This window comes from Alosa pseudoharengus, unplaced genomic scaffold (genome assembly GCF_046254945.1).
Source record: "Alosa pseudoharengus isolate Yale_2024_CS ecotype anadromous, Long Island Sound unplaced genomic scaffold, YU_APseudo_1.1 YU_APseudo_1.1_scf_4, whole genome shotgun sequence".
Taxonomy (NCBI): Eukaryota; Metazoa; Chordata; class Actinopteri; order Clupeiformes; family Clupeidae; genus Alosa; species Alosa pseudoharengus.
In genome coordinates this window covers 19,701,672-19,770,035 of record NW_027468774.1, presented here as the reverse complement: position 1 = coordinate 19,770,035, position 68,364 = coordinate 19,701,672, and the positions used below count along the sequence as shown (strand labels likewise).

General features: G+C 40.7%; 9 protein-coding genes across 10 annotated transcripts in view; 3 read left to right on the top strand and 6 right to left on the bottom strand.

The window, feature by feature from the left end:
- Window positions 1–4,483, bottom strand: part of rnf25 (ring finger protein 25) — a 6,774-nt gene extending 2,291 nt beyond the window's left edge. Inside the window, exons 1-7 of the mRNA XM_076265184.1 lie at window positions 4,410–4,483; window positions 3,353–3,424; window positions 2,652–2,748; window positions 2,287–2,354; window positions 2,090–2,159; window positions 1,869–1,940; window positions 1,520–1,666 (exon numbers count right to left, since the gene is read on the bottom strand). Of these exons, the coding sequence (XP_076121299.1) occupies window positions 1,520–1,666; window positions 1,869–1,940; window positions 2,090–2,159; window positions 2,287–2,354; window positions 2,652–2,748; window positions 3,353–3,424; window positions 4,410–4,426 (543 nt within the window). The 5' untranslated portion in view covers window positions 4,427–4,483. The remainder of the gene's footprint in view (window positions 1–1,519; window positions 1,667–1,868; window positions 1,941–2,089; window positions 2,160–2,286; window positions 2,355–2,651; window positions 2,749–3,352; window positions 3,425–4,409) is intronic.
- Window positions 4,484–13,778: 9,295 nt separating this feature from the next.
- Window positions 13,779–21,234, top strand: tescb (tescalcin b). The gene is made up of 8 exons (XM_076265183.1): window positions 13,779–14,160; window positions 16,404–16,473; window positions 16,650–16,730; window positions 16,990–17,129; window positions 17,245–17,306; window positions 18,556–18,663; window positions 18,789–18,836; window positions 19,176–21,234. Exons 1-8 carry the CDS (start codon window positions 14,097–14,099, stop codon window positions 19,251–19,253), a joined length of 651 nt encoding a protein of 216 aa, XP_076121298.1. The 5' UTR covers window positions 13,779–14,096; the 3' UTR covers window positions 19,254–21,234.
- A 1,504-nt stretch (window positions 21,235–22,738) lies between these two features.
- On the bottom strand, window positions 22,739–29,074 carry jpt1b (Jupiter microtubule associated homolog 1b). Its single transcript, XM_076265182.1, has 5 exons — window positions 28,891–29,074; window positions 26,581–26,720; window positions 24,835–24,971; window positions 24,014–24,041; window positions 22,739–23,242 (listed from the first exon to the last, which is right to left on the bottom strand). Exons 1-5 carry the CDS (start codon window positions 28,944–28,946, stop codon window positions 23,124–23,126), a joined length of 480 nt encoding a protein of 159 aa, XP_076121297.1. The 5' UTR covers window positions 28,947–29,074; the 3' UTR covers window positions 22,739–23,123.
- Window positions 29,075–30,360: 1,286 nt separating this feature from the next.
- LOC143101895 (small ubiquitin-related modifier 2) lies at window positions 30,361–35,289 on the bottom strand. Its single transcript, XM_076265181.1, has 4 exons — window positions 35,200–35,289; window positions 34,211–34,342; window positions 33,889–33,960; window positions 30,361–31,975 (listed from the first exon to the last, which is right to left on the bottom strand). Exons 1-4 carry the CDS (start codon window positions 35,218–35,220, stop codon window positions 31,913–31,915), a joined length of 288 nt encoding a protein of 95 aa, XP_076121296.1. The 5' UTR covers window positions 35,221–35,289; the 3' UTR covers window positions 30,361–31,912.
- A 954-nt stretch (window positions 35,290–36,243) lies between these two features.
- On the top strand, window positions 36,244–43,412 carry nup85 (nucleoporin 85). Its single transcript, XM_076265180.1, has 19 exons — window positions 36,244–36,391; window positions 36,772–36,865; window positions 36,956–37,118; window positions 37,235–37,305; window positions 37,437–37,480; window positions 37,613–37,682; window positions 37,965–38,086; window positions 38,204–38,338; window positions 38,945–39,067; window positions 39,198–39,329; window positions 39,454–39,560; window positions 39,766–39,849; window positions 39,964–40,029; window positions 40,268–40,419; window positions 41,797–41,914; window positions 42,009–42,109; window positions 42,326–42,477; window positions 42,655–42,750; window positions 43,177–43,412. The coding sequence occupies exons 1-19, from the start codon at window positions 36,359–36,361 to the stop codon at window positions 43,273–43,275; spliced, it is 1,962 nt and encodes a 653-aa protein (XP_076121295.1). The 5' UTR covers window positions 36,244–36,358; the 3' UTR covers window positions 43,276–43,412.
- A 2-nt stretch (window positions 43,413–43,414) lies between these two features.
- gga3b (golgi associated, gamma adaptin ear containing, ARF binding protein 3b) lies at window positions 43,415–53,528 on the bottom strand. Its single transcript, XM_076265178.1, has 17 exons — window positions 53,457–53,528; window positions 52,816–52,900; window positions 52,657–52,732; window positions 52,475–52,573; window positions 52,273–52,396; window positions 52,075–52,178; window positions 51,898–51,978; window positions 49,928–50,065; window positions 49,685–49,766; window positions 49,454–49,570; window positions 48,751–49,023; window positions 48,179–48,261; window positions 47,748–47,920; window positions 47,179–47,456; window positions 46,681–46,850; window positions 46,407–46,517; window positions 43,415–46,090 (listed from the first exon to the last, which is right to left on the bottom strand). The coding sequence occupies exons 1-17, from the start codon at window positions 53,494–53,496 to the stop codon at window positions 45,980–45,982; spliced, it is 2,145 nt and encodes a 714-aa protein (XP_076121293.1). The 5' UTR covers window positions 53,497–53,528; the 3' UTR covers window positions 43,415–45,979.
- Window positions 53,529–53,742: 214 nt separating this feature from the next.
- On the top strand, window positions 53,743–55,684 carry mrps7 (mitochondrial ribosomal protein S7). The gene is made up of 5 exons (XM_076265177.1): window positions 53,743–53,809; window positions 54,157–54,348; window positions 54,443–54,506; window positions 54,748–54,915; window positions 55,041–55,684. Exons 1-5 carry the CDS (start codon window positions 53,766–53,768, stop codon window positions 55,260–55,262), a joined length of 690 nt encoding a protein of 229 aa, XP_076121292.1. The 5' UTR covers window positions 53,743–53,765; the 3' UTR covers window positions 55,263–55,684.
- Window positions 55,685–55,772: 88 nt separating this feature from the next.
- On the bottom strand, window positions 55,773–61,432 carry mif4gdb (MIF4G domain containing b). 2 transcript variants are annotated; one of them, XM_076265176.1, is made up of 6 exons: window positions 61,342–61,432; window positions 59,948–60,087; window positions 59,743–59,852; window positions 59,502–59,657; window positions 58,438–58,530; window positions 55,773–57,539 (listed from the first exon to the last, which is right to left on the bottom strand). In XM_076265176.1, the coding sequence occupies exons 2-6, from the start codon at window positions 60,027–60,029 to the stop codon at window positions 57,312–57,314; spliced, it is 669 nt and encodes a 222-aa protein (XP_076121291.1). In that variant the 5' UTR covers window positions 60,030–60,087; window positions 61,342–61,432; the 3' UTR covers window positions 55,773–57,311. The 2 variants fall into 2 exon arrangements, with proteins under 2 accessions (XP_076121291.1, XP_076121290.1); XM_076265175.1 differs by lacking the exon at window positions 61,342–61,432 and adding an exon at window positions 60,555–61,104.
- Window positions 61,433–61,593: 161 nt separating this feature from the next.
- Window positions 61,594–66,258, bottom strand: slc25a19 (solute carrier family 25 member 19). Its single transcript, XM_076265174.1, has 7 exons — window positions 66,081–66,258; window positions 65,458–65,619; window positions 64,714–64,869; window positions 64,320–64,490; window positions 63,977–64,154; window positions 63,680–63,810; window positions 61,594–63,366 (listed from the first exon to the last, which is right to left on the bottom strand). Exons 2-7 carry the CDS (start codon window positions 65,587–65,589, stop codon window positions 63,187–63,189), a joined length of 948 nt encoding a protein of 315 aa, XP_076121289.1. The 5' UTR covers window positions 65,590–65,619; window positions 66,081–66,258; the 3' UTR covers window positions 61,594–63,186.
- Between the last annotated feature and the right edge of the window lie 2,106 nt (window positions 66,259–68,364).

Here is a 68,364-nt window from a genome sequence, read left to right as displayed (position 1 = left end):
TAGGGCATACTGAAACTTTAGTAAATACAGATGTATTTGTACATCTGTATGGAATTGTATAAAGTGTACTGGTTGTATTTCAGCAACATACTACATTTTCTCTATCTATGGGCATGCGAACACAGTTTCCACATGAGCACCTGGTGAGTGAGGAGTGGACAGTGGTCAATCTAATTTCAACACCTAGCCTACACTAAGAAGGTTGGTCTAAAGTGATTGCATTGGCGGTCTTACAGTAGAAATATATAGTAAGCTTTTATTGGGTGAGAAAGTTTAATGATGGTGTATGTAGTGCCCTTCTCGTTTGTGTGTCACTCTCAACTCGTCAAATGTGGAGGCATGGTTAGAACCCTTGGCCTCAAACTTCAACGCACGGATTACCCCCTTGGCCAAGCTTTAGCTGAATCAGTTGTTGCCAAGTTGTTGCCATGCTCACGTTAAGATGATGGCACGTCGGCATCTCTGCCTTTAGTTTGTGAATATGTTTCGCCTGGTGTGAAAACATGAAAGTAGCCTACCTAGCTGTCTCGACACATTGGTAATGGGAACCATTTGTAACGTTTTGCCCAATATTGTCCAACTTTTGTCCTAAGACTCTACAAACACGTTTCGTTTTTTAACACAAAACATATAGGCTAAGCATCAGCCTTAAAGTGAGCCGCCTCTGTCTATTTAGATTATTACAAATAGGCCTAGTTGAAACGGTGCTATTTTCGTTCTGCTCGAACTGTAGGCTACCGTCACCCCAAGACCCAAACAGCCTCCTGGCATATTCATTAGCCTAGAGCAGTGGTTCTTCCAACTTTTTGTCTGGCGACCCCCCAAAAAACATGGGCCAAGTCTCGCGACCCCTTTCTCTCTAACCGGTGGAATTTGGTTTCGAAATGTTGTGAGATGGGCATTGGAAGCAGAGCCAGAAAATGTCTCCTCTCATAGGTAGGCTATGTCAACATCAAAGCATTATGTCTATGGCAGCCTTTGACTAAAAACCTTTACCAAAATGTCTTTAATCCAGACTGCAAATCATTTCGCGACCCCTCCAATATTTTTGGCGACCCCCAGTTTGAGAACCACTGGCCTAGAGCATAAGGCTGAATCTGTGAATGGGCCATAGCTGTAAGAAGTTGGTTTGTCCGTGTTCCGAAGCCGGCAAAGTTACATTCTTTTCAGTGGCAGCAAAAGCACCCAATCAGTGTCAAGTGCTTGCATTTCGTAATCGAGTTACCAGTTAAGCCCAAAAGGACGCCAAATAGGTGCAAAACCACGCATTGAAAATCCCCCACCCTAACATAGCTTTCTGTCAGAGGTTTTTAGGAAGCTTCTAAGGCATTACAGACCCACCCAAAACGTTGTTGTCTATATGTCACATCACAGAACAAGGATAAATACCCCGTTCAAAATATTCTATGTCACCGTTAGCTTCCAAAACTAGGTTTGTAAAGAAAATAAAGTTGGAGATCCCCTCCGCAAGACCATGGCAACAATTTCAGAAGACCTTTCTAGACTCGTCACCTCTCACCTCCCCATCCATCCTCCCCCGACTCTTGTCCTCCTCGATCTCCTTCTCCCTCTCTCTCAGCTCCATCTCCGAGTGGCTGACGTAGCGGCCCAGGCAGTGCGAGTGGAAGTAGTGATAGCAGGAGGTCTTAGTAAACGCCTCTCCATCCTGTCGCCCAAACACACGTGATGCTGATTAGAGGCAGAGCGAGGGCATACACATGTATTATCAGGAGCAGGGCTGAGTGTAAGTAAGTAAGTAAGTAAGTCATTTTAATTTATATAGCACATTTCTTTCCAAAGTGCTTCACAATAAAATTGTGTGTGTGGGGTAGTGGAGAGAGAAGAATAATGTAATCATAACGCCGGACCTTAAATCCATAAAGACAGATGACACAGTTCCCATGGGGAATATTACTCTCCGTCAGGATCTCTTTGGCCTTCTGTGGGGTGAGAGAAGAAGACAGTGAGTCTTTAAGTCCCAGTGGGAGAATCTAAGGACAGACTAAATGTAGGGCTGATGAAGGCCCAGGGACACCAGTGGGAAAGTATGGGGAAAGGCAATTGGACAGACATTTGGGAGAGGACTGACCTCGATGACCTGGTACAGCACTGGTGCTCCTGGGCAGGATTCTGCCTCCATCTGCAGACATCTCTGAACACTGAGATGACCACAGAGGAAGACACATAGGCCATAAGTCACTTTGCTGCTTTGTCAAGGACACACTCATTTTTACTTTTTGGATATCACAGATTTTTAGTCAGGTGTTTGTGAAGAATGAAATTCACCTGAGCAGTTTGTCATCTGACAGTCCTCGAGGGTTGTGTATGCTTATGACTGGAGGAATGTAAGGGTACTGCAAAAGAGAGATGAACAGTTATCAGAAAAAGATTCTGATATAAACCAAACGGATAAAACACCTCACAACTGATAAGTAGGCCAAACAAAGACAGATGTCAAGAGAAATAGAGAGAGTAAATTAAATGGGGAAATAAAACATATTTGATAACCTTCACAACCTTTTGATGCTAGTACATAAGAATGCTAAGACTAGAATGAAAAAAAATTACTAGTTGTGAATTTGTGCACAGACAGACCAAGACATAGAGGGACTGAGGAATGCACACAGTGGTAAAATAAGCGAGCAGGATACCTGAGGAGCGAGAGTGAGGGTAAGTGTGAGGCGAACAAACTGAGAGAGAACATCCTCTGCAGTAGAAGGGTAGAGGACCAAACTCACCTCCCACCCTCTAACAAAGACAGAAAGATGCAGCATATTAGAGACACACAAACACAAACAGTACTAGGGGTGTAACGTGAGAGAAAGTGGAATAGAACATTAAACCACATATTGGAATACTGGACATAATGCTCTCCCTTGATGCGCATCATTGTAAATAAACTCTGTTCCTGATTTTTACTATTGGTCTGACTGGGTCTCTATTTCATCTGTGGTATCAAAATGACCATCTAACGGTACACAAAAACAACGGTTTGGTGTGTACCTTGCTTTTAAAGTCACGGTTCAGCTCATTTTCGGTACAATAAGCCTGGAGGTGCATCTAGCCTAACATTTACTGACAATATTGCCCATTTTCAACAGGAATAGTATTTTGAAAATGTGTCAAATGCTTTTTGATTAAGAATATGTGTACCTTGACCTTAAACCCCTAAACAGTACATACATGTGGTCTAGACACTAGAAGACTATTTGATTTGATTATTTTCTGAATTCATTCAGACAAAAGGCAAGTAAAAGATGATTAGCCTAATCATGCAAGTGAGTATAGCAATGGTCATAATTCAAACAACACCCCACCAATGTATATTGTGCAATTCTTTTTTTAATCTCACCCCTTCTTTCTCTGGGTAACTTTCAGCTCATCAAGATAGATTGACTGCAAAACTTCAATCTCAGAATGAACACTGAAACAGAAAGAAATAGATTCGGTTCAGGCGATTAACCTGGCTGTCAATAGCTCAGGCAGCGCTAATAACCTGCCTTTCATACAAAATGGCAACAGAGTAACAAAAGCGATGGCTTCAGCGAATTTTAACAAAGTAACTGCATGGCATAGCTGGCACAGTTACACTGTTACATTGCATGTTTCCGCAGCGACTCAATCTATTCAGACCCTATTTCCACCAATTACAGAAGGACTAGCTAAGACATGTTTGTTTACCAAGACATTTGATTTGTTGATTGACTGTCCAGTGTCCAACTTATCAATCCATCCTGCATCAGTCAACGCTTAAGTATGTTGCTTCATAAAATAGACTACAGATAATGCTTCTTCGCACTTTTATAACGTTATGGCTGTCCGATGCGATATCAATCATGTCATGATCACTTACTTATATGACCAACGTTACTCCGACCTGAACAAATGCCGACGTTACGTCCATTTCCTAAACAGACAGTTCGGTATGTAGCAAAGCATGCATGCTACATGCAAAAGGATAGGTTTAGGTCCACTGACGTTAAGCTAATGTGAGCCCAGTTGGCTTCATTTTAATGATACATATGATTTAACATTATTGACCCGACTTTGGCCTCATACTATTCGGATAACTAATTTTCTCGAGAACATCGGCCTTTCATACTCGTGACACTTCTTTGTGTCACAATCACAAGCTATCCAAGCTAGCACTATATGTTAAATAACATTACATAATATGACACCAGTCAACAACAGTCATAGCTAACCATGCCTCAGTTAAGTTATAGCTAGCTATTCAGTGAACTTTGCTAACTGGCTAGCTATCTGACGGCAGTTCACAGGCCAACCACAGCTAAAACGATTGTCACAAATGGTTAGCACATGTGATAGTCATCACACATGGACACTCATGTTGTTGCTACTATGATAGATGCACGAACGTGATATTACCGTCCTGAAAAACTACTCACTCGTTTTCAGCAGCCATCTTTCTTGAATGATAGGCTTGCTACCTTACTAGCTCGTTGCAAGCAGCTGTCACAAGCTACTACTACACCTGTTAAAACAGCACACTCTTGTGTTACAACAAGAGAAGACAGTGTAGGAAACGCACAGATATGGAACCAGCATTCACGAGAGGTGGCCTAGGCCAGCTTTTGCCATTATATCATGGCGCGGGAATCGTGCCTAAAACCTTCCGACCGTCCATCTGATCAACCAACCGATCGACCAACCGAACGTCATACCACCCGCCTTACTTACATGTATCAGAATAATTGCCTTTTTATAAGCAGCCTACATATACCTACATGAACTTGCACGTATCCAACATGTGCCCAGAATTGTTGCAACATGTAGCCTACTTATTCTGTTGGAACATGATGGATACATGTAGGCTTGTGTTGGAACATGAATACATGTAGGAACACTGTACAATGTTGAAACTTCATTAAATTAACATTCATTAGCCTTTTTGTGTCGTTATTAGTGACAAGCTATTGCTATTGTTGCTTAAACTATTATGCGTAATAACCATCGGCAAAACAGGACTATAACCAATTATCTGCGAGATATGAGAAATGCCATAGGCTGGCCTTACCACATTTTCTCTTTCTTACATCAATAGCCTACTACGTTATGGAATCATATGAGCCCACTTCAAATCTCCAAATATGTGATTATGTATCCTAGCCTATAGGCTAAGTTTAACAACGTTTTATGGACAATATTCCTCGGACTGCAATTTGAATAGATTTTGCTGTGCTGTACTATAAAAGACCTACGGCCATTTCTTAGAGTGGCTTGAGATTAACATAGCCTAAATACTGTAATGTTGACACTAATAAAGATACGTTTATAAGTAGGCTAACAAATGAAAAGTGTTTTCAGCTGAAATGGCATGAAGGCCAAAGGCCTGGCCCTTTGAGCAAAACATCAGCAGACAGAGATCAGTGTAGCAATGCAGACTGCTCTGGGGAACCTGCTTATCCAACTGTGGGTCGCCAGTCGAACTGACAGGTTTATCATAAATTCGCATTTATTTCAATTTGGCTATAGGCTACGATTAAAGTTCCTATGGTTCACAATAGGCCTACTCGCAATATGCTATCGACACTAGTTAACCACAATTTGTAGCCCTACTGGTCATGTTAAGCGTTACTTGCAATGTGAAACTAAAATCTAAGACAGTAGCCTAGAACATTATGTTCTACTGTCTTAGATTTTAGACAAACAGACAAAATGCACCAAAAACAAAACCTCAGGAGAGGTAGCTACACATTTGTTGTTGCATGATAAAGCAATGAACGTGCTGGTAGGCGTTTGACATGACGTTTGATGGATCCACCGGTTGGTAGGAATGGAGGTTTTTGGCATCATTCCCGCGCTATATCAGTGTAGCAATGCAGACTGTTCAGGGGGACCTGCTTATCCAACTGTGGGTCGCCAGTCCAACTGACAGGCTTATCATAAATTCGCATTTATTTCAATTTGGCTATAGGCTACGATTAAAGTTCCTATGGTTCACAACTAGGCCTACTCGCAATATGCTATCGACACTAGTTAACCACAATGTGTAGCCCTATTGGTCATGTTAAGCGTTACTTGCAATGTGAAGCTAAAATCTAAGACAGTAGAAAGTTATGTTTTTAATTTAATTAAGTCTTTAAACATAATTTTCTACTGTCTTAGATTTTAGACAAACAGACAAAATGCACCAAAAACAAAACCTCCGGAGAGGTATAGCTACACATTTGTTGTTGCATGATAAAGCAATGAACGTGCTGGTAGGCGTTTGACATGACGTTTGATGGATCCACCGGATGGTAGGAAGGGAGGTTTTTGGCATCATTCCCGCGCTATATGACATCATTATCAGAAGACTCACTATCTCTATGAATTCTAAACGTGAATGGCTACTAATTCATGGGTTTCATCAGGTCCCTTTCCACAGGTGTATAACATGCAGACTGCATGGTGCTTGATTAATACACATGTGGAAAGGGACCTGATGAAACCTATGAATAGATACAGACGTAGGCCTACTGTATCTATGTAATGCCTACATCTTATGCTTTTTGTAGGTTATTTGTAAGTCCCAAATTTATGCCAAAATCGTGGCATATGGAAACATTAGGACAAAACGCTGCTTTCTCTTTTTCATTTTGTTGAACAGGCCACTTTTTTAGACTACCCCATAGCTGTACGCCTACCTAGACGATTACTAGGTGTAGCCTACACGTTTAGAAACTAGATGTAACGCAGAGCGGTATAAAATATGACCGCACATTCCTGCATATTCTCTCCGCAAAAATAAATCACGTTTGTCAATTTGTCTGCATCTCCTACTCTATCCCCTACTTTTGTGTATGTAAATAAGTGTGTGCATAGTGTGCGTATGTGTGTGTGTGTGTTCGCTTGTGAGTGTGTGTGTGTGTGTGTGTGTGTGTGGGGGGGGGGGGGGGGGGGGGGGGGGTGCGTGTGTGTGTGTGTCTACTTGCCTGCATGTGTGTGTGTGCGTGTGTGTGTGTGTGCGTGCGTTTATGTGTGTGTTTATGTGTGTATGCATGTGTGTGTGTGTGCGTGCGTTCATTTTTAACTATACCTAAAAAATATGGGATGTGTTGACATGGACCCTGGAGACCAACATACAAGAATAATTTGGTCATCCTAGGCCCTATGGTTCTCAAAATATTCACAGAAAACTGTGTCCGGCCATCTATGAATTCCAGGAATTCCATGAAACTTGCATGCATTCAGAGGTTGTCACAATGATTCTACTCTTCAAATTTCATGCCATTTTGAACACATCAGCCTAAGACACCTGCGATTACAATGCCTCGTTTTTGCTTTTTCGTTTTTAACTAGGTGACCTCAGATGAGTGGATATGGGGTGATATGGGATGAGTTGGCATGGACTCTTGAGACCAACACACAAAAAAAGTTGGTCATCCTAGGCCCTACTGTTCTCGAGATATTCACAGAAAACTGTGTCGCAAGAAAAACAATTCTGACTAAACCTATCCCATGTCCCATCTATCCCATGATATAGGCTATACATAGGTTTCTCTTAAACAGGAGGTAAGGAATCCATTATGAAGAAGCTTTTATCTCTTCATGCCTGTTCAGCTGTTTTAACAGCCATAACCAAACATCTAGGCTATTATTAACGGGCTCAGCTGCCAGGCTTCTAAGTTTCAAGATTTCAAAATTACAATATATTTCAAGGTTTTATAAAATAGCCTAGTTATAGCCTTGGGGACAAATTGAGAAGTAAACAATTCTATTTTAAGGAAACCATAAAGATATCAATCAAAAATAAATACCGGAGTGTACCCAGTTTGTCACAGAACAGAAAAGGATGGCATTATCAACTTCTACTACTAAATCTGAATTTTAAGTGTATTAAATCAGGGTTCAAAATCATGAAAAAAAAGTAAAATTATATAATCTGCTCTCAAATGCTGTGCATGGGCAGGATCACTGACTATGCTGATGCTGTGCTGTGCATGTGGGGCAAAAGTGCTGCCCTTCTCACAGTTCAAATACACGTTTAGAATTCATAGAAGGATCACTGACTATGCTGATGTTGTGCTGTGCATGTGGGGCAAAGGTGCTGCCCCCCTCACCAGTCCTACCGAGTAGTTCAAATACACGTTTAGAATTCATAGAGATAGTGAGTGTCTTCTGATAATCTATGGCTGATGCCACAGTGGCGACCGTGGTCATGGGACAACTCATTGTGCTTAATAAAGGAAACCCTATTCGAAATTTGTTATAAGCTGACATTATATAAACATGTTGAAAGTGTTGTGAATCAGCCTCATTTCTGTAAATGTACATACTGCGTACTTCTTATGGTCATCTGTGATTTTTGTACCCATGTGTACCCTGTGTGTGTCTTTGGTCTGTATGCAAGCATCCTTTGTTTATCCTTGAATGAAAGCCAGTCTAGGCCTTTTGCCTATCACCAGGTGTGAGATGTTAATGTTTGTAGAACAGCATGTGTCCAGGCCTCTGAGGAACTTCCCAGGAAAGGGGGTAGTTTTAATTAAAAGACAATAGAAGCTGACCAGACCTGATGAAGGCCTAATCCTCATCCTCCTTTTCTATTGCATATTCAAACTGGGTTGGACCTAGAGGTCACTCCTTTTGTTTGTAACATAAAGTTAGTACACTGTTTCAGAGAAGTCAGAGAATACTGAGAATCTGGTGAAATCCATGATGGGGTGAAAAAAACATGTACTTCTCTCCCTTGAGGGCCACTGGCCCCTCATTGAAAAGAATAATGCCTGGATCCTGATCTTGCATCGTCCTGATTGAGTCTTAAGAGAAATATGGTAGTAAAAATATACTATCAATGTTAAAGTTGTCATTAGTTGTTATTATCATTATCATCATTAAGAAAGTTGTGTATTTGTGTGTAAGTTTAGTGACCAGACACGGAAGTGGTCTTAATGCTATGGTGCCATTCGAAATACATTGGGGTCATTGCTGATAGGGCGAAAACATTCAGTTCCTCAATCCAGGGTTCTTTTGAGATCAGTGTTCTTTAGACTTTTTCAGTTGTAGGACTAGCGAAAAGCACTCTGTGTCTGGCAGCCAACACGAGTGTGCTGACACTTTCTGTCACTTGCCCACCCACACCAGAGCTGAACATTTTAAAATGACAAGCATGTGATAAACAATGGATCATTGAGAGGCGGCAGATTTCTGGCGGCAGCACAGACGTTGTTGTGTAGAGTTGTATTGAAAACAATGGAATCTGATGTTATTGATAGTCAAAAGTGGACTGCCCTACACTTATTTTGGTGCCTAGGTGCAGAGGCCTTAACTCACTCAGAAGTTGAATACTCTTACCACATATTTGTTCCACCTATTCACTAAACCAGCTGATCCTAATTACCACACACAGGAAGAAGGAATACATGACAGAACTTTTACTTGTTGGGGTTTGTCACCTGGGTTTATGCTTATTGTTGAACTCATCACATCATCAATACTCTTTTTTAGGACCGCCCAAAAGCAGAGCACAACAAATGATGATGTCCTGTTTAATACACACTTCACAATACCACACAGTTTATAGTCTTTTCATGTTTTCAGGAATATTTTTTCTTTTTCCAAAGAAATACATGATTTTGATTTAGTCTTTACATTTCAAAGAAAATCTTAACTGAAGGTGTTTTAGTGCTGTAGGCACATGCACATATACTTTGAGATCTGCAAACTGAGATCTTTAAACTGTTCCAGAGTCCTAAAACTAAAAAGGACAGAGCATTAACTGTCAGGACCACAAGGCTCTGAAAGTACCGGTATCTGGCTGAGGAAATCAGGTTAGCTGTGTCATTGACCTAATTTAGGTCCCTCCTTAAAAAACACTTTTCCCTTATGAAAAAGAACTATAGGAATCATATAATATTTCAGAAATATTTCACAAATATTGTAGTGTATTGCCCTAGCCTCTGTGTGAAGTCGCTATGTTCTCCACTCCTGATTTCTTAATAGTGCCGGTCAGTCAAATAACAGGGGTTATGTTATGTGATATGTCTTAGTTGGGTCCTTCAATCATACCATGGGTAATGTTATTTACTCCTGATATCTATATCTGTATGGGCGCCCTCAGGTCATGCTAGGTATGATAATCATGCTTTGTAATTGCCATCTTTTTTCACAGCAAGATGCCTTAAATCTGTAGATTTGTAAGATTCAATCTGTCCATTTCTTTCCACAAAACTCATCAGAAGTCATAATTTGGGTTATTTTTGAAATATTCCTTACGGGGGAGTATGCCCCCGAACCCCCTTAGCTTAGCTGAGCTACCAACTTTCTGAGGTGGGCAGGGGGGCCCTTTTCATGTTTGTGCCCAAGGGGACCAGTGGCTCATTCCATGCTTAGGAAAGATATTATAGGAATCTTACTTTGGGACATATCATAGAAGTACCATAAAACTGTAGGCTGGCTACTAAAACAACATAAAGGGCAACAGTATTATAGGGGTATTACAGAACGTCAGATGTATTATACACTACTATAGAAATCTTATTACTACAATTCTTTTTTTTGTAAGGGTTATCAGAGAGCCTTTGCTGATTTTCTTTGAGTTTAGTTTCCTTTGAACTGTAATTTCTCATGACCTGAAGTGGGGGAACAATATCAACCTCATCTCCAACTCAAGATAAAATACTTGCTGCGGCAACTGAAGAAGCACGGTTTGCCACATGAGCTGCTGGTAGGCTACTCTGCAGTCATTTGTCCTGTGCTCATCCATCACAGTATGGTTCAGAGCAACCACAAAAAAGGACAGAATCGGACCTCAGCAAACAGTGAAATCAGCAGAAAAGATAAAACCGGGGCTCCCTTGCCTTCCCCTCAGGACTCAGCGGGCAAGGAAATCACAGATGATCCCAACCTGGACACAACTCATCCCCTACACCAGGCTACAGAACCCTGCCGAAAAAAAGCACCAGACACAGAAATATTTTTCCCCTCTTGCTATTAGCCTCTTGAGCTGACACTTCTACCTCTGTTGTTCTCAGTACATCCACATACATTACATACATTGATTACTTAAATTCCAAATGGATAACAAACATCCTGGATTCTGACTGGAGTCTGGCAGAAGGGTTGGGCAGTATTAATGATACATGTATTTCAAATACGTATTTTTATTTATTTGTATTTTATTGGGTTGAAGAAAATGGCTGCGTATTTTGTATCAAAATTCTTTATAGGTGTGTATTTGTGTAGTTCACAAATACTGCCAAATATTTTTGGTAAAACCAATACGTTTGGTGATATGATGACCATAAAGTCCAAAATAATGAATGTAGCCTCTTATTGGTGCTGACTTAGTAATTTACCCAGACTTGTTGTGATCAGAATATTGAGATTCAGGAAGATGATCCAGTGATAGAGAAGATAGGTTGCTCACACACACAATAGGCCTATACTCCCTCTCTCCCACCAACCCACTCACTCAATCACATGGATACTTGCTCACCCACACTTATAAGTTTCCCTGTTTTTTGTAAAAAAAATGAACAACTTCGACTGTGGTGTGTCTAAGCACCTTTCTGAGCAATGTTGCTATATTCCTAAGTATTGTTATGCTGGCATGTTGCCTTTGATATTGGGCAACTTATTTTTCTTGAGAACTTGATTCATAGGAAAATTAACATGATAATCCATCGGAACACATGGAACTGTGCAACATTGCTCTTGTTTGACTAGGATCACTATCAGTTAAGTTGTTGGTGGTGTTCCAGTAATTTGTTGTTTTGCACTCTGTCTTTAATCATTCTATGTGGTTTTTTATGTCTTTTAATTATTACTTTTAAGACATTTTTAAACTATTGCCCTTTTATGAGGGCAGGTTTTAAATTGTGCTGTCCAGCGGGTCTGAGCAGGGACAATATTGTATGCTTATGCACTTATGAATTACTAATTTATTCTGTATATTATTGTTCTTATGCCTTTTTATACCTTGTATTTTGACAGCCTCAGAGCATTACTGGCCACTATGCAATTAAGCCATGTGTAGAGATGGGATTTGTTGATGGTTAGTCTGTCCCCAACAGGAAATACAGTTTCTGACTAACTGCTATATAAATAAACTTGACTTAAGTTCCTGAGTATTGTTGTTCTGGCACGTTCCCTTTGATATTGGGCAACTTATTTTTCTTGAGAACTTTAATCATCAGCATTGTTTGAAAACATTGCCGCTAAAGCAATATCAAGGGAATGCATTAAGAGACTTCATTTTCCGTATTATATGTCAGTGTACCATGAGTTTGAAGTCGTTATTTTATAATATACATAGAACTGTATTGGGTTTCTTTAAGCCCACATTCTGTGGCTCTCAGTAGGTTCGGTGGTTAGTTTGTACCATTTGACAAGTTCAGTTGTGACTTTTTGAGTACATCTCTGCTGATTTATGCACAGTAAAATTGTCAGAGTTGTTTTCAACTCTAATAGAGTCGATTCTGACTCTGTCATAGAGACCCATTGGTCCCACCCCACAGAGAGTAAATTTGACTCTTCTCCTAGAGCACATTTTTCAGAGTTAAATTTACTCTACAGAGAGTTGAAAAATCACCAAGATAAACTCCACAGGGAGTAAAGAAAAATCTACTCTATAAGCCAACAACTCTTTCCAGAGTCATCTTAACTCTTAATGGGGTAATCTTAGTTTATCTCTATTCAGAGTTTATTCCCAGCTACTCTTGCTAGAGTCACCATTTTGCTTGTCTTTATCAAGCTCTACAAAATCTGAAGGACATACAGACAAATTATTGAAAATATATTTATTACAAAATATTAAGTTAATGTATCAATATACAATATAAAAAGTTTCATTTTTTTTTCCTTTGGTAAATGCATGTACAACACATTTGGCATCAAATGGAACAAAGCCACTAGAACATAATATCAAGTTGTTGTTAGTGATACATTAGCTTACATACCAATTTTACTCACTCTACAGCCTGTACTGAAACATTCTAGCATCACCGACATGTTTAAGTCTACACATTCTAACAGTGAAGCTACACCAGGCGCGTAACTGAAGCGTTACGTTCGCATAGCGTCTGTTGCAACAATTAGCTGCCACTATAATCAATGGAGGTATGTCTCGAAAAGCTGTTGCTCTCCATCAGTGTCCACTTAATCAACAGTCAGTGTACTGATGAAAGAATAGATAAAAAGACAGATAGAAGGTTTTCAAAGTGATTGAATGCTCCCTAGAGTATTTTTAGCATTTTAAAAATAGAAAAATATAGTATTTTATTTTGATACATGGTGTGGCTATTTTATTTTGTAGTTTATTTTAATACCCTTAAAATTAAGGTATTTGATCATTTATTTTAAAATACATGTTGATGTATTTTTGCCCACCCCTGTCTGGCCGATTGGGGGGCATCTTCATTCTACATGCTTCATTTTGACTCAATTAATGACTCCTTCAATTTAGGAGCATTATAGATGAAAGCAATCCACTTTAACACATAGGCCACCAGCTTTGATGAAAGCATCACACCATAGATGTATCAGCAATCCCTCAGGTAGGATCACGATGACCTGATGGCTTTCTAGGCAGCAACTGCACTGTTTCACAGTGCTTACCCATCTAAGATCCTTGTCTATGTCCTTGGCTTTTGTTAAGTTGTTTTGTGTGTGTGTGTGTGTGTGTCTCACTCAAAGCATGAGCTGTATTGTCAGTGAGGAGCTAGACGTCATCTGCCACCTGAGCGACCGACTGTGACTGCGACAGATGCTGGAGAGACTATTCCAAAATGCATTAATAACATGGGGCATTCGACGCAGCATGTTATTACCAGACTAGTTATCACAAGTCGATCACAACCAAACGAAGCACATTTGACCCACCTGCAACAATCTGCGTTGGAGTGTAGCCTGGTAATTTTGGCTACCCATGCGCTAGGACCGTGGGGAAGTAGCCTAACCTGTGCTGCTGAGAAACAGTGTGCATCTATTCACATGTAACCACAACAGTGTTTGTCATTGCACTGCAGAAGTGCAAGTGCTAGAGACACAGGACTCAGGATAAGGAAGTGGAACTAGCGCTTTAGCAAATAATTGCGAAAAGATAATCTATCATTTTGGTTACACAGTAAAAAATTAAACGCAAAGGACGCGCTATGGGAGGATTCCATTCGGTACCTCAAGATCATAGATACAGAGACTTTGCCGACAAGACTGGATGTAAGTATGACAGGATAATTAACGAATCGTCACTTAGAACTTTATGATGTCTAAAGCATGTTACAACACTTGGTTATTTAGTGAGGTGTTGGATAATGGTAGCCTAATGTAGGCTACAAGCGTCAAGGTATGTTAACCTGATGTTAAACTTTACCAATATGATATGATCTTCTAAACTCGATCTCTGAAATTAAAACTGAATGAACATCTTTTTTAAACTCTTCAAAGGCTTTTGCGACCTATTTAGATCCCTGTCAGCGACTGAGAACAGGCTAATGTTTTGGGGACATGCTTTGCTACTGCATATCTTAGAACTATTTTTGGATCATGGGACCCCTTGTCCAATTTAAAGTGCTAAACAAATACATTTTCATTTTCGCGGAAACATTGTAATGGAAAGATGCCCTTGCATCGGTACGTGAGATGAATAATGGATAGACCTTTTCTCCACAGGAACACTTTTAGGAGTGTTATACAACCCTAGAGTGCCAATCTTAAAAATTCATGATGCAAGCAAGTTTATTTCTTTACATAAACACATCTGCTTTAACAAGAAACAGGTATCTCTTGATTGTATGGACTTATTATGATTATCTGACTTCCTGGTGTAACATGATCGCCAGCTGTCACCTTAATTCTTTAAAAAGACTGCTGTCTCCCAACATTAAACAGCCCAAAGCAGAAATGGTTCTGAACCTAATCTCTTTAGAAGTCTTCTAACCAGCTCATTGCTGAAGACCTCTCTCATAACAAGTTCCTCTTGACCAGTTCAGAGCCACCTGTTTGTTTACATGTATTTGAATAATGTTTCCATCTCAAAGCATGCCACCTGGCTGTCCTAACTGAATCAGCATTGTATTTGAAAGCTAATGACCTTGCAACTGGCAGTGTATGTTTCAGTGCTCTGAAACATTGTCTTCCACATGTGTGCTTGCTTGCCTTTATATGAGTGTATTTGTGGGCAGAGATCTCTGCCTCTGATTCTATGGGGGAGTGTGGTGGAGCACGGCCTCCATTAGTCAGGCCCTCCTCCTTATTGCCCCCCCCCCCCCCACGGGTCCTTCCTCTGAGGCTGCAGAAGAGCAGTCTTGCCAGCTTCTCTCTGCATTAAGATGTCACCAAGGTTTATCTCAGGAGGAGAGCTGCACTGTTTGGGATTTTGTTTGGGCCAGAGATGTGGTTTAAAAGATTAACCCTTAAGTGGGGAAGGATTTAAAATCTTACCTCCCTCTATCAACAGCAGGACATAATAGTCCTCTCCTGCAGAGATGGATGTAGGAGGTTATCCTTACTCGTGAGAGCTTGGCTTGATCATCTGTTGGTCATATGGTCAGCATGAGGCTTTATGAAAATATGTTGCTACTATCCCATCATTGGACCCCGTCTGTTCTCCTCTCTTTCCTCTGAACGTATTCCCTTGGTCGAGGAATAATGCTGTGAACTCAGAGAAAGCATAAATTGAGAGCTGATCCTATCTTCACAGTTTGACACTGATACAGTAATAAATAACATATAAAATGATTTTATACATTGAAACTGTATTCACATTTAATAGTTGTATGTAGTTAGTATATTTGAAAGCAATTGTCATTGATAGGGAGCTCTGTAGACAATGCAAATAAGCACTCAAACTTAAAAACATAAAGTTTGATTCTGCGGTGCATTTTCAGTCAGGTATCCTCATACACCATAGATGTATGTTGTTGCAGTGAGACACCTTGTTAACCTTAACAAACACTCCATAGAATGATCTTGGGTTCAATTAGTCTATTTTAAAAAGCTGAAGGATGAGCTCTCGGCCATGAAAAAAGGCCATATCATTGCCTGAGCATGACCAGTATTACCTGTTCCAATTAACAAGAACCATCTCTTCAAAGCTTTTTTAAAAGCTTTTTGTTTGTTTGTGGGGGACCTGCCCACATTTTATTGTTTGTTTGCATGCCATTCATTGTGGTTGGAATTACGTAAAGTATTTTTAAACCATTGGCGTATTACAGCATTATACAAGATTTTTTATTGTGGTAGATGTTGTGTCCTGTAAAATTAGATTTATTTATAAAGTTCACAGTCCTATTTGATCAAAATAGAAAACAAGCAGACTTTTATTAGCAAGATAAAAGGGTTTGCATGACTCACACACTTAAATCCTTGGATTTCCTTCAGAAGTTCACAACAAAGCTCTGTCTGTGCACTGTTCCCTGAGGATCTTCTCTTCCTCGTTCATGTGTGCCTTTTTTCCTCAGTTTCTCTCGAGCAAATTGGGAACCTACACAATCGTTTCAAACAGTTGAGCCACAATGAAGACACACTTCGGTAGGCACCCTTACTTTCTGAGCACACTAGACCCATTGCTGTGGTTTATATGTTTTTTAATATAATAACACTGTACATTTAGTGAATATTTATTAATTTAGTCATTGACATGGTCAAGGCTATTGTGTCCAAAAATATACTTTTCAGGACCAGAATATTATTTGCTGTACTTGTAGGAAAGATGACTTAAATAAAATCCCAGACCTCGCCTGCAATCCCATTCGAGCACAGATTATAGAGGCCTTCTTTGACAAAAGGTAGGGCTGTAAGTAAGACGAGGTGCTTTTCATGACTTTTATAGACATTGCAGACCTATATCTGTTCCTTCTCTCATTCAGCTTTAACAATATACTATAGCTATATACTTTAAGGTTTTGTGTCAAAAAATGTATATTATTGCATATTATTATTGACATTATTTTGTGGTGCCATAGGCTATGGCTGTCTCATTATGGCCAAAGTACACTGCCCATACAAAGAGCACCATATTGTAAGTGACATTTCATCTCTCTGTAGAAACTTTCAGTCCCATGGTGGGGGAACTGTAGAGGAGATTGGCTTTGAAGAGTTCCTCACTGTCATGTCATACTTCAGACCCCCATCACTGAATATGACTGAGGAGCAGCGTGAAGAGCTGAGGAGAGTCAAACTCCGCTGTAAGCTGCCTGGACGAATCATGGAACATAGTTGATCATGTTAAATTTACAGATATTTTAGAACTAACCAGGAAACCTGTGTCATTAAAAATAGACCTCTTTGTTTTCATTCCAGTTTTGTTCAACATGCATGACACTGACAACGATGGAACTATAACCCTGGAGGAATACAGACATGTGAGCCAGCTTTCTCACTCTTACTTATTTGTGTGTGTGAGTGTGTGTGTGTGTGTGTGTGTGTGTGTCAGTCACATTATTGCAAATGTTTTATACTACAATTGCACTACAATACTACAATTGTACTACAAAGGCACTACAATTGTAAATAGACCATGAACACATTTACATTAATATTTAGTTATTTTGCTGACGTTTTTATCCAAAGCGACTTACAAAAAAGGTGAAAATAAATATACAGTGCGACATGGACCTGTTAGTGCAGCATTATGCAGCAATAAGTACTACTCGCATATAATTAAATGACAGACCAAATTAAGTTGAAGAGGTTGAAGTTGTCTCTTTCTTTAAATACCTGGGGGTGCACATCTCAAATGGGCTGGAATGGAGATACAACACAACATGCCTCGTTAAGAAAGCCCATCAGCGGCTCTATTTCTTAAGCAAGCTGGTCTGTGTCCTGCCATACTCACCTCCGTCTACAGGTGCGGAGTGGAGAGCATCCTCTCCTCCTGCATTACGGTGTGGTATGGCAGCTGCTCTGCTGCAGACAAGAAGGCACTGCAGCGAGTGGTTAAGCTGGCTCAGCGGACCATCAGCTGCAGCCTACCCACCACTGAGGACATATACACCAGCAGGTGCAAAAACAGAGCCTCCCTCATCATGAAGGATGACACTCATCCTGCACACAGACTGTTTGCCCCCCTCCCATCAGGCAAGAGGCTACGCAGCATCGAGGCAAAGACAACCAGACTGAGGAACAGTTTCTTTCGATCTGCTGTTAGACTGATAAATTCATCACCTCTGCTCTGATCTGACCATAGACTGCTCCCGACACACTGCACTTTAGTCATGAATTACTCATGGACTTGAGCACCCTGAACACTGATGTCATTAACTGCGCATACGGCAACGATAGATATTTCCTTCTTCCATAATTCATTTATTATATTTGTTTACTATTTTTAATTGTTTTACTATTTTTATTTATATTTATTGGAGGGTGGGGGTGGGTTGCTTTGTTTAATCAACTGGGACCTGAGTACCGTACTAAATTTTGCTACTACATGAAAATGTAGGAGTGACAATAAAGCTTCTTGAATCTTGAAAGTTAAGTCAAGAGAAGAGGGATAGTCTAGTGGTGAGTGCTAGATTAAGTATTTCCAGACTAGAAGAGTTGGTTCTTAAGGAGGTTTTTGAAGATAACACAGGTGACCAACCCCGAGTTGTTGTTTTTTTCCCCACACAGGTGGTGGAGGAGCTGCTCTCCCGAAGTGGTGCTCTGTGCAGAGAGACAGCCAAAGGCATTGCAGACGCTGCCATGCTGGAGGTGGCCAGCATCTCGATGGGGCACATGGTACAGTGTCTTTTGCTTTACTTCTTCTAAAATGAAAAGGGTGTATACAGTCATTCAACTAATTCTAACTATCAAGAGTATAAACTTTCAGGTCCTTAATTAAGCCTAAACTCTTTTTGCTTTAGGAGCCAGATGAATTCTATGAAGGGATCACATTTGAACATTTTTTGACGGTTTGCAAACAACTCTACTTGATTCTGTTCAAACTTGTCTTCTACTTTCCATGAAAAAGTAAAAAGTAAAAATAAGTTTGGCATTATATTTTCTGGATAACAACAGAATGCAAGAATGTAAAGATACAACCACATAAACCACATGGGGCCACATGAGTTGTGATCATTAATCATGGGGGTATAGCTATTTGTTTAAGATGTCATGTTGTTCAATGATTATTAACAGGATATTATTGCTGGGTGAACATCTGTTGATGTTTCCTTTTCTTATCTTGCATAATGTTTGAAATTCAGTTCACCTCCTGTGCACATATTTACATGCATGTAATTTCTCACTAGATCCTGAAGGGGATTGAGATTGAGAGCAGAATGCACATCCGATTCTTAAACGTTGACACCACCGTCCTCTGCAAGTGAACACGGCCCTCCTCCCATGACAGCAGTACTGTTACATGAAGTACACTTTTTGGGTGTATAATAATGCACACTATAGACTGGAGTCATCTTTCTCTGCATTATGCAAATGTGTCAGATATGATGATGATGGTTTTGTTTTAGTGGATATGACCAATTTTTGTTTTAGATATAGTCTAGTAGATGAGTACAAATTGGAAGCATTTTAAAGAAACAGGGTGATCCAGTTCAAAACCAGATTGATAGTGCTCTATATATTATATACTATCTCTATATTATGATCTTGCCTTGCATGTACATGAATATATATATATATATATATATATTTATTTATATTTATACACAGATTGCCTTAATGTAGTAGCAGCAGCTGTTTTCAATGGGACCACAGTTCCAAGTCTTGGGGCTCACTTAGTTTCAAATTTGTACTTCCACCTTTACCCTCCAGGGGGTACTGTTGGTCTTCAGATATATGCCACAAAATACCACAAGTGGGGGTTAAATTGAAACCCATGAAATTAACTCCTTTGCTTAATGTTTGTAGAGGCAGGCTAACATAAAGCCATGACAGTGTGAAATCAAACAATTTTGATTGTAACTGAAAAATATGCTGTTGGATGTCCTAAGACTAAGTGAGATGTACACACATGTAAGACATTAGCAGCACTGTTCAGTAACAGTAACCTGTTGAAAAAACACTTAAATCCAGTGTCAATTCCAGTTCTATTCACATTGACTCCTCAACAGCATCGCCAAAGAATGACTGAAAGCTTTGAAAACTGTGACTGTGTCTAGTTAATAATTACTTTTCTGCCTCTAAAATAGGTAGAATTTATATATGCATGCTTGGCTATGACCTATTAAATATTCTCATACCAAGTCAATAGGTTACAGCACTTATCTATGCAACTACATGTAGTATGATAACTCGAGATATCAGAATAATTCTGCTTGTTCACATTCATCTGAATGTTGCTTAAACTATCGAGTCTAGCTTACAATGGAAAACTGATACACAAATATCATGTTTTACCAGTGGTCCCCAAACGTTTTCTTCCGAGGGCCAGCTCACTATGCCTGGCTCTAAGAGGGCCAGAGACTCGGAGTATATCAACCATAAATAGCTTAGTGCTGTGAACAACAGCAGTCTACCTTAGTTGAATATTCCATTACATTTAATCATAGGCTACTGCAATTAAATACCATTGCTAGCTGTGTTTATGTTGTCACCATGCCATATAAGTGTAAAATGTAGCTCAAATGAAATAATACTAATAAAAAGACTGTTTCTTTGCATACATAGCTCAAGTTGTGAACAAGCAATATCCTACAAATAATTTAAAGTTATCAAACTATGACAGTTTTATGAAGTGCTGGCAAACACATCTGAAATGACCACCATTCTAACTTTCACTCACCTGATGAGAACTTTGAACTCTGTATGAACATTTGAACGTGTGAATAAAAAATAGAAATAATTATCCCAGAAATATGACTTGAATAGAAGTTAGTTAGTTATTAACAAATAATTGATAAACGTTTAGAATACTTCTATGCAGTCAGCATAGGCCTCTTACATTGTTTGCAGGTAGGCCTACATTTCATTCCGTTTTCGATGGCAAAACAGCGAAACAGCGCCAAAACAACCACCAGTGGGCAAAATGAGTATTACATGTGTACTGTTAAGACTCGCCATAGAGAATGAATGAGGAAATTACGGAGGTTATAGTTTAACGATGTCGTACTCCTATGCGGGCCAGATGCTATATACCACGGACATGTTTTGGGGGGCCACCCAAAATGAGTTGGCGGGCCGTAGTTTGGGGACCACTGTTTTATACTAATACTTCAGGATAACCTTTGACTGTAAGAGGCACTGACTGCACCTCTGATGATTGATCCTTTAGACAGGATGAAGACTGTAGTTCACACTTCCCTGATTGTATGCTATACCAAGTGATATTAAAAGCAATGAAATGTGAAATGCACATCAAATTGTGTTTATTTTTCTTCAGCATTCCCAGTGTGAGGCTGTACTGCTATCCATTTGTGCGTGCCAAATGCAGAATGGTGTGCTAACCCCTATGGAATTTTATTTATTTGTTTATCATAAACAGATTCATTAATGGAGGTTATCCTAAATCATCATTACATTTCTCTAGAGCGGTACAGCTCCATTTTGCACTTAACCAGATTGATTGTAGAAATTGAAGAAATTATAGAGCACAACCCACATTCTTCCATGTGTATTGATTTTTCCATTTTTAGTGGCCTAGTATGGCAGTACGAAAATGTGTCATTATGTTACAGGTTTCTGTACATCAGGCTTCCACCATAACCAAGCAGAAGCCAGAATTGTTAGAATTGTGGGCTTTCTATTTTAGATCCAACTGAAAGGGCATGTCCTCATTGCGACCTTTCCAACCCATACAAAGGGTTCTCGGCACACATTGTATAATGCATGCAAATGCTGCCACCAGTAGGTGACAGAGTGAAATGCTGTGTCTGAGAGAATTTACCATATTACCTCATACTCCCCCAAACTGCAGGCGGAGTTGGGACCCAACCCAAGAGAGTTCAGCATTAGGATTATTATTTCTGTGGAAGGCCTCTTTTGCATTCAATAATTTACTGGCCCTTTACATGTATTATGCAAAGGTTTAGCCCATGCCCTACATTGGTTTTGGTCACTGTAGTCAAATTTGTGCCAATGTTTTATCAGCTCCTCCAGATCGTTTTTAAAAAAAGCTAATCTCTCTATCGTGCAGTGCATGCCTGCATTTGCCTGATTAACCATGAATCTGCAGCCTCCACCAATTCAAAACACTAGCATCCAAATCGACACTTATTCGATTTTTTAGCCATTCAACTACAGGTTCCTGAATGCGATGATGCATTTCTTTCTACAAGAGGCTTTGTGGCCTTAGATGGACAAAAGGATGTGTAACATTTTCCATGCCAGTTTCCCTCCCCGATTTTTCATTGTTACTGGAGAAGAAAAGGTCCATCTGGTTCTCTGCAGGTCTGGTCTTCTGTAAGAAGCTTATAGCCATTACCCCAGTCCTGTCATTAGTGTAATGTCCGTCATTTAAGAAACTACAAGTGGGTCAAAGACCAGGATTTACGGAAAGATTAAAGCCAAACTTTGACCCTCCTCCTAATCACCAGAAGTCTTTACTAAACCAAATTACTCAGCCAAGAAACTTCACCTGCTCAGATCAATTGTTTTTATTCTAGTAGCACTCACATTTTTAACACCTAATAGAAGAGGGTTGTATAATAACATCTTAAACATTTCTTCTATAATATTGGTGATTAGAATGTCTTTGGCACACTGTAGTTTAGCAACTCAACAACCCCCCCCCCCCCCAATTCAAGGCAAAAAATATACCGGCCAAAGTATAGCTTCAAGTCCAAATGCCTGGGGACCAAACTGTCCTTTTCAGAAACAAGTGACACTTAAGGTAAAAAGCAACGGTGCACGAGTGCAATTTTATAATCAATCTTTATTGTATTTAGAAATTTTGCGCAACAAATTTTTTGTCTTTCTTAAATCCGTTCGCACGGGGCAGGCTGAGAGGAGCCCAACCTGCAGCTGGACGCACTGTGCTGCGCAGGACGAGCTGACTGGCGGGGAGGACAAACATAAAGTGCATGTCAACGTTCTGTTCTGCTCTTTTTTTTTTTCTCTTTTTGTTTTGATAGAAAAAATGTGAAAACAGAGTGCAGGACAATCACATCCCCGGAGCTCGAGGGTGAGCTGGGGGGAAAAAAAAGCATGGCGATTCTTTAAAAAAATTCAAAAGATGATAAAAAAATAAATGAAACAAACGAACAAAGAAAAAGAAAAAACAAGAGTCTGGTGGGAATCCCTCAACCCAGGATGACGGAGGACTTCCCGCCGGGAGGGTTTCTCCTGCCGCCAGGAGTCCCAGCTGATGCAGGGGGGGCAGAGCGCTCGGAGGCCTCCTCGTGCTGGTCGTCCTCCGCTTCTAGGTAAACAGAACGAGTGGTGTCAGATGTCAGATCAGTGAATATGAGTGTGGGTGGCTGGAAAAAATACCATCACTTGTGTCCCTCCATGGCCCCACTTTAGTAGTTTGTTAGGTGCAGTGGCAGAGTAGATTTGGGATTATTGCTTGACTAAATATTTAAATAGTACAAAGCAACAGCACATTTTATGAGGAATTCAGTGAGGAATACAGTCAAGTTTCTTCTGAACAGGTCATTTTTGTTTGGGTTTCTACGTTAATGTCACACATGGAAAAGTAGTTCAGATGAAGAGTTGTGTTCGGGACTAAAGAAAGCTGACTAAGTTGCTAATAACATGGAATAACATAAGTAAGATATCAAGAGCTTACAGAGTTACACATGCTGTTGCTTCAGCATGAAAATTGTAATCACGTGTTCATATGGGTATTCAGTGCAAACTCATCCCTGTGGTTTGCTTTCTTTTTCACACACAGCAATGTGGAAAAGTGAAGTCTATCCAAAGACTTTCATTAGGATAATAATTTTCAAATGGGTGTCATGCAGCGCCGTTTATAGAAAGGAATGCTCAGCGCACTCCTGATCTTCAGACAGCACATTACTTGTGCTCAAGACATGCAACAGTGCAACAGTGTCTCTCAGCGAATAAGATGTTTCACACAGAATTCACACAGAACACATGAAATATACCTCTTATGAACATAATATGAAGACAGAATTATACATTTTAAGATAATTTTAAGAAATTAATAATTTGAAGGTGCTGAACTCACCATCATTAGGCTGCTGCTGATCTTCAACCTGAAAAACAAAGTCAGAGAGCCATGTAATTTTCAGAACTGCATACCAGGGACACCAACATGCCAAGACACCCACATGTTTTCTCAGCATTTTATGACACGGCATCGGCTGGTAGTATGACCCAGATTTCACTAAGGCTGCTCCAGCTCTCCCAATCAGAGCACAAATCTCACGACTATCCAAACCTGTGTTTTTAAAAAAAAAAAATTTTTTAAAGGAGCATCCACCATAATCCAACACTGATCACATGTATTGATGCCACCGGTGCTTGCATGGACTACAAGGGTGTAACTACCATCCAAATACATTTCAGAAGAGGAGTTAAATTGTCTCAAGTAAAAAAAGAACAGTCTTAAGAATATTAATTTTGGGTAAATAAGGCAATTTGTCTGAAAATCAAAAACACAATTCTAGAAGGAAATTCATTTACATGTAATATTAAGAATTATTTCACCCTTCAAATCAATACACGCTCCTCAAATGAGTAGTACTATGAAATAAACAGTAATAAACACCAATGTTTTATGAAATTTTACCATTAGAGTTGTTCAAAGAGCCATTAAATATGAAAACTGTTAAATAACACCTCTTAACCTTGCTAATTCAAATGACCTATCTTATCAGATGAAACGGACAGCGATGCAGCCATTTCAAGACCTACTGCAGTCTTTCTGCCTGGGGCCCCTGCTAGAGTACTTGGTGCAGTGTGATCACATACCAGCTCCCCAGTGAGGGAAAGGGCAAATGATGGCTAGAGGATGCACACCGCACACAGGCCAGAGGGTGTACTCACCTGGATGTTGTTTCGGGAGGGCGAGGGTTCGGGCTCAGGTGCCGGTGGTGGTGCCAGCTCGGTGTAGATGGGTGCTTGGGGGCAGCGCCTCAGCGGAGCGGACGGTTCACCACACAGAACACCACTGGCCTCCCCTCCTGGACACACAGGCACATGAACAATTAGTCTACTGACACTCTACAACACAACACACATACAGTACATACACACATTTCACACTGAAACACACAGGCCCCTATGCATGTCCACACACACACACACACACACACACACACACACACACAAACAGTGTGCTTAGATAGCTTTTTTAACAGAAACACACACACTGAATATACTCAGCTAAATGTAAGTATCTGACACACACACACGACAGGTTTATGACGGTCTGCTACAGACCAGTCATGTTGACCTCAGCGTGCCTGTCTGATTCATCTTGCAGAGGATGCATCACTTCCTTTGCGAACCAGAAAAGCCCCCCTCACAAAAACAGCAGACGCACACACACAGGATGACTCGTGTTGTGGTCCAAATCCCAAACCCTGCATCCTGACAGAGGGCAGCACAGCTCAGAAATCACTTAAGACGCTCCTCAAACGACCACAACCCAAAGACAAAACAAATAAGATGGCCTCCCCCTCCCCCCGTCTTCACTGTACAGTATGTCCTACATATTGAAGCCTGTACAGTCTTACAACCCCCCCCCCACACACACACACACAGGAATACACACACAGGACAAGGAAGGAAAATACACAAGAGACTCCATTCACATATCGCCCCAGCCCTTGACTAATGAAGTTAACTTATTGCAAGGCAGCTCTGGCAAAACAATCAGCTCCTTCATGCTACCTCCTAGCATTAAGTCCTCTCGGTATCTCATCATACTCCCTGCAGTATCATCACAGACCCATTCCTCACATGACTTCTGTCTGCTGGGCACCCACAGGGGGTCAATACGCACAACCCTGGAGAAAAGGAGAGGCTGGAAAGTACCTGCTGAGGCAAATTTATCCAATGACTGAACACAAAGCAAACACGCACAGTTTGAATCTCTTCAACGGACTATTGTTCCACATTCTCTCAGCCTCTTTTATTTAACAGGTTGTTAATTTTACAAGACATAACTTAAATGGCCAGTCTAAACTATACCTTAAGGAGATTTCAAATATGCATTTGCTCATTCCATAACATTACAGTGAAGGCATGTAGCCCTGTAATTAATGCCTATGTGCTTGAACTGCACCAAAATAACACCTGCTCACAAAAACATGAAAACCTAAAACCGTTCCTCTATACCAAACTTCTGTTAACTTAATTCCATGACTACTTTACTTTTCCGGTCCTTTACCATCAACATAAGAGGCAAAGATCAATGCAGCTCTGTTATCATCCGCGTGTTTACAATGTCAGTTGAGACACGCATGACGTTCAGAGATTAGCCGTACCCGATGACCAGGAAAAAGTCAGAATCAAAATAGAAAGAGTGAGACGAGAGAGAAAGAGAGAGAGAAAGAGAGAGAGAATATGTAAGGACAGAGGTGACATACTAGGCGATCATAGCAAGATCAGAATGCCAGTGGAACCACAAGAGCACAGGAGTCCCAGATAAGGGCAAAATAGGACAGGTGTACCATGTGAATGTCAGTAGTTAAAGGTAGATCAGGTCAGCAAACAGTGCCAGATCAGGTCTAACAGGTTAGGAGTAAAAAAAGGTGAGATTTCAAAGGGTTCTGTTTGTGAGGCTACCAGGTGGGTTGTTCCTGCGGTGAGCGTGGGGGTCATCCGGTTCAGCAAAGATGTTGGAGGCCATCTTATTCTTTCGGGCAGGTTTCTCCTCGTCTGTGCCAAAGCATATGTTCGAGGCTCCACCGGGAGGTCGCAACACCCTGTCAAGACCAGTAATTATTGATCAATACTCATTTGACAGTCCATGGGAGTCTACCGCACAGCCCTTCCCTGCTGTGTGGGACAGGCATACCAAAGTGGTTACACAGCAGAAAGGACAGGAAGGCACATATGCAAGTACACACAGTGCACATGACAACATGCAGCATTAGCTGCTGAGCCGGATCCCTCACGGGAAGGTCTGCTTCCTTTTAGCCCCTCCACCAGACACAGTTTCAACCTACTGACTGAAGCCGACCCCTGTCTGCAGGCTGGTCAGCAGCCAATCAGAAATTCCCAAGCACTTAGTCGCAGGATGACTTTCATTCCATACCGTCCACAAACGGAAAACAATGGATTCGCGATTATACAAAAGTGAAAGACTAAAAAATGCTTTCGGATCCGACTCATTATTAGACAAACGTGGCGACTCGAATGGTGATGACTCGACAGAGGACATTTTTGCGACCCCTCCCCTCAGCCCTCTTTTTTAATTCAGCAGCTGACGCTCAGCAGCTGTCCGAATAAGGCATGCCACAACTTTCCACCATATCAAAATGTCGATCAATTTATGCTAAGGCTAAAGGTTAAAAAATATAACACTGGAAGCAGTTGATTTCAAAGCCTAACAATAATGACAGAAATCGGGCCGATCCTCCAGATGAGATGAGCTCAAGCTTTTCCAGTCGGAAAGCAGAAAAAGCCATTTTCGAGACCCCACCCCACAATGAAACGACAATTATTTCACATTAGTACAGCAAGAAATTACACAAAACCGAAATAAATGAATAGACGACTACAGCCTGATCCAATCAATAGTTTTAAGATGGGCAGTATGAATTCTAACGTTAAGTTAGCTTTAGTAAAAAGGCGTACGAGTTTGTGTTAGCAAACCAAGTCAGTTTGCTCGACCTACATCTCTGGAGCTGGAGGCTGTTTCTCAAGCCAAGTAACGTTAAGGGAAACGATTAAGACAGCTAAAATGGCCAGATTAATTAGTTAATTCATCGAACAAACATAGCTACAGTTTAGCAAGATACCTATCTGAAATACACGAAGATGTGCCACATGAAATCCCCAAATGGCTAAAACGAGCCATCATAGGTTAGCTTGCACCATATTTAAGATAAAGTAACTTAATATTAGGCTTCCTCGGAAATGCAAAAGTGTTGATTTATAACATTTAATCCCTGCTAATGTCAATCAACTGGCAACACCTTTTACTTTCTACGCGTTAAACTCTTAACAACTTGTGTCCACTAGTATACCTATTTGAAGAATAGAGAATTGCCGCATGAGTCAGTGGCATTTTCAAGCAGCTTCAAACTGTTGATCATGTAAACACTGTAAATAACAGGTTTCTTCAATGAAAACAGGTGAAGTATCGTATGTCAGACAAGCAGTGATTGTAGCTAAAACAAAGGTTAGCAGGTGAATGTTAGCGAGCGTGCATTAAGGGTCAGTAGAACTGATGATGGCCAACATACAATATCCTAGGACATCACCAGCTAACGGTTCATACCCCAGGTTAGTATTTGGTACCCGTTAGTTCTAGTTATCAAACTAGACATACTGCAATTCACTGGAAATGCACATAACATTATGCATAGTGGGCGTTTCTAAACTATACATATAGCTAAAGTCTTTACGTTATATATCTCAATGTCATGGAAACTGGCAATAGACTAACCTTACTTTGTCATTTATTTCAGATACAGTAATTCATCAAATAAAAAAATCAGTTTGGGTTACCGCTAAACTGACGTTACCGTCAGTGACACCATATCTGTAGCTGGCAGTTTTACAATATTTCCTTAATGGTCAGCTTTGTAGAAATAAAGGTTAACGTCATCGTAACGTTAACGTTAGTCCCTCTGACCAGCTAGCGGACATTGCAAATGTATGTTGAAATAAAGCTAGCATTTTAAAAAATGAGGGGGGGGGGGACAAAAAGTTTTAGGTCTATGCACGTAGCTGCTATCTTCTGAACACATAAAAATCAATTTTCTGACGAACATGCCAGGCACTAGAACGGACTGAAAGGCTAATTAGTTCGCAATACCGTCAACGTTAACGTTACTGTTAACGTTACTTGTCTTCTGGAGTCAAACTCAAGATAGCGTTAGCTGTGGCTACCATTTTCTTTTGTTTGTTTCAGAATTCTTCATTTACCTGGAACTACTTTTTGAACCAGGTTCCAATCCTTGAAAGGTGGTAGTGGTCGTCATGATGTCAATTGCAACGTTGAATAGTTCGTAAATCTATGAATTAGCTAGCTTTTAAATTGCAAATCCGTTCTCCTCAAATTCCGCATGGACTCCACCCGACTTCAGATAAGTGTAATCTGAGCACGGTAACGTCGCTCGTTGATCCAACTTTGCTCCGACCCACAGCACAAAAGCCCCAGCCCACAAGAATTCCAGACTGTTTGGTTGGTCAGAATTGAGGAATATCCGCTGTGATTGGATACATAATCTATCGTTCAAGGACACTGGTCACCAAACTCAAATCAAGAGCATTTTCTCCAAAGGTAAAGCACAGTGTGATGATGACAAAACAATCCTGTGGAATTTCACATTAAATATAGGCACACTTGCATGCAAGTAAAGGACATACATGTAGCACATATTATGACTGTAGTTACTGAGTGCAATCAAGGTATAGTATCCAAATGGGTCTCCTATCTGTCAGTCTTCACTGATAGGCCTAGGCTACAAATAGACCGAGTGTTTCAATTTGACAGTTAATAGCCTAAATCTGCACCAGTACTTTTGTTTAACTCACACGTCTTTATTCCTAAAATAGGCCTACTGTTAAATTCTGCTATCAACTCAAGAACAGAAAGACCAAACGTGACCGAGTATTTGATGATGTCAAGCCTTTACAATCTAGTAAATTTCACTGTTAGCCTTAATCACCTTTTCTTTATCCCTGTTGCATTCACTTGGTTTATCTTAGCTGGCAAATGATTTAAAAAAAATGCTACATGGTGTTTTTTCTTTCTTTCTCACAAACGATTCACTTCTTGAAGAACCTAATTAGCTTGTTAGGTCCGTGTCCAACTCCGCCCAAGATTTACCCTCCACCTCAGTGGCAGGACCATGTACAGTAGTTAACCCACAAAAGGCTAAAGAGGGGTGGTGAAAGGGTGCCCCACTTCTGAAGCACAATACATAATGACACAATGACACACAATACACATGACATACATAACTGCCGATGACACATAAAAGCCTGGATAATTATGGGTTATCACAAATGCAGTAACATAAAAGTTCAGAGGGCAAATAAATCCATAATGGGATTATTGCTAATCTTGACCCACAGTTTTAATCTAAGTTTAGCCATGGAACCACAGCATGAATATCGCATTATTCCATTATCATAATCATGTATCAGTCACAAATAGCTTTCCGTTGACAGCTTTCCTACAGCTGGCTGGACTTTAACTCTTTGCCTGTAGCTGAGTATTGTATCACATTATAACGATCCATTTATAGATTACCGACTATCAAAACAAATCTCAAAACAAATCCCCCACACACACTGCTGTCTGCAGCTCATGGCTGTCTGTCCTGATAAATATAACTTATAGAGATTGTTTGTGCTGACCACAACCTCTCAGAAGTCAAGGAATTAGAATTATATTTAAAAAATGAACAACTTTATTTAAACAAGAAATGTATTCAACAATACAGATACTCATCTTGAATTAAACATCCTTTAGGGTTTTCCTTATTTTGTTTCCATCCTAATCCAACCAGTTCCATACTATCCACGACTGCTACTTTATACTGTATATATTTGTATTTAAAATATAAAGATATAAAATCTTATGAAACAGAACAGAAGTGTGGAGCCACTCTAATTTCAGGGAATGAGGCAAACGGTCGAACCCCTGCCGGTCATAATCAAAACGGCTTATGGCTTCTAAAGTGGTACGCAACTTTCTGAAATTGACTGTAAGGCTAATCATGACCTGAAGACTGTCAGGAAGCAAATCAAACAAATGACTGTACAAGCGTTCAAAATAAAGGTTGTGTGGTTCTCTCTCCATATCATGTCATGTAAATACTGGTGTGCTGGTATATAAATCTCTTTTTTGTATGGGGTGCCACTCATTCTCAACTCACCATTCCACCAAAACAAAATACACGTATGGTTATGAACAAAAGTTAGGGTTTTACAGTTCCAATCATATACATGTATAAATGGAGATATTTGTTCATATATTCTTGTCCAATGGAAGCAATGATTTATTTGTGTCCATACCTCGTCAAGCGCCCTCCTGTCCGCTACCCTGCTTTTCCATTGCGTCTCATTTAATTTATCTAACCCTAATTAGATAAGATGCAATTTTGTATTTGTATGCGTGTCCATCTTAACCTTATTCTAACATCTATTTAGGTACAGTGCAGAATTCCGTACACATATACAGATTTGGTTCACGGTAACAGGATAGTGCATATGTCACAAATTTATTGCAAATGGTTTTAGAACTAACCTAATTTGTCAGCCAAAGGATTTGGTTTGTATAGCACCAGCCATCTCCACCTCAGTTATAAAATAATTGCAAGCTAATACCATGGCGATGAGTTGAATTAAGAGTATGAGAGATAATAATGTAGTAATAATGTATATTGTGTGATGTGCAGCTTTGGACAAAGGAATCAGCAACCTTACTTAAAGTTAAGCTCATGTTTACTTAAAACCTATTAGTATAGTTTATAAAAGATAAGGCTGGATATGGCTACCAAAAATCCAATGAGATAGCAATGTGGCTAACATGTGACTGAAGTATAGGAACACTAGCGATGCATGGACACAACAGAGAAACCCAAGTTTACTTACTTCCTATTGGACTCTTTTGTTTCCTCACAGCACAAAACACCAACATATCTGAAACCTAACCTCTAGTAAAAGCCAACTGTGCCAGGATAGTGAGCTTGGAACATTATGCAGCGATACACTTAAACATTTTCAGATGTAGCATTGGCCTTGCAAAATTAATATATGTACAAAAAGAAAAAAATCTAAATGAAACAAACAGAGCCCCAATGTATAACAGCAGATCCATTAAACTGTGAGATGGTCTACTTTAGAACGGATTCAGCTCGAACATGATATTGGGAAAAGTGAGGAGGTGCAGCTGTATAAGTTGGAAGGGTGGAGAAGAGGAACATTCTTCACCCTTTTAGAAGAGGCCTCCGGTCTGTTGCTGAAAAACATCAATTGTGTCTTCATCCTCCATTTCCAGCTGCCAAGAAAACATTGATTCAGTTTTTATGTTTTATGTTGCAAAAAATCTGCTTTAACTCCTGCGAGTCAAATCCTCACTTCTACTTTCACTTTGCGAATGAGTTGGTTTACCAGGCCACCTTTTACAATGAGTTTACTGAGCATCTTAAATGTTGTGATATACTATACAAACAGGACAAAGGATCAATACTCTCTGTGCATCTACCCCACTTAAAATTGTGATTAGGGGTTGAGTATTGCTCAAACTGTATGATTTCCGATTCTGAATCTGCTTATCAATTCCAGTTCCTATCAATTCCTTATTTGGATTTCAAAAGGTTAAAAAAATAGTTTAGATAAAAGATGAATGTCTTTATTCTATATTACAGGAGAAGTCTATGTTCTAAGCCCTAATTGAACATTCAAAAATGTAATATTTATTTACAGTTTGAGGGATTGCAATAATAATATTATATGTACATCTTCCCTGGCTTGTATTGCTTTTTTTTTTACTTCTGAATCTTGCCTGTGTAACTGCCTATAGGCTATTCTCTGTTGATGTTCATGCATACCTTAGTGTGTGTTGATTTAGCCTAGCCTAGCGTAACTAGACTCGTGGGGGTTTGCTACATTTAATACACACAAGTGTATTACACTAGCATGACGTAGTCATACTAAATTCTAGTCAGAATATGAGTATGATACTGCTCCATTGGGACGTAATTATGGGGCGTGTTTCAACCGATACAGGGGGGGGGGGGGGGATTCCTCTGCACTTAATTGGATAGACCTAACCAATCAGAGCAACAAAATAGCTTACCGTGAGGTGTAGGAAGAAAACACACAAACCATCCTTCTTCTCCACAAATGCCTTAACATTGTTTTCTGGTCTTTTGTAAAAGTTAGTGCCGTCAATAACTCCTATAGCCTACAACACTCATTAGCGAAATCTAAGAGATACGTAGTAGGGTAGGCTATTAGGAAAAACTGATAGCCTATATCCCCTCCGGTTTGAAAAATAATTCTGTTGAACACTGATATGCTACAAACATGTTAAACAGCTGGGAAATCAGAGATTTCAAACTAACGAGGGAACATGTCACAATGCAACAGTGCTGTTTTTTGATGAAAGTGAAACCACGAGTTTTCCCACATCTCAACTTTGGCCAAAGTTTTCAGAAATAATCGTTTTCAGTGATAAAACCTCATTATATAATATTATGCATTTTCCATATGGGGTTTTAAAAGCCATGTCTCCTTCTAGCCACAGTGTTTTTGTTTAACACTTAAACCTAATCTAAGCGTGCTCAGATGACATGATAGACCAGGCGCTGTTGCTCACCTGTCCATCATCGTAAAGCCCGATTTGATTGGTTCGCCCATCTAGGGCGAGCATACTTGCTCCACAATGGAGCAATGCCAGACCGAACTTCCCGATCTCAAATGTTGTGGGCAGGACTAAGTTCGGACTGGCACCCAGGCTAGTATTACACCCTTGATATTTGAATTGAAAAGACCCCCCCCCCTCCCCCAATTGCCATAGTGTAATTCGAACTCTGCTCAAGATAAGACTAAATTACACAGGATGGTTTAAGTGACCTGTGTGTGGGCAAGTCAGACTGAGACGGGTCATTGGATTCAGAGTGGTAGAGAAAATTGAGTGGGGACACTCCCCTAAGAGACCATGGAAAAAGATGGAGGCGCTTTTCCATGCCAGTTGCTGGATTATGGGAGTTTTGGAACTGTAAACGGCCAATCACTTGGTCAGTAGTCAATGAGTTACTAGATTACGCCCTCCAGCATCCAGAAGTACATCCCACCCGCCTGCGATACAGCAATTCAACACTTGTTTTGGAACTTTTGTTCATGTGGCAGCGACATCAAAGAGTGCCGCAACTCTCTCTTTCTATGGCTCTGATTGGATTTAATTACCTGTGAAGGCGTGTCTGTCTCATTTATGGGCTGTCCATCAAACCGGAATCGAATTTGCCTCATAGTCAGACCCTGAAATGACAAACCTACATTTACATTTATATTTGCAAATATATTTATAACTTTATATTTGCAGCATATTCAAATGCTTAGCTATTGATGTCATGCACCAGGTGACAGGGTTGTTATTTTTATTTTGTCTTCCTTGACTATTTGATTTACAAACAATTAAGCACAACCATTACCACAAGTTCACATAGGCCTACTTCACTGCTGCTGCACCAACTTCCACCCTGAGAATTTGACTTTATTTGCACCTCACCTGTCTTTCACAGTATGCCTTCATCAGTTTACTGAGTGGTGTGTGTCTCTTGATTTTGAACTGCACTACTGAGCCATCCTGTCCAGCCACTTTGAGATTGATGTGTTCATTATTTTCCGTCTTCACTCCCTCCTGCGAAATACAAGCATATGCATACGATTCAACCGGGTCACCTGAATCTTTTTTTTCAATAGCACATTCGTACACAGCCCACTTCCCTATGTGACTTAAAGTTCAGGCACGCACAAATAAACCCTCTCTAAACAAAATATGATTAACATAACGTTAAAGTTCTAAAAGTTCATATCTGAGTGAGGGAGACTGAGACTCAGTTAGGCTACATGATTTTAAGAAAGCACTGTTGCATAATGTAACTGTTCCACATGTTCCATAACATTAACCCGTGCTTGTAAGTCAAATATCGTTCTGGGCAACTTCTTAATACGAACACCTAACAATGTTACTCGAGATAACAAAATTATCAAGACACCTTCAATTTACCAATGATTATGACTACTAGTACAGCATAGAATCGGATAGTGAAGCACTCATGTTGGTCAATGCTACACTATTGGCTGGCTGAATTAAATTTAGCCAGAAAACTGGTTAGCTCTGTCAGCCAAAATCTTAAACCACTAGGCTACATGAGGTGAAAGTTAACAGGCGATGAACTAACATCCTATAGAAAGTGATTTTGGAATATTATGTATTTGCACTCGTGCATATATCGTTCATAGATAAAGATATATTTCTAGAGCTATTCAATTAGCTTGTTTCCTACAACAGAAAAGCTAAAATGCTAACTGCGCGCCTTTGCAAGCGCGTTCACGTTTCTTCCGGTGTTTCCAAAGGAGTAGTTGCAGTATTTATCCACTAAGGGGAATATCTCCCCTCCCCCCCAAAGACCTGTCAGAAGTTTAATTTTATTTCATTCATATTGCATTTAATGAGTAAAAGTTGAGCAGCAAGAAATCTTAAAATTCACTCACCTTGGGCTTTTCGTCGGCCATGGTAGCTAATTGTATTTGGGCTTCTCTTACCCTGCTGCTACACAAAGAGTCAACGTGCGCGCGCGTACGCCCCCCCCCCCCCCCATTTAAAGCCGATCTTACGTGCGCGTTCACGAGGGAACGCGCATTTTCACCCAAACATAATTTTTGTCTAAAATCAATACGGCATTCCATCCAATTTAGCTCCATTCTCACTAATGGAGACTAGCTGCCATCACTCCAGTGAATTCCCATGTTGAAATGTTTTAAAACAGCCAATGAGTTGTTTTGTTGTCTTTTCATGAAGATCTGTGATGTCACTTAGGAGGTGTGGTTTGGTCGCGCTATTCACGTGAACGCGCACAACAATCCATGTTTTATGAATAACATGTCATTGCAAAAATCTGTTCAACATGGCAATATTTGTTTCTTATTAGCCTAAGTAGCTCATGTAACATTGTCACATATAGAAGCATGTTAACTAAATGTTAATGTTAACACATTGTTAATCAAAATGAAGCTAGTCACAGGTAACACCATGCCTTCTTGCTACTGTAGCCATCTTGTTTATGACCTGGCTAAGTATAATTCAAGTTAAGAATTCATCTGTGGGATGTTATTAAGGTATGAAATACACAACTAATGTTTCATTTAAGATAGTTCCCATTAAAGCACACTTTACAATATGAGTTAGTTAACATCCACATGCATGTCAAGTTAATATAAACATTTTAGGATAAAGGATATTCACCCCAATTCATCTACTTTACTTATCTTTAGTGCGTTGTTAAAGGTGTAACTGGAAGCCTATGAATGGTAGCCTAATGGAAATTATTCTGTTAACTAGTTATCAGTGATCATAGTGAAAAGTGTTTTTCCCCCCTCATTGTCGGTTGTGATCATTTCTACCACATATTATTTTTAATCTTCATTTAAATATTATACATAATTTGATCAGTGATAGGGCGAGATATTTTTAAGAAAATGTTGCATTCCATTTTGATCAGGCGCTAAGATGCACTACTTGAGGTCCTTGTAGTTGAGGCGGCTAGTTCGTGCACAGTGAAGGCAGTGAATGCAGTGAACTTGACATAATTCTTGGCCATTCGCATTACAAGAGATCTCATCTCGCAAATATTTTTAAAACAATATTGACTAAATGGAGGAGGTAGATGTAGAGCCAACAATTACTGTAAGTACTAGATCTAAGATCAACGTTCTTCTATCCATAAATGCTCCTTCCCCTAACGTGCTGCTAACTAAACGTCAATGTTAGCCTGTCTGTCTATCACCGCTTACTTTCCAAGATACAGCTAAAATGTAATTTATCGTTCTTGTGTTGCCTATAATGGGTAACTATATCTAAAAGAACAAGATGATGGCCGCAGAATTGACGTGAACTTATTTATTTAACGTTAGTTACGTATCTGTAAGTAACAGTTAACGTTAGTTAACGTTAACTCGTTCATATTTGTTGAATGAAAATGTCGCATATTCAGCCATTTTAGAAAAGTATTGTGTACTTATCCTGTTGCAGCTGGTGCACATGTGAAAACAAACATATTTTTGCAGTTTATCCCAGGAATAAACTCAAAAGAAAAACACATTGGCTTCGTATGGGGACCCGGAGACATCCTAGTTTATGAGACAAGTCACAAAGCCGCAGGTGAGTCAGATATTGAGAACCCCGTGTAGACCGTGTTCTCAAGCTCTGTAACGTTTTCGGATTAAATACATTGTACTGAATATATAACAGGTAAACAACCAGTGGGACCGAGCTGTCCAGACGTACAGGTAGTGAGGAAAGATGAAGACATATATTCTCCAATTTTGCGCAAGCTCTTCAATGAGTCCCATCACATCTTTGTTGGACTTCAGAATATCAGAGATGATTTGCCAAGCAAAAACAAAAAGCCACAGTAAGGCCAATATATTGTTTACTTCTATATAGATTCTTCTTTATATATTATTCCCATTGTTTACAAGTTGGGGTAATTGTAATTCATTTTCTGTACTTTTAATCATCCTCCTGCAGATTTGTGAGTATCAGCAAAAACTACAGGTCTGTTATAAGAGCGTGCATGGAAGAGCTCCAACAAATTGCAGGTATCTCTTCCTAGTAGTGCTCTAGTATATGGGCCCCACTTCAGAGCCTCTAAATATAAGGACTTTGACTTTACCATTTGTTTCCTTATTTGGGGAAAAATGACATTTCTTTGTCTCACTTTCCTCTCCAGTGTCAACTCGAGATCCTGCACTAGCAGCACAGTATGGCAACCAGGTATAGAACTGATTGTCTTGAAAAGCACCGTATGCATATGGTCATACCTGAGCGGTACACTTTCTCTACATACATTACATTACACACATTTCTATACAAATCTATTTACAAAAACCCTTCCTTTCATTGCAGGTGTCTATTCTTCTGGCTGTGGAGCTCATCTGGAACCTCTGTGAGGTGCTCTTCATTGATGCTGCTCCAGGTAGAGTTTGTGCCTTTCTCCCCTGGTGTAGTGACACGTAACACAAACTGCTCTAGCAGGAATGGGGTGGGTTTGCTGGGCAGTTAGTCAGTGCCTGGGCAGGAGTGTTTTAATGGAGCTTTTGCAAGTTTCCTGGCAAAAACCTTTACTGAACAAATGTTTTTTTTTTTGCACTTTAAAACTTGCTGTAGTAAAGAGAATGTGAACTATTTGCTGGGTTGAGCTGATATTATTGAAAGTCCCATTCTGAATCCTAGCTGCTGCATCTCTGTTTTTCTTCAGCTGGCTCCTTGCTGCTTCATCTGTTGGACTGGGTACGGCTCCACAAAGCAGAGGTGGATGAAAAGGCTCAGGACGTCCTGCGTTGTGAGAGTCCCACACGCCACCAGTTTTTCTGGGATGTGGTATGTATGTGGCTCTCCTGCTCCTCATCCTGCCTAAGCCACGTCTGTAGTCTGTAGTCTGATGCCTGTGTGGTGGCACGTGGGTGTCTCACTGTCTCTGTCTCTAACCCCTGCCAGGTGATCAGTTTTGTGCTGCAGGGGAGGATGGAGGAGGCTCGGTCTATGCTAGCTAAACAGGCTGTGCTGCAGCCTGCTGCGCAGACCACATTCAAGCGCATGGACAGCCTACTTCAGAAGATGCCAATTTACAATGTAAGCACCAATCTTAAGCTCTGCTTTTCTTAGCTAGCTGGATATTGCAGCCATTGCCATTTTGCCAGGGAAATGTGTGATGTGACGGTAATAAAAAGTTTATTTTTATTGCGACACCATTGAAAAAAGATTTACAAGGAGGCAAGAGAATAGATATAGAGATTGCTTAGATATTTAGGAGATTGTCTATCAAGAGAGGTGACTGTTGTTATGAATATGGTAGCAGCTTTTAATCAATTAAACTCTCGTGGAAGGCCAGACTATTATTAATATTGTTGGTTAGTTTATGGATCATAGTCTTGATAAGTTAACCTAATGTAATTGTAGATTCAAAACGTTAATTGTAATAGTTTGCAACTATAATGGATTTGGTGAATGATCTTTAGTTGGAAGACCTGTCAATGTACCTTGTGACGTTCAAGTGACATGGATATCAGAACATCAAAATAGGATAACTAGGCCCTTGTTTAACAAACTCATTTGTTTCTAGGTCAATCGAGCTTGGCACATTGCAAGGAAACAAGTATCTTAGATCACTAATGTTGTAGTGGCTTGTTCTTGCACAAATGTTCTATACTGTATGTATATGCCCCCTTTCCTCTGCAGCCAAGCAGCACACAGACGCTGACCGAGTTTGAGGTGAAGTGGAGACAATGGCATGAGGAGTGTGACGCCAGCCTTCAGGACAACTCCTTCGCCAGCAACCCACACCTGGAGACCATCTGTAAGGTGAGGGTGGTCAAGATTTGTGTTCTTAGTGTATCAGGTCATGTCTATCATTAGGTCAACCACTACAACCAGACAGTAAAGTACAGTTCATAAATGTATGATGCTGTGTGTGTGCAAACTGCTTCCTCAGATCCTGCTGGGTGACGATGACACGCTTCTGGAGCACAAGGAGCTGCTGAGCACCTGGTATCACTATGTGGTGACCAGACTACTCTATACTCACCCCACAGTCAAGCCCATCGACCTACACTACTACGCACAGGTGCGTACCCCCTCACTAAATCTCAGGGAGAACACTGTCCCATGTGTTTTGAGTTTCCGAAGAGCTTTATATATGTGAGCATGAGAGAGAGAGAGAGAGAGATTCAGCATTTTGTGTTTTACAGATGTGCATGGACAGGTTCCTGGACTCCCAAAGTCCCCCTGAGCCCTTGGACAGCATTCTTCTCGCAGCTTTTGAATTTGACATTCACCAAGTCATAAAAGACTGCAGGTGGGCCCTCACGTACTGTATAACTAACACTGAACACAACTTGGATTTGGAATATTCACAGGTCATTAAATAAACTGCCAAATCCCCTCAAAGGCATGCCATTGTTTTGAAAGAAATGCTACACTGTAACTGCTGTTTGTTCTCTTTCCTGGATAAAAGACATTAGTTTATATATCTCAATATTTCTCTGTGTATTTGTTTTCAGCATTGCTCTCAACAACTGGTGGTTTGTTGCCCACTTAACTGATCTGTTGCATCACTGCAAGCTGCTGCAGTCCCATAATCTTCAGTAGGTTTTTCTGTTACCTAGTCAGTCACACACTTCAAATAAATAGCAGCGCTTCATCCAACACAGTTCCTCACGACTGATGTCCCTCCCCTGTGTGTTCTGTGGTGTCTTTAGCTTTGGCTCAAACCTGCGGGAGTTCCTGCTTCTGGAGTACGCCTCGGGTCTGTTCACACATCACAGGTGGGCGTCCTTTGCTTTTTGCAGTCTGAGCAAGCTCAGCATTTGGGCACAGATCAGCATATTTAGATTTTCATGTCTAAAAGGTTATGAGTACAGTCCGTTGAAGCACGTCCCTGGAGAATGGGATGTGTTTGGGGGAAGGGAGAGTCATTTCAAGTCTGATCTTTAGAGGCCATTCAGGTCATGTTGTAATACCAGTGTAAGCATGAGGCTGAATGATGTTCTTTGCCTGGACCAGTCTGTGGCAGTTGGCAGTGGACTACTTTGACCACTGCCAGGGTTTCGGGCGGGTGTACCTGGAGCTGCTGATCGAGCGCGTGCCCCTGGACACGGAGCGGAAGGCCCTGAAGGTGCTGCGCATCTGTGAGAAGAGGCAGATGAACGAACAGGGTAAACCTCTGCTGGCGCACCCATTACACACAGCTTCACCCACACATATCCCCCATATAGAGATTTTCTCAAAGCGTAGAGTGGAAATTCTTTTGTTTACTCCTCTACTAGCTACAAAACTTGCTGCCTTAAAGCGCTCGTCATTATATCTTTTCTCTTCTACTCCAACAGTTTATAATAGTGTTCATAAAGTTTATGAGTCCCTGAAGCAGAGTCCTGCACGGGTCCATTTTTAAAAATCCGCACCCACCCGTACCCGTCATGTTTAAAACCGCATCCGACCCGTTATCCGACACCAGAGCTAGTTAAATTCCGTATCCGACCCGACCCGCATTAAATAAAACCGACACCCGTACGCGACTTACGACGTTTAAGGAACTAATTACACAACCATTAACACTGCAGATCCAACTTCAGCTGAAGTTGACAGGCCTATCCTACATGATGAAAAGTAGCCTAGGCTACCACAATACAACACTCAGAGTGATCACATTTCTTCAAGCAGATGCGGCTACAAGGCTATCGCCACGCAAATGCCTAATTTAGGATTTAAACACCGCCCTGCACACACATCATTAAAGTTAGATTAACTGCAGTCAGGTGGTAGCCTAGGCTAGCCTACATTAAATGAAGGAATGGGTCGGTCATAGCCTACACCGGATTATGCATTAGCCTATGAAACTTTATGCAACTATCGGCAAATATAAATATTATTTGAGTGCAAGATTGGATGGGAAAAAATGTGGCCTACCTTTTCCCACGCATAGGAGAAATCTGGCTCGCTTACAGGGATGGCAATAGATCTCACAATCTAAGCGATATTGGAAAATAAACGAGCATGCTCTCTCCACCATGACAAAATGTCAAAAGAGTCATCTTTAGGTGTTTTTAATGAATGTAAGCAGCCACTTAGTTCTGAAAGACTACAGGCAGATCAGACTAAAAGTGTGCATGTGATTTTTAAAAGTGAAAGTATAGGTGCCTAGAGAGTTTTGGGAAGGCACGTAGGTTACACACGAAATATGCATTTCAAATGCTTTTATCAACTTGAATTGCAGGCATATTATTTAGGATGTGTTACTAACATATTGTTACGCATACGCACGTGATGTTTATGAAAGGCTCATTCCGATTTAGACCCGTGTCCCCCCCGTGTTCGACCCGACCCGCACCCGACACAGTAGAATATTTTTCACCCGTTTCATCAAAATGTGCAGGTCACCCGTCGGGTACCCCAACCCGTGCAGGACTCTGCCTGAAAGAAGCCCATATGCTACTATGTAATATATGATAGCATATACAATGGGTTTCTATACATGTAATACATACATGTAAAAGATGTGTTTTATTCCAAGTTGTATTCTGGTTGTTGTACAGTGCGCAGCATCTGTAAGATCATGGCCAAGCGGGCGCTCCGGAACAACCGGCTGGGCTCTGCCCTCTCCTGGACCATCCGGGCCAAAGATGCTGCTTTCGCCACGCTCATTTCAGAAAGGTAAAAACACCCCACCACCATTTACTCTTGTTGTGTACATTATAACATGCACGGTCAGGAATCTGAATACCCTGATGGTGCTTCACTCCCTCAGGTTCCTTCAGGACTATTGCTCCCGCGGAACCTTCTCTGACCTGGACCTGATTGACAACCTGGGGCCAGCCATGCTACTGAGCGACAGACTCACCTTCCTTGGTAGGCACTGGGACATAGTGGGACATCCAGAATGGCAAACCAGTGCATATATGCATTTTTTGATTATGCTCTATTAATAAATCCATCTTTAGTGACATTTGCGCACTGACATCTGGAGACCACAACTAAACTGTAGTGCACCCGAATACCCGGTTTCACATAGGGTATCCTTAAAATGCCTCACCTGAACATGTGGTGCTTTGCCGGAACGTTTAGGTAAATACCGGGAGTTCCACAGGCTGTATGGAGAGAAGCGCTTCACGGAGGCTGCCAAGCTCCTGCTGTCCCTCATGACTGCTAAGATTGCCCCTCATAGCTTCTGGATGACCCTGCTTATCGACGCACTGCCACTGCTTGAACAGAAAGAGGTATGTATATACATCTAATCTGCTCTCTTGCTGTGACTGTCGTGGTAATTCTCTTTCAGCCATCGGCTATATCCCAAAAGGTTGCGCCTTGTGTTCTCCTTCAGAGAACCAGGGTCATGTTCATAACCAGAATGTTCTTCTGACCTTCCCATGTTTTTTTTTTTTTTTATGGCACAGGTGATCTTCTCAGTGGATCAAACACATGAGCTGATGTTCTGCTTGGAGGAGCTGACCTCTGGAAAGGCCCCACCCAACCCTGACCGACCCATGCAGGTGTGTAGGCCATCCTCGGGCAGGCTCCTGATCATGTTTCACAAGTGCCACACGAATAATAAAGGCCTTCATGTCAATTAATTTACAGGGGCTGAAACTAAAAACAGCCTGTCTCAGTAATGGCTAACTAGGTAACACTTCATGCACACATACATAATTTCCTAGAAATTGAAATAGAGTTAGGTGGTGAGCTATTTCAGGTGGAGGTTGATTGTGTTTAAGCCGGTGAGGAACTGACTGATTGATCGATTGACTATTCGCAGGCGTTACAACTCCAACCCCCCATATTTTACACCTACTGTATGGTGTACATTCATGTTCTCACCTCCCCAAGAGTCTCCACTTGAATATAAGAATAAAGGCTGTTTCTAGTAATTAAGGACATGCAGTAGTCTAACCTACATGGCTCTTAAAATGTCTCTCCAGGAGGAAGACCTTGAGACCACAAAGATCGAGCTCCTCAGACTGGCGTTGGCTCGGAACCTCGCCATGGCGATTGTGAAGGAGGGCACCGTGGAAGCTTGATGTGCTGGAGTTGAGGCTTAACTGTGTTTATTATTTGTATGTTTGCCATTTTGTACTGTGTGTGTGTGTGTGTATATATATAATAAGGGCTGAATCCTTGATAATAAAATGTACCTAGTTTGTACACATTTGTAAGAGATTTGAATTAGCGTTTTTTTTTATGCACTGCTTTAATTCTTCATGCAAGCAAACGAAATTGCACATAGAATGTTTACATTGAACATCTGAACATCAGCAACATCACACATAACAGTAGACATGTTTATATGGAGTTGTATGCCTGTCATAATGTAATTGTCAACACCACATACTTGAAGGCTAGCTGTTCAAAGCCAGCACAGTTCCCTGGTATATTACTAATACCTTAATTTAATGCAATATCAGGGTGAAACCGATAAACATTTACTCCTTGCTTTAACTGATAAGCCACTGAAGGCTTTCACCACACAAGATAAGAATGCATGAATAGAGGCTGGATATAAACCTCTGATTCAATGACACATTCAAATGATGGATTTTTCCATACACCGTTTAGTATGTACCTGTGGTACTGATTGCAAGGTCATATGTTGCAGCAACGGCTAAATTTAAATAAACACTGCCAGCTAAGGTGTTTAAGACAAAATGGATTCTCCCATTTTCTTTTTAAAAATTCTCTAAATATTGTTGACCATCTTAATGTCTTATTAACAGGTTAATGTTTCCTTCATTTATGGTCCTTTCCCTGGGAAAAATATGCCTAGAGATACATATATTTTCTGGATCACTTTTCCATGTGGCTGACCTGATGCCTCATAAATTAATAAATTAGTATCTATTTATCCATAAATGTCAACACTTGCTGATGTTGGGAGGTCAACCTGGGGAAAGTTTGTCAAGTAAGGACTCTGTCCCTAATACCACAGCGACTGACTGCAGCACACAGAATACAATCACAATACTGTCATAATATAAATACTGAATAATACAATAAACTACTATTTCAATAAATAAATAAATAACAGCCTGTACATAAAATGGTTTTGTATATTTAGGCTGTGGACCAGGTTACACTACTGATGTAGAAAAGCGTTCCTCTGGGACCTGTGGAGTAAATACAACAGCACAGTTTGATCCAACACAGGCTCCAGGTTTCCTGTGATATTCCACTATAATGAATATCTTTCACTAATCCACCACTGAGTCAGAGACGAAAGCTAACATAAAATAGTGTCTTCTGACTAAAACCCCATCAGTGGCTCCAACACCATTGCACAAACTGGCTTCAAAATAACCTCTCCTAGCTATGGGGGCATTATATTATATTCCTATCAGTTCTTTTCCCATCAAGCAAGCTCCTGAAATAGTGGTTTGCCCTAAAGATGTAACTGTAGTAAACAGAAACTATGATATGTACTTTTGCTAAAAGGCATGGTGGTATTAAAATGGGCTAAGTCACATCAGTAGCTCTGTAGCGATCACCAGGGTCCATCACACTGCATCAGGAGTTCAGATGGATTTTAGTGTCAAGTAAGCAAGTTATGTTAACACCCAGAAGTTCCTGTTCTGCTGCAGAGGAGATAATAGTCATGAAGCTCTCTTCCTTGGTGTCACTTTCCTTGCACTATCCAGTGCTTACTGCAGTAATCAAAGGTGGTGTACACATCCCAGGTTCCTAAGTATAAAACATCACTTCAACTATAACGTAAACAATTACTGCAGATGTCAAACTAGTAACCTTGACACTGGAACTCCACTAGTGTATTTGCAACCTCATAAGCCTGTATGGATGCCAATGTCCTGTTTCCTGTGGAGCCTTTGAGGGTATTTACTCTTTGGTAAGATGCGTCAGGGGATGAGGGGCTTAGGAGTAATACATATGGCAAATTTATGGCACACTGTGAAATGCTTAAAGGACTACATGCGCCGGCCATTTAAATTGTCAGGCTTTCAGACCCCTTCACACCATAACTGTACCTACTATAGCATCTTTAAAGGTACAATAAGAATCCTTAAAAAGCTAGTATATTCCATTTATGTGGATTCATTTTCAGCCCATTAAAGTGTAGACCCATATGATGTTTCTGGCCATCTACATAAGGAGCAGTTAAACCCACCTACAGTGAGCTCAGCTGCTGGAAAGGTGAAAACTTACTTAGTGTACCTTTAAAGGTGCTTGTCACTGATTCAGTTTATATTACAGACAACAATTACAGTATGTAAATAACAGATTGGTTAACTCATGTCTCGCCTGAACCTCTATCATGATAACTTTGCCTTGTCCACTTTATAACCAAAATATAAAAGGAATAAACAGAACATATGCTATGAAATGCTATGCTATGTCATCTCACCTCCACAGGGATTAAGAGATGGTCCTATCCATCTGTGTGCTTATCTGAATGCAGGACATTATGGGACTGTGTCCTGTTTTCCATGTTAGCCCACATTACACATGTTGGTTGTGTTCAGCAGTCAGGACGAAGCGTTGTTCTGCTCGTCAATGCTGTAAGATGTGATACTTACACTTGGTGGACCTGCACTATTTTTTTTCCTTTGGTCAGCAACACAATGAGAAGCACACTGGAATGACAAGGGTGACAGTGCAAGCTGCGCGACACCTGGAAACAGCACTCTTCCCCCGCACCTCCCGGCGTTCCCCTGCGGAGGCAGTCACTGGACACAGAGGGTCCGGAGCCGTAGGTCAGGGTTCAGAGGTCATGGGTCATAGTTTGTCCCACTGGCTTGGCGGGGGAAACTGGTCCACCTCGCCCACTTCCGTGTACTGCCTCTCGCCGAGCAGAAACATCAGCTTGAAGCGCAGTCGCACCTTCTCCTAAAGGGAAAGACACAACCCGTGGGGTATGTTACAAACTAACTAAGTACAGTAGATCATACACCTGCATTATACCAAAGATCCTTCGACCCTCTCTGATTATACTGCTCCAATGTATAATGGCTGCCATTGATTTCTTGCATGCTAAAGGTTTGAGTAATTTCACTTACTTGAAAATAAATATTTGAACACAATCAGACGAGCACAGATAACTGCAAAGTGCAATTAGGTAGATGACAAAAGGCAGCAGCGGGCTATCAATAGTGTAATTTGATGCTCAGTATTGATTGGCTGCTATGCTGATAGAGACACGTACCCTTAGGGGATTGGCCAGCAGCATGATTTGGGTGATGGAGGGTGGGGGCAGGATGGGGTTAAATGGTGCCAGGTCCGTCCCGGATGGAGGCTGTAGCTTCACCTTCATGGACTTGACAAAGAAACAGATGAGATCAAAACCACGATGATGAAAGAAGACTTCAGCAACCGGTTTTGACGGAGTATACTTTTAAACTCCTCTGTGTATATGTGTGTATTTGTGTAAGTTTCTCTCTATCTCGCACACACGCACGCACGCACGCATGGTGTCCTACCTTGGGGACTGCTGCCTGCAGACTGACGTTGCGAATGGGCAAAGGTGCTGTGTTGAGCATGGACAGCACCACTACCAGCACATCTGTTCTGCCTGCCGGACACTCAGAAGCAAAGTGGAGCAGCACGCGCACCCCGTCCTTATCGTATGCGGTTACAGGCAGAACTTTACCTGTAGAACAGCACAAACACTCCCTCACCACACATTACATTACAATCATCAGCCAAATGAGACCAGCGATGAAACCCTAAAACAGTCAGTTTCAGGGGACTGTCTCATTAAACTGAATGACTAAAATGGAAATAGAGATACTAAGTGACTTGATTAAAATTAGCTTATAAGATTATAACTTGATAACGAAATCCGTTCAACAATGTCTTATTTTTGAGGGTGAAATCCTGCAAAAATGCACCCTGCCAACTCTCAGTGTACCAAGCACCTGATTTCAAACACTGTTTCAAACATTTCCTTTTCCTGTGTATGATGCATGTCAACTCACTGGGCTTAATGATGTCAAGCGGTACATGGAGGTTTGTCATGGAGATCTCGGGGCCTTTGGCAGGGCTGCCCTGCAGGGAGGAAGGGGTGGGGGACAGTGAGCGGAAGAGAGGGCTTCCTGGCGCAGAGCTGATGGCGTGGGCACGTGTGTGACTCAGCATGGGCGAGCCCGGGAGCGCCCCCATCTGGAGGAGAGGGTTTGGAGTGGCATGGCCCAGTGGCACAGGAACAGCGGAGGCCGTCACAAAGGGGTTGCCAGTGATGGGCTGTGCAGGCAAGCTGGTGAGGGAAATACGACATGTAAGCAAACTTCAAATTCAGACAAAAAACATCAGGATAAACCTTTCAAGCTTTTCAAAAATGTTAAGTGTACTGTTGTCTGATACTGCCACTTTGAGCTACATGGCAAAACAAATTAAGAAATAGAAATCCATTTACAATGACTTTAAAAGTCAGTATAATGAATGTCATTCAGCACTGTTCCTGATAACAGTGCGGTTCTCGTGTTATCCTATCTGCAATTTTCAGGACATAAAAAGTAAATCAACAAATGGAAGTGTTTATAGTTACCTTTTAGGCTCCCCCAAGTTCAACATGGAAAGATCTTGCAGACCATGACCAGAGGGGGTGTTTTTTGTGAACGTCTGGCTGGTAGGGGGGAACACAGACGCAGAGGTCTGTGCTGCGGAGAAGGCCGGCCCTGTGGCCTGCAGGCTGAATGGATCCAAACCTGTATCAGTGACCTGGAGAAAAAAACCATAAGGTAATCGTCCCATTTCACTAGAATAATAAGTGAAATGTGATCAGCCTTACCCTCACATCTCAAGTGAAATGTGATCAGCCAGTCCCTCTTCACAAACCAAAACCCTTCTTATTGGCCATTTCCCTGGCAGTCAGTGAATTCACAAGATGGGATTGGAATGCTGACTTTAATCATAGCCACTGCTTAATCTCCCACATATCTAGGCCTTGGGTTCTCAAGCAGGTCAAGGACATCTCACCTGCAATGATGCCCACTGGTGTTTGGCGAAGTCATCGGCCTTCTGTGTTTGGTTACTAAGACCTGGGGCTGGGTCATTCAAACCTGAACAGAAACATTAACCACATTAGTTTTGCCATCCCTTCTTCTCTACTGCAAGAGAGCTGTAAGTATGCTGTGTTGATATTTTAATTGGAGAGTCCTTTTCCTAATTTTATGAGACAAATTACTGACACACTCCAGCCATGTATTAAATCCTAAAAACTACACAGCGCAGTTCAATCAGGACTGGGTTCCATCCAACTTCGAGCTGTTCTGATTTGTTACTCTGAAATGTCAACTACTGTAGCACACTGCTCATCTAAACCAGAAATGCTTAGCCACAGTGTTTACTGGTCATTTCGCTCGAGGTTGAGCTTTTGCCGGAGTGGGTCTTTAACATATATTCTCTGAAGACTCAGGAAATATTAATTTGCAAATGGCAGTCACATGTTTAAAGCCCTAAGAGTGTGTTAATAGTTAGTAAGACGTCTGTAGTCACAATCTCTAAATTAAAGAGGATCAGCTCAACATGTAGCAACAGAAGTGTCTCACCTAAAGATAGCAGCTCTTCATCAAGCAGGGAGAGAGAAGCAGACTGCTTGGCGATGTGTCGACTGGGGCTTGAAGTCTGACTGGCATGGCTGCCCGCAGGCCCAGCCAATCGGCGAGGCGGAGGCGGGAGGACAGGAATGGAGGTGGCCGTCTGTTTGGCTGGGGAGAGATTAGAGATGGCTGGGGGCGGGACTGACTGTGGAGATGGAGGATTTGTGGCATCAAAGCCTGCCAGATCAATCAGCGTGTCTGTGACTTCAGCCCCAGCATTACCTGTGGAATCACAGGTGATGGAAGACGGTTAAAACGATACGCACAGAAATTACCCTGTTGCACAATACTGAAGGTACAGGCATTTACATAGGCACAACACAGGGATGATGATTTTCCACCTTCAGTGATCTGATGCAATTAAATAGAACTAAAAATACCAAGTGCTTAAACTTGTGTTACATTCCAACAACTTAAAATAACATCATGTAGTAAATGAAAATATATACTGATCACAATCATCACACCATGCAAAAGTCAAACGTAGGCCCATCATTTATGCAATGTTTGCAATTATGATCTTGGTCATGGCATTAAATTAACAAACAGAAATTTTTACATTTAGACTTTGCCACTCAAATCAGGGCCCCCACTTGACCTATTCCCAGTGATTGTAGAGGAACTCTAAGGGCTAAGAGGAAGTGGTACTCACTCTCAGGGCCAGCTGGCCTTGGATCATCACTGTCTCCGTTGTCTGTCTGCCCCTCCACAACTCTCCTGTACAGACTAATGACCTTCGAAAGGTCATCACTGGCCTGCAAAATATCACCTGTAGAGGAAAAGGTCAACCTTTGTGAAAAGAGGTAGAAAACTGGCTCGGAGGAAGTGATGAATTAAGGAAGCTGGGGAATGAGTTAGGTGAAAAAAGGCCCATGACATGTACCCAGACTGGAGTCGTTGTCCTCTGTCTCAGTGGCCAGTTTAAAAGCGGTGCGCCTCAGCTTGTCACAGCGGTCATACAGCTCCTGAATTTTTTTTTTTAATTCAAAGTAATAGTTAACCATTAATGGTTATAATAATAGCTAATACAGTGGTTAATATTGAAATTGATTGTGGTTGTGTAAAGTTCCCTGGATTATGACACTGAGTGCAGAGTGAGCACAAGGGTCTAGGAGTTGCATCTCACCCTGATAAGGTCTCGATCTGACTCGGAGGACCTGTCTTTGTCATAGTGGCTTAGCATCTCGCTCAGTAGCTTGACATTATTGTTCACCTCTTCCAGGGTCTTCATGCGCTTTGTCATTTTCTGCACCCTGACGTCATCCTGTAAACACACTCTCAAAATGACACAAGTCTCCTGAGGGGTATTTCACAAAACCTAGATAAGGGATTAAGCTGGGATTTTTAGGTTATCCTAGATGAATTTAGCCTTGACTTGGTTTCACAAAAGAGATGGCACATAAGTTAACATGGGGATTTGGTCCCAACCAGGCTAACAGCCAAGCTAAGTTAATTCTAATGGTAATTATGTCCTCTTATTGGTTCAGCTAGCTGTCATTCACATCAGACCTCTGTGCTAATTTTTAAGGAGCTTTATTCCATTTATAAACTATTTGCTAAATGTATTTGCTCGCAAAACAAAACAGATTGTCTGCCTACTACCATATGGTTATTATTTTAATTGTGATATCCTTATAATTATTAACATAGGCCTAGGTACTCATTGTTTGCTTATGTTATTGATGTTTGATGAATAGCCAACTATAGTTGATTGGAAGTGAAAGGGCAAGTTTTCGAAGGCATTTTCAACTATAATATTAAGGTATATCATACTATGTGCATCTTTGCAGTGGCAAGCTTTCTTAATGACGTTGCGTGCTGAGACAAGGAAGCACTCACACATGAGTGCATACGTAAATTTGCATTCAGTTGGTCTACCACGCCTACTCCTGCTGTTTTACAGAAATAGCCATGATTCCCCTTTTCAAAAAGGACAACTTTACTTAATTGTTAGTCTATATCAAAAGCAGTTGTTCACTTTGTGTGAATGACGCAATTTTCGCATCTTTTTTATTCCAACCGTGGGCACTTTGGAGCATAAACAAGAACGCGCACACATCCTGAATTACTCACACCTGGCTTGACATAGTCGCTCCTACTCATCCTGGATTGACATTAGTGAAACGAGTTGAGCTAATATGACCAGACAACGCTATTTCAAACCTCGCTTTATCACTTATCTTGGATGTCTTAATTCTGCCTTTGTGAAATACCCCTCTGGGAATGGACGATAAGGGTGTACACACAACACAGCACCTCCTACACTTCCAAGATGGGTCCCATAGCGAACGTGAGGATAGCATCACAACTCACAAGTATACTGTGTTGTGTTCATAATATTTCATGTTCTTCAGAGGCATATTCAAAAATAGGACATAATGCTCAGAGGATCATGTGAGAGGAGCTTCCCCTTATTTGGTGCAAATGTTGCCAAATCCCGCAAGCCACAGATAAAATCGAAATTGAATAGAATGGTGGAAATTGAATAAAACAAAATGCTTTGTTTTAAGTCAAGTAGAGAGGTCTACTGCTATTGTCTGGTCATACTCAAGGCCAGTGTTGTAGTCAAGTCACTATGCCTCGAGTCCGAGTCCAGGTTTGAGTCTCCAGTATTCAAGTCCGAGTCAAGTCCAAGTCATTAAAAAAAATTCCAAGTCAAGTCTGAGTCGAGTCACTATTAAATGCAAAACTGACAACCTTCGGGGTATTCATGTCTCCAGGCATTTGGCACAATTAAAGTTAATGTCCGTTATTGTAGGAACATGGCGTGATGTGTGATGTATGACATGAAGCAGTAACATTCCATTGCACTAATATTAATACTAAAAATAATTTAGATATTAAAATCATATACCAAATAATATTCTAATGACATATTACAATTATAGCCTAATGACATTACAAAAAAGTCGAGTCCTAGTCTCAATTTACGAGTCTGCATGGTCTGAATGTATGAGTCCGAGTCCAAGTTCGAGTCATTCAGTGCTGAAGTCCAAGTCACGAGTCTCTAAATTAAGCTCATGACTCGGACTCGAGTCCGAGTCCTGGACTCGAGTACTACAACACTGCTCAGGGCTAGAGGCTCTGTTGTCTCACCTCCTTCACCATGCTCTTGATGAGTCGGTTGGCCTCCTGAAGGTCCTCTGGGTTCTTACTTTTCAGCAGCTCTGCCAGCAGCTGTGAACAAAACACATTTGAGTCAGCCCACTCCACTCCTTATTGGCCAGGTGGCCACCACACTCACACTGCCACAAAGACGATGTCAGGACGCACCTTTCCCATGTCCTCGTTGTCAAACACAGGGTTTTTAGGCCGTGTCGGAGGAGATGGTAGCAACATCCGGTCAACAGGGAGCTCTGGATCTGAGGTAATGAGTCCTGCAGAGAAGGCAGGGGTTCATCAAACAGCATCCTACATGAGAGGGGCCTGCCATAAAGAGGGTGCTTTTCGCGGTGGCACACAGACTCTTACCTTGTCTTCTCAGGGTCTGATAGGCATCACTGATTTTGGTTTCATTGGGAAAAGCCACAGTCCAGCTATACAGGATCTCTATTATTTTGGTTTTCACTTTCTCTGGTACAGAATCTCCCAAGTACTACAGACAGAAAGTCCTGGTAAATTCCTTATCTTCCATGTTGATAAATATATGGATGTCTCAAAAAAGCCAGCTTACCTTAGGTGAAACAGCTTTGATTAGTTCATTTAAGAATCTATATTTTGCGATTTCATTATGAAACCTCTTCCCACAGTTCTTCATGCATGCCTCTAATACCTGCAATTGCATAATGCACGAGAAGGCAGTCAGACTGCAGATAGCAAACACGGGTGGCTCTCACTGCTGAAAATGATACTAACCGTTAAAGCTTGGAGTGCCTCCCATTCCTGAGGTGAGTGGATTTTATGAATGAGTAGTTTAACTGCTATTTGTGGTCTGGAAAACAAGAGGGACATTGAAGGGTAAAAAAAGTGCAGAAAGACTAAAGTTGACATGGATATTTGTATGAATGTTTATACCCTTCCAATTCCTTGTTGATTTGGTCGCAGAAACCAATTATGTACTCCCAGTCTTCCTGCCTATTAGTTGGGTGTGTGGCTTTGTCTGAAGAGAATACAGTTAGCGCCATATAAAAAAACCTGTTCCCAGTTACTTCATATGAGAGTCAAGCTTATCATATCATACTCTGAGAAGGTCTGTTCCCATAACAGCACACATTCTGACAGTGGCAAAAGGGAAGTGTGCTAGCGACAAAGTACCCACAGGATATTACAGCGCTCCACAGGCTTTCTAGCAGTTCACAAAATGTTAAATCAACACCATACGTGTACGCGTAAATTGCAAGTTATATGGACTGGGACAGTGCTACAGTTAAAAAGGCACACGTTTTATCCACTGTGCTCTGCTGTTTGTGGCCAAGGAACAGATTGCTCAACCGCATGACTCCAGAGCTTTTCGCCGAGCATCATTTAGTCGAGACTGGGTTTGAATGGTGCTAGTCCTTAGCTTGGAATGACAGCTAAATACGACAATGTGACTTGACATCAGCGGCAACGTTACGCACATTTATCATCACACCATTCACAAATAATGCAAGAACAGCTATTGGTCTGATATATTTCTTCATGCAAATTACTGAGTGGAGAGCAAATAAACTCACTGAGCCATGATTCCAGCGACTCGCCTTCCTGGTACGCCATAGCCTCTCATAGCGTCCCGTAAACTGTGCTCGTATGAATGGGTGGCATTAAAATGAATGGTGTTTACTCGTTGTGCTATTGCATCGTGTACATCTATATCAACATTTATTGGATTGTAATAAATAAAACCTAAACATTGCATGTCACTACATCATTAATATATCATGGGAATGATGAACAGAGTTGTGATTCTGGATTGTTTTTTTAAAACAGGCAATCTACTCCCTGCCTGTTTCAGAGGTCCTCTTCTGACATTCCGCATTTTCAACATGGCTGCGTACATGACACACTTGCTCAAACCTTGGAGTCCGAGGTATGTATACCGACTTTTACTTACCTTAAACGTAATGGGTGCTCCTGTACGTGCCTACATATTTATAAATAAATGAAGATAGTTTGTGAGGGTTTATTTCCTTGCAATATCTTGCATTTAGTGGCTGAACTGACTAGCAGGGCAGTGTTTTTAGCTAACGTTAACCTAACCACCTCAACACACCTAACGTTAACGGTCTATGATAGATATCATGGCAATGATATTCTAGTGCTCTAATGTTATTGTCTCCAAATGGTAGTGTGAGTGTGATGAGAACAGCATATCATTCCTCTATCTGTTTGTAACGTGGGTTGCTCAAATTGCTCTGCGAATACATTGTCTTAAAGGTTGACGTTAGTGAGATGGAGTCGGTACAATCCATACTATCTGGAGCCGGAGACAACTAGAGACGTGTATAACAAACCTGAGACTGAGCTTACTCCCGAAGAAATTGACGACCGTGAGCTGAAGAAAGTTCGTCCAATCAAGGCGGCAGTGTCGGGTGTCAGCAGCTCTGGCTTCAACGACCCGTTAATGAAGTAGGTTTTCAGTACCCCTCATTCATCAATGCATGGAATAAGTAGCAAAGTTAAAGCCTCACAATCTCTTCCCTTTTCTTCTTTCTTTATTCAGTAAATTTGTCAATATGATGATGCAGGAAGGCAAAAAGATTCTTGCCAGGGAAATCATGACTGAGGTAGGTCTATGTAGTGTGTACAAACCGTTTAAATCGCAAACAAATATTTGAATATTATACAATTCTTAATTGCAATGGGTTTTATTTTACTTATCTTACTTGCTGTGGATTTTATTGTATTACCTGTAATAGTTATGCTTGCACACAGATGCTGTAGCTCAAAATGTTGTATGTTTAACAACCTGTAAAACCTCAGGTTGGGTCTAATCTCACATTCTTCTTCTTTATTTGCACCTTTCAGACCCTGGAGAGCATAAAAAGGAAACAGGTAGAGAAATATCACAAAGCTGGACCAGCCGCCAAGATGGAGATCGAATGTAATCCTTACACCATCTTCCATCAGGCTCTGGAGAACTGCAAGCCAGTCATTGGTCTAGCCAGCATACAAAGAGGGGGCAAATTCTATCAGGTGAGGTCACGGGTCCCATGAATGCTGTGTATGTCCACACATGAAGGTGGAATAAAGACACAATTGATATTGACTGCCTTCAGTTCTTCGTGGATGCTAAAACTGTTACTGTTGGCCCCTTGCAGGTTCCCATTCCTCTGACAGACAACCGGCGTCGTTTTTTGGCCATGAAGTGGATGATCACAGAGTGCCGGGACCATAGGCACCGTCGCACACACATGTATGAAAAACTTTCCCAGGAGATGTTGGCTGCTTTCTCAAACGAAGGCAACGTGATCAAGAAGAAGCATGAACTACACAAGATGGCAGAGGCCAACAGAGCGTATGCACACTACCGTTGGTGGTAAACTGCTGCTGTTCAGCTTTCAGACTGTGTTATAATGGACAGTGGCGTTTCCTACCTCTCAAACAAGGGAGGGAGGTAAAATATGTGCTCTTGTGTTCCCAGTGGTCTGCGCTGGGTCTGTATATAATACATACATTTCACCTTGTGTCACTGAAGAGGCGATGCCAACTACCTGACACTCTGCAAAAGGAATTACGGCAAATCTCCTTTTGAGAAGCTGTGAAATGCTTTGTCATGTTGGAAACAAAACAAAAATGATTAAATGTTTGACTAAAAGGTTAGACTAAGAGGGCCTGGTGAAAATGCCATAGCATGTGGACTGCAGAAGCTCAGAAAGCTTTAATATGTCTTGTAGAACAGGGAGGGCATCTGTGTGAAATATGATGGGGCTTGTACGTTGTGAAAATAAATTTATATCTTTAATGAATATAAATGTAATTTTGCCCATGTTTATGCAAGCACTTGTAATTGTTCTCGTCAGTACACAACATTAACTGTTAATCACAAATTCACCTCATATCATATTTTTATTGAAGCCAGCATTGTTCAAAGGATTCAGTCAACCGCTTAAGAAAAGTGAACAGACTTTTTGTAGAAATTTGTAGAAATATACAAAACACCCCATATGAAAACTTGTGACAAATGTATTCCTTCTACATATTCCAACAAAGCAGCAATCATGTAACATTTGAAAATAGCGAGTCCATGTGTTATAACACAAATGGAATCTGCTGATGAATGTACAAAGAATAGCTTCTGCAGTTGACATATTAAGTACTGTGCGTGTCAACCAGTTCAATAAGTCTTTGGAAAGATACAAAATAACAAATTCCTCATACTTTTAAGTTCATAATTAGTTTGAGCTTTGTTGAGTTATTTATAACAAAATAGAATCTTCTTTAAGGGAAGCAGAACAATGCTAAAACACTACCTCACAAGTCAAATATATGCTATATGTTTACAAAATCCAAGGAGACTCCAGAACTACTATAAAATGCCATAATTGCAAGATTGAAAGGCACAGCAACAATATTCTAAAACTATTGCTGATTATACCCCAGTCTGACAGCTCTTGTTGATTTGTTGACTGTTTGTATGGTGTGTTTACATGAACTTCATGTTCCCATGTCTTTAAATAGATATACTGCATATGTAAACATTATTTTAAAGCTGCAATAGGTAAGGGTTTGAAATGAAATATTGCTAAAATTCCAGCGAAAATTACTTACTACTAGCTTGTCTGATCATACGTTAGGTGCAAGTACAGTGATGGGTCCTAACAGTCTTTGTGTTGCAGTGTACATTGAGATAACATAATATTGTAATGAATTCCATTTCCTATGACAATCTTATTCACGGATAGTAATGGGAAATTTGAATATTTGGCAAATCGTCCCTTAAAGCATCAAAACGGTTTAGCACCAGAGGTAATTGTCCTATTAAACAAACACAGAAATTATATATAATACTATATAGAGCTAACTGAAGTTAACAGTCAGTAGTAAAAGCTGAGCAGTGTTTAGTTTGAACACATGTTCCACTGTTAAGTTGTTCAGGGTAACTTCTGTTTCCATATTGTAGCTGTAGATGAGCTCGGGTGCTCTCACTAAAATGCCTTCCTTGGTCATGGAAAACATCTCCTTAACTTTGTCCTCCAAAACAGTTTTATGTCTGAATTAGTTTGTTTGTTAATACCTCAGACTTAAAATAATTATGTTAAATTATATAGGTGCAAATGGCATAGTGCATAAGCAAAATAAAAAATTAAATACACTACTATCCATCACTACTATCTTTCATGTCTGAGTTACCAGAACCCATATTACCTCTATAAGTAAGCATACACTGCCAGCTTTTTAAAAGCCAAATCAAACTTGTTAAACATCTTCAACTTCAGCACTACCTCCGACCCTTAAACACTCCAACCTGCACAAGTCCCTCATCTGCAACATACTGTCCTTGTAAACATCTCACCTATGGTACCCCCCCCCCCCTCCAATGTACCTTATGCGTCGCCTACATCGCTCACCTCTCCTCCCACACCATGCCCTCAGTCGGCCACCTCGCTGTAGTAGTACTTCTGTGCCGTGTCACTGAGGGTCCAGCCGCCCGCCCGGAACTCCAGCACCTCCAGCAGCAGCAGGCGGCCCAGGGAGGTGAGATTTTCCTGCAGCAGGAAGCCGTCCCTCAGCTGGCAGAAGAGCTCGTCCATGCGCTGCAAGCTCATCCTCTCCAGCTGCTCCCCGATGCGGTGCAGTGCGAGCACCAAGCAGTCCACCTACAAGACAACGGGAAAGGGCTGCCAAGTTCATACTGTCCAAAGTTAACAGTCAGTAGCAAAAGCTGAGCAGTGTTTAGTTTGAACACATGTTCCACTGTTAAGTTAATCAGGGTAACTTCTGTTTCCATATTGTAGCTGTAGATAAGCTCTGGTGTTCTCACTAAAATGCCTTCCTTGGTCATGGAAAACATCTCCTTAACTTTGTCCTCCAAAACAGTTTTATGACTGAATTAGTTTGTTTAATTAGTTTGTTTATTGCCTTTGTTAGTTGACAGCTCTTAACTAATATTACAGAAACTAAAGGTAAATAATAATAATCATAATAATAATAATAATAATAAAGATAAAATAAATAAACAACCAAAACAGGAAGATAACAAGAGCAACTCTTACAACGCTCACTTTATTAAAAGCTAAAGAATAAAAAAATTTTTTAGATGGGACATTGAGTACAACTTCGCTCTAAGAATAATCTAGGGTCTGTTTTTGGATGATAACGAGTGTATCTTTGTTTAACTATCAGCATTCAACTCAAAACCCTGTTTTAATAATTCCATCTAAAATGTAATCTTTTCTTGAAAATAGTTGCTAATTCCTCTCCTCACCCAGTTGTCCTTGGGAATTAAAGTAATTGCAATCTAGTGGCAAGAGTTCAGAGAACAAGCTAGACTCACCAACATTCAGCCAAGTCTCCGTAATACACAACATATCAAGCTTTATGTGAAGTGAAGAAATCATTCAGAATAAATGTCTCATGAATGATATCATCAAAATCCATATCATCATCTACCACCATTATTCTAAAGGTTTGCATGAAATCATTTAGTACCCACTTTTATCTCTGGGCACCATCAGATGGTTCTGTTTACATGGACAAATAGATTTATCGGTTTACCTCTTCCTCGTTCCTGAGAGAGTCAGGCTGGGTGAGCCGGAACAGGCAGTCATAAACGGGATGCACCAAAGCCATCATGGGCATATTATTCACCTAGGAGTGAAGACACAGAGGAAGCATACAATGTTCCTGCTGAGCTCTCCTTGTTTCAGGATGTACTAATCAGATGTACTGAGAGGCCTTCCGAAAGTGTTTATTTGTCATGATCACAGTCCAGTTTTTGTTGTCTTGTGTTATCTTTTTAAGCATTTGTAATTTTGAGAAATCGGGATGTTATATTAAACATCCCGTTTTTGTTGTCTTGTGTTATCTTTTAAAGCATTTGTAATTTTGAGAAATCGGGATGTCATATTAAATTTATATTTAAAGAAATACAAATGCATTAGTTTTATGTCAAAGAAAGGCTCTTGTACAATTGTCAGCTCTGTGCACACATCACAGTGCTGGACCCAAGTCAGTGCAACATGAAAAATTATAGAAATCTACACAACATTAGACCACTCCTATGAACATTTACGTTTTGTCATTTAATCTGCGGAGGTCTACTTATCTGTCTATAAATCGATCTTTCTGAGCATAATTTCTAGATATGTGCTTTGTTTACTTAAATAGTGACTACTGTATTTTCTCTGTAAAAACAAAGAAACCTCTTTACATGCAATCTCTAAAAATGGGACTCAGGGATGTTGGTTTTTCCTGAAAAAAGTTTCTTATTCTTTTAAATTATAGACATCACTAGTTAAATTTAGCTTTATTGAAATCATGACAGCCTTTTTGCCTGATGTTATTAAATTACACTCTATGGGTCTCTCCTATACACAATTTATTGGGTAAGGGGTATACACACATCTGTGACTGTCATGTGAGTCATTAAAACTATTTAAGCTTTCTCAAGAGCAGAAAGCTTGAAACGTTACTGTTGTTTGGGGAATCTCATTAAGATTACATTGAAAGGGAGCTAGTGTGCTGACTTCTGTACTTTTCATTATAGACACTTATAGTCAAAACATTCATTTAAACAATTTAAACAGATTAAGAGGTCTGTTAGCAGCATCAGTCAGTACCTTGAGGTAGTCAAACACGTTGCAGATGAAGGATACATAACACACCCACTCCTGCAGAGAGCGCTTGCGCATCTCCTCTCGACCTTTGAACTCCTGCTGAAGGCGGTTGAGCAGATTACGACGGAACACGCTGCCATTATTCTGCTTGGCCTCTGCCTGCAGATCCACATGGACAAATGAGGTTCCCAAGGCTAGGATGCAGGTCACTTTAGGTTACTATAGGAGATACAAAGAAACCTACCTGTACAATGGTGTAGCAGATCCTCCCCGCTTCTTTGCTGAAAACCTGATCCTTTAGAGACTGATCTACGATAACACTTGATACTTTCTCCAGATCTACCGCACTGGGATCTAGGGCAGAGAGAAGTGACTGTCAGAATGCAGGGGGGGAAAGCGTCCTTGTGCCTTTCTCAGAAACTTGCTTGATCAGATTTATATTCACTCACCTTTAAGGGCTGTCTTAAGTAGCTTCTGAGTTTCCATGTCAAAAGACTGGATCTTGTACTCCTCCTTCCCTGAGCCCTCCATTCTGTTCACCAGACTCCTCACCAAGGACCTCGCATTTACTCCGTCTGAGATAAGGAACCTATAAATATAAAAAAACAGTTCATTCAAGATATCCGTGTACTGACCGCTGGGGCGGAGGAAGAAGAGCTAGAATATGCCCCCTTCACTTAGGAATACTGACACACACAGCCAGATGTCAAGATGCAAACCATGATTTATTAAAGTTATAAATTGCCTGTTCAGGACTCCGAGGACATAGAAAACCAAGGGATATGCTGTTTGATATGGTTGGGGTTGCCTAATGAAAGCTGGCAAGAATTATAGATTTATATTTTCACATAAGCTTGTTTACTTGTCTGAAACCTCAATCATTATTTGAAGATTGTCTGTTGTGATTATATGCTTTGAGGTTCTTTCTACAAGCTCGCATCTCATTGATGTGACAGATCAATTTTAGTTTAGACGAGCAGTGACATTCTTCCTCAATTTAGCATTAGTCTGTTTCATAAGTAAATATGGGCGTTTAAAGTTTAACGATACAGTTACCAATGCACAACTGCACGTGGCTGCCGGGTCGGAAAATGTATAGTCATCAATCTGGACTCATCCCTGACCGGTGTTAAAAGCGCATCTTTCATAGGGGGATAAGAGGGGATTATATCAGATAGGTTCAGAAAAAGAGAATGGTTCTTTCAACAAGTTCACAAATAACAACGACATTACTCTGTAACTCTTTAATAAGTTACACATTAAATATATAAAAAAATATGAATGCACTATTATAGATGTATGGGAGGGCATGCATGGCGTAATTCTGTAATCAATCACGCCCGAAACCGATGATGGCCACTTACTTCCAACAAGGTAGATAAACATACGTGTACGATAACATGCCAGTAGTGGTCTGAATGCAGTCTATTTAAAGAATCATCAACATGAAGTATGATCAACATGCCATCCAAGTCAATGGTAAAAAGTATATTAATTGCTAAGCTCGTCACTTAACGTTAGAAGCTTAGAAAAGCTGTAGCGAGATTATTCTCGTCAAACAGCTGACCAGTACTGATTTCAAACTACTCTCTGATTTTGTAACCAGAAACATAAAATGACACTGGATAATGTTTGACTCTTGTAACTTGCTGTTGATAAATAATACTAAAGCTAATAATAATACTAGTTAGCTAGCTTGGCTAGGTCGGAATCCTTAAAGCCAAGTTCGTCAGCAAACTAGGTTGGGATGATAAGCTAACACAGCCACATTAAGCTGTGGTTGCCAGAATGGCAAGCTCTAGTGTACACAGTCCAGAAGAATATGGTTATGTTTAATACTTACTTAGTACTGCACGACGGGTCGTTTGCAATAAAACCTGGTAACGAGATCACCCGAATAAGTCAATTCTCGTCTCACTTTCTGCAACACACGATGCTCATGCTGCGCCTTCGCATTATTGACAGTTTGTCTCCCCCCAGTGTTTTAAACTGATAACACTCAGTGTTGGGGAGTGGACCACTGTTATGTCATTGTTATATAGACAACACACTTTGATCAGACTTCACGTTCACATATTCTAATAAGACAGGTAAATATTCTTTTTGAAATATCTTTAATAGCAAAATATGTCCTGTTACACGGTATTCTAGGTATATGACATGATACATATTACAAATGCTTTGATACAGTAAAATGGAAGTGTGTGCATGTTAAAACATACATATAAATATGTTATTACACAACAACAAAAATGTAGCCAAAAGAAAAAAAATACAAATAAATACTGGTATGACATATGGGATGAAGCAACTTTGCCTATATATGACAAACAAATGCAAATGTGTTTATCATAACAGCTTTGGATACATATTTGTGACAACAGGTAAAAAAAAAACCTGTAAAACACACCTCTCATGTTACCACTGCAACAGAATTACTGACGACAATATCTGACTTATTGTATTAACTAGTGTGATAAAAAAACCTTAAGGACTTGATAGTCAGGGAAATGCAGAGAGAACAGAGTTCAGTACGAGAATCCTGCTGTAGTAAACTGCTGTAGTAAAACTGTTGTAAGTAAGCTGCTGTAGTAAAGCTGTTGTTTCTCTTTCAAATGTCTTAAAAAAATAACACCAGGCAAAAACACACCCAATTCAATTGAGATATTTCCTCTGTCAAAAGTAAGACACCTTAAAGCCAGTTTTTTACTCATCATAACAATGCAATGTCAGTTGTCAGAATCAAACATCTAATGGAGTTACTGGTTTCTGGTGCAATACTATATAGAAGTTTGCTTCTATATTTTATATTAAACGTTTGCTTGCACTTGTCATTCTACAGTAGTGAGCACTGGTATCCTATATGTATCACTAGTAAGTGCCACAAGGGGGAGCTCTAGGTACTGGACACTTTTGACGTACCACTGAAGCGCCAGACTGTTCAGTGGTCAATGATCTGTCACCAATCGACTCCAAAGACTACAACTGTTTATGCTTTTGTTGTGTCACATACGAAAACAATGCACCGAACAGATGGCACTATCTTGTGGAAAAAGAGAAAGCGCAGTCTGTGAAAGTTCACAGTCAAAAAAGTAAAGTTAACCAGTTCAAACATAGACGAAGGGCTAAAAAATAACAATGTTGTTGCTTGCAAAATATTCAGAATGTTCTGACACCACTTCAAACAAGGACACTTGAGAAGGGGTAGTTATACTCATAGAAAACCTCCAAATTTCAGCAAATGATAAAATCTCAGTTTCTTGCCATTCAATGCGTTAATAATATTAACATTCTTTTCCTGGTCATGAGAAAAATGTACAGTGTATTGTTTTGTATTTTTCTATACAAAACTATATCCAAATAATATCCAAAAGAATATGTGTAAAACAAATACATTTGGTTGTCAAATCGAGATGCATCACCAAATCCAGATTAATTTAGACTGATAAGGTATTGAATACACACGTGACTGAAGTAATCCTGTAATATCTACATGTAGATGCTCCTTGCTGCATTGACACAACAGGTGTACTGATGACCTGTATCCCTTTAGTGCAATGCCAGAGTAGTCAGTATCTACCCCATGGCACTTTCCCAGTGTGCGTGGTTCTGTGACCCTGTGCCCCTTACACCCACCCACCCCATTGAGAGGTACAAAAGGTTCTTCAACCTCGACAGTCCTCCAGTCTCAGTGGTTCCCCTTCAGACTGATCAGGAGACCGACAAAGACTTCATAAGAGAAGAAGGTGAGGCCTGTTGAGACGGCTGCCTTCACCAGACTAGGGTACAGTCCCTTGTAGAAGCCCCTAACTCCCTCTTCTTTGGCTATGCACACTACACAGTCCAGAAAACCATGGTATGACCGGACCTGCATTAGGGAAGTGGTAAATAATAGGACCATATATTATTCAGATAGAAAAGTTTGACATTTTATACACAGCCTTGATTAGATTTACTAATACCAAAAATAGATAAAACCAAGAAAACAGATGTCCTGTAAACTTCTGCTTAAAAATGGTAGCGATAATGAATGATAGTAATGAATAATATAATAATTCAACATCAAAAATATTTACACAGCCTCAGCATATATTCTGATTCTGTAATATAACATAGAAACTGACAGGTGCACACAGAGCATTAAGGTTTCATTCACACAAGTCCTTCAGAGTTCAGCTCACCTGCCCAAAATGTTTCCTGGCCTCCTCAAACCCTGCCACCTGCAGTCTCTTCTTGAAGAGGTCAAAAGGATACGTCATTGTTTTACTGATGACCCCAGACAAACTACCACATAATAGGCTCCGGATGCCACCTAGAGTGGGAAATTGAGAGAATACTTGTAAGAATTAGAATTTTTATTACACATCCATGTACAAATGAGTGTTTGATGACACAAATCACACCTAAAACCTGAAAAGGCGTGATACTGGTTAAATTTGAGTGTTCCACAAGGTCACAAAGGTCAACAGGACACAAACCTTTCGAAGACTCTGAGTTCTGAGGTTCAGTGAGACTCTTCAGCACATTATAGCAGAAGAACTGCAGGCCAGCATAGGGGAACACAGCCACTAGTGTTGGGACCAGGCCACGGTAGAATGTAAACAACCCCTCTGTCTGGTACATGGTGAATACAGCATGTCTAAGGCTTTGATATATCTGCAAGCAAATATATTTTAAATAAAAAAAACAGGTTATTCAAAATTAACAGACTGATTTATGCAATAAGCATTTTATGTTCAAAGGATACTGAAGTTTTAGTTTTATCTTCAAAGGACATTGAATTTGTCAGGAATTCTCCTTCTCAGTGGTCTACGTTCTCACTTTAGGCTCTCCTTGGGCAGCAAAGCGGGTGCGCAGAGTGTCCAATGGCTGGCAGGCGACAGTGGCCGAGCATGCTGCTAGCCCCCCGCACACAAAATGCACCCCGGGGGTCTGGCAACTGTACGGTGTATTCTTGTGCACAGTCTCCGTGAGGATCTCAAATGTGGCAAACTGTTTGTGGACAACACTCAGTTAAAATAACGTCATAACAACCACATGATCACAATTTACAGTATATTGGCTCATGAAAGGGAAGTGGTCTGAAGCTTGCACATTTTAGCTTCCAGCATGACTGGCATTCGTATCCAGATTATTTTGAACAGCTTCTGTCCTGTGTTTTAATGGGAGGGGAGCAAGATGGCATCTGTGATGATGCAGCTTGATGCTGCCATACCTGCACTGCTCCGAAACAGATGGAGAGGAGTTGGGCGGGAACATGGCCCTTCCAGAATGCAGGCAGGCCCTCCTCAGTGTAGATGCAGCGGCTGGCCTGCAGCAGGCCCCAGTACTTGCCCTGTGGCCGCCGGGAGGACACCTGTTCGATCTGCAGCTGTACTCAGGAACAACAAGCAAAAAGAGACACGAGTTGCATCACACTTGGACAGCTGTCTGAGCAACTTCAATCATGATCAACAAAATGATCTACATCAACCTATAAATCACTCTTATAATCATCATCATCAGAATGAGCATCAGAATAGGAACAGAACTTGTAGATCAATATTAGTGTAAGTGTTTCAGCACAATATCCAAAATACTACAGCTTAAATAAAGTCCTCCAAAGTCCCTTTGCTCAACACAAGGATGGGCTGTTCTTACTGTAAGACAGTGTAAAGGTTATGATTTACAGGTCAACTTTTTGAGAAATACAGCCAAGCCATGTAATATGACCACTTTACTGCAGATATTAGGTAACACATTTTAATATGGACAACTTCAGTAGAAGCCATCCAATCACAACAATAGAAATCAGTCATGTGATTGCTAGCAACATTACTCAAAAAGTCATGCCATGCATCATCCTCTTGGCCTGTTCCGTTCTGCAGTTTGGGGTTAAAAACACTGGCTCGCAATACAGAGGCAACGCCCGTTCAGTTTTCATAGTTCCATGCCAAACAACGCAGTTTTGGATTTTTACCTGGAATCTAATTTTGATGACGTCCAAGGGGCTGATGAGGGCACGGGTCACCATGCCAGCCGCGGATCCAGCCAAAGCTGCCTCCTCCGGGCTAAGCACGACATTGCTGGAGCGTGGGTCATAGCCCACCATCCCTTGACTGGCTCTCACGCAATATCAGCACTAGGAGACATCACAAATTAAATTACACAATAATACTTTATACCACTCGCGACGATACATCACTGCATTTGAGTTGCTGTTAGCTCGGTTGCATTTATCTCACTGCATTGCATTGCCGTAAAATAATAAAATAGACAGGCCTACATTACAAGGTTATTAACACGTAAAATTAAACAGTTTGGAATGAAGCTAATGTACCCATTTTCGTTGAACAAACGAACGACAGTCCTCTAAGTTACCTCTGCCAGCTGCATTTCCTTAACATGCTACATTATTTAAACAAGCTACATTATTTAAAGTTTGTTCGTAAATTACTTAAACGACTTTCCTACCCTGCTCATCGGGAAAAACGTTTTTGTTTCTTGAGAAATGTCACACCCACTTTCACATTTTTGTTTTAAACTACATTTTGTTACAAACTACTTTCGCGTTGGTTTGCTTTGGAAGATAGATCTGCTTACCATGCACCACGGGGAAGGTGACACAGAGGACCCAAATGATTAAACTACAAGTAGATGTGATCCAAGTCGACTAGACAGGTATTTATAAACGTCCATTTATTTCACTGTTGTCTGTCACCTTCACTAGCTAGATAATGTATAATGTGTTCAACACAAACTGACAAATCAACTGCATAAAATAAAGGGGCAGGGACCATACGAGCCGGTCTGCGCAATTTCCGTTCTGACAACAGCTGTCAAAATAAGAGTTTTTTATAGAATAAAAGACATGGCCATTTAAGGTTAAGGCCTTTGTTGTATATCCATGTCTGTTTACTACTGTACGTCATACCACAGCATTTTTTTATTAATAGCCTAATTCTGTTGCACAAACTGATCAGTACAATGAAATAATTTTCTGTGGTTATTCCATGTCAATTGAATACAAAAACATTGGATTCGACATCATGGTCTCAGATTTTGCTCATCTAAACAGTCCTCAATGTCTTATGACTATGAACATTTCGGCATTTTTGGCCTGATATCTTATTTTGTTGCTGAGATATGCCTTTTCAGTTATAAATAGACACCACCTAGAAAATGGCTGAAAATACTACTGTTTCATGTGTACCACTTTTTATCCTCTCTTAACAAAATGTTTTTTCATGTACACTGAGGTAGTTTCATATTTAGATTTCTAATATATGTTGTTGTTGTAAAATAATTTAATTACCCTCTTGGAAGGACAGCATGAAATGCAAACCCATTTTTTGTTTTTGTTGCAAATATTCTACATGTATCCAACTTAAAAGAGTTCAAGCAAACTTTTCTCTTTTACCACCCCCTCAGGACATGTCTGAAGTTGGAAACAAAGAACATAAAATGTCAACTGAGGAAGCCACAATGGTCAACTTTGGGGTAAACCCAATTTGTCCGTCTATGGCTATTGTATGCCATCCTGTAAATCTTAAAAACATTCAATCTAACTTTACTGTTCATCATCATCCCCATAGAACTACCCGAAAGTAAAAAAAAAAAAAAAAAAAAAAAAAAATATATATATATATATAGCCGCAAGCGGCAATGGTTGGCCCGAGCACCTGCGGTCCACAACCCGTGACATTTCGGAATCCAACAATGCACCCACATGTGGTTTGTGGGTGTCAAATGCACATATCTGATGTGTGAGTTATTTTTTTCTGGTTTATACATTGGAAGCATTTACTTCCTGCTACGTTACATTTTACTCTGATGGCATTCAGTAGGTGGCACTACACCACAATTACATAGGCTACGATGATGCACCTGGAAGTGACTCATTTACTACAAACGTTTTGTGATCTACCGTGCAATGGTTGAGAAGTGATCCTAAAAAAACTGTTTTCATGCTACCGGAAGTGGGATGGTGGGCAAGGGGCGGCATGATCCCCCCTCATGTTTGCCTTAATGCTGTATCATGCTTCTGCGTCGACTCCACGCAATGACTACACCGTTGCCTCGACGCTGGCGCGAACCTTTTGAAGTTGTGCATCCCCTGTATCTGCGTCACTCACCACCGAAACGGTAGTCAGATTGGCAAACTCTGTAGACTGCTGTGCTGAAATATTAATCTTGTTTGGCAAAGACACAGTAGCCTACCAATGAAATAAGAAAATAAGTCTGAGGTTATTTGAGAGGTGTCTGCCAGCCAACCTATGTTAGCAAGTAAACTTTCCCACAACTGCCCACAAAGTACTGCTTGTCTGGGAAGAGCTGATTTCAAAACGTTACTGTCAAATAGTCACTTTACAAACGAATAACCCCATCATTATAATCCAAATATGTCTGAGTTGATCTGCAAAGCTTATGTCAGTGAACATGTGGCATGTTGCTTCTCACCACAGTATAGGCTGATTGAAGCAGTAGGCTATCAAGACACAGGGCGAGTTGACCAATCATAGTACTTGCGGTCTGCGTGATATACGCAAGGTTATATACACAGCAACGCATGTGGCTTTGCAGGGCTAGAGTCCCACAAGCTTACCAACATTGGTATCTGTGGGTGGAACTGATTGTTTCATATTGTCATTCTGTCAGTTGCCAGATGGTGACACAGACATGCATTTTGGGCATGTTGATATCATCATTACCATAATAATGATTAAGTTGTGATTCACGATTTTCTCATGATATATTTTTTTAACAGAATAAGCTGCCGGCATCATGACTGAATAATATTCCTTTATTTATATAAACTGAGAGAAACACAATGTCTGAACTGGTTGTTACCTCAGTGTCCCAGGTAATGTGTATTCTGTGTTAACTG

What these genes read in the sequence shown, in the direction of transcription:
- tescb (XM_076265183.1), top strand. Translation starts at nt 14,097, where the DNA reads ATGGGAGGATTCCATTCGGTACCTCAAGATCATAGATACAGAGACTTT. An exon ending in GAGGCCTTCTTTGACAAAAG is followed by an intron (nt 16,731 to 16,989) that starts GTAGGGCTGTAA and finishes ATCTCTCTGTAG; the next exon opens with AAACTTTCAGTCCCATGGTG. An exon ending in CCCTGGAGGAATACAGACAT is followed by an intron (nt 17,307 to 18,555) that starts GTGAGCCAGCTT and finishes TTCCCCACACAG; the next exon opens with GTGGTGGAGGAGCTGCTCTC.
- jpt1b (XM_076265182.1), bottom strand. Translation starts at nt 28,946, where the DNA reads ATGACGACCACTACCACCTTTCAAGGATTGGAACCTGGTTCAAAAAGT. An exon ending in CCTCCCGAAACAACATCCAG is followed by an intron (nt 24,042 to 24,834) that starts GTGAGTACACCC and finishes TTTGTTTTTCAG; the next exon opens with GTTGAAGATCAGCAGCAGCC. An exon ending in TCAGCAGCAGCCTAATGATG is followed by an intron (nt 23,243 to 24,013) that starts GTGAGTTCAGCA and finishes CTGTTTACCTAG; the next exon opens with AAGCGGAGGACGACCAGCAC.
- LOC143101895 (XM_076265181.1), bottom strand. Translation starts at nt 35,220, where the DNA reads ATGGCCGACGAAAAGCCCAAG. An exon ending in TGGCCGACGAAAAGCCCAAG is followed by an intron (nt 34,343 to 35,199) that starts GTGAGTGAATTT and finishes TGTATTTCGCAG; the next exon opens with GAGGGAGTGAAGACGGAAAA. An exon ending in AGGCATACTGTGAAAGACAG is followed by an intron (nt 33,961 to 34,210) that starts GTGAGGTGCAAA and finishes TTGTCATTTCAG; the next exon opens with GGTCTGACTATGAGGCAAAT.
- nup85 (XM_076265180.1), top strand. Translation starts at nt 36,359, where the DNA reads ATGGAGGAGGTAGATGTAGAGCCAACAATTACT. An exon ending in ACCTGGAGACCATCTGTAAG is followed by an intron (nt 39,068 to 39,197) that starts GTGAGGGTGGTC and finishes CTGCTTCCTCAG; the next exon opens with ATCCTGCTGGGTGACGATGA. An exon ending in CACTGCTTGAACAGAAAGAG is followed by an intron (nt 42,478 to 42,654) that starts GTATGTATATAC and finishes TTTATGGCACAG; the next exon opens with GTGATCTTCTCAGTGGATCA.
- gga3b (XM_076265178.1), bottom strand. Translation starts at nt 53,496, where the DNA reads ATGGCGTACCAGGAAGGCGAGTCGCTGGAATCATGGCTCA. An exon ending in GTCGCTGGAATCATGGCTCA is followed by an intron (nt 52,901 to 53,456) that starts GTGAGTTTATTT and finishes TATTCTCTTCAG; the next exon opens with ACAAAGCCACACACCCAACT. An exon ending in AACTTGGGGGAGCCTAAAAG is followed by an intron (nt 47,457 to 47,747) that starts GTAACTATAAAC and finishes TTCCCTCACCAG; the next exon opens with CTTGCCTGCACAGCCCATCA.
- mrps7 (XM_076265177.1), top strand. Translation starts at nt 53,766, where the DNA reads ATGGCTGCGTACATGACACACTTGCTCAAACCTTGGAGTCCGAG. An exon ending in CCAGGGAAATCATGACTGAG is followed by an intron (nt 54,507 to 54,747) that starts GTAGGTCTATGT and finishes TGCACCTTTCAG; the next exon opens with ACCCTGGAGAGCATAAAAAG. An exon ending in GAGGGGGCAAATTCTATCAG is followed by an intron (nt 54,916 to 55,040) that starts GTGAGGTCACGG and finishes GGCCCCTTGCAG; the next exon opens with GTTCCCATTCCTCTGACAGA.
- mif4gdb (XM_076265175.1), bottom strand. Translation starts at nt 60,646, where the DNA reads ATGAAAGATGCGCTTTTAACACCGGTCAGGGATGAGTCCAGATTGATG. An exon ending in ACTTAAGACAGCCCTTAAAG is followed by an intron (nt 59,853 to 59,947) that starts GTGAGTGAATAT and finishes TCTCTGCCCTAG; the next exon opens with ATCCCAGTGCGGTAGATCTG. An exon ending in ACGTGTTTGACTACCTCAAG is followed by an intron (nt 58,531 to 59,501) that starts GTACTGACTGAT and finishes CTTCACTCCTAG; the next exon opens with GTGAATAATATGCCCATGAT.
- slc25a19 (XM_076265174.1), bottom strand. Translation starts at nt 65,589, where the DNA reads ATGGTGGGCTATGACCCACGCTCCAGCAATGTCGTGCTTAGCCCGGAG. An exon ending in CTGCCCAAGGAGAGCCTAAA is followed by an intron (nt 64,155 to 64,319) that starts GTGAGAACGTAG and finishes ATTTGCTTGCAG; the next exon opens with ATATATCAAAGCCTTAGACA. An exon ending in GAACTCAGAGTCTTCGAAAG is followed by an intron (nt 63,811 to 63,976) that starts GTTTGTGTCCTG and finishes TTCCCACTCTAG; the next exon opens with GTGGCATCCGGAGCCTATTA.